Genomic DNA, 53,744 nt, shown 5'->3' with positions numbered 1-53,744 from the left:
CTCAGGTTATGATCTCAGTTCATGGGTTCCAGTCCTGCTTTGGGATCTGTGCTGATAGATTGGAGCCTACTTGAGATTCTCTCTCTCTCTCTCTCTCTCTGCCCCTCCCCTGATCATTCATTCTCTCTCTCTCTCTCTCTCTCTCTCTCAAAAACAGAAAATTCGGGGTGCCTGCATGGCTTAGTCGGTTAAGCATCCAACTTCGGCTCAGGTCGTGATCTCGCGGTTCGTGGATTCCAGCCCTGCATCGGGCTCTGTGCTGACAGCTCAGAGCCTGGAGCCTGCTTCAGATTCTGTGTCTCCCTCTCTTCTGCCCCTCCCCACACAAGAGAGCTTGTGTGCTCTCTCTCTTAAAAATAGACATTTTTTTAAATTAAAAACAAAATTAAATGCCAGCACGTGTCTTGTCTTCTTACATCTGATTCTAATGTTGGAGCGTCCTTACTTCACACCCTGAAAGGCAGAGAAATGAGCCTCCAGTGTTCCCCTCATGGTGGGACCAAGAACGTTGTCTGGGTGGCAGCTGTCTGTGAGAAGAGGTGCTGCAGCCCGCTTGTCTGTACTCTGCCTCAGACAGAGGCTAGTGGGGCCTTGTGGCCTCTACGTACCCTCCACTAGAAAAAAATACATCTGCACAGGCCGCAAGTTCCTTTGAGGTCGAATCTTCATTTCTCTCGAGAGTTCGCTTTTCCAAGCCGCCCTTTGGCACGGAGTGCAATGGCCACGGTTCTTGTGCAGTCTGTGAGGCCAGGGAAGCATCTGGCTAAGGAAATCAGACATCGGCCGCCAAGTCTCCGAGCAGAGGGACACTGCCATCAGGCAGCCCGTCTCCTCTGTCCCATAGGGCAGGGAATTTAGGTTAGACTTGATCCACGTGCGCCAAAGCGGATCGACATTTTCCTGCAAACCACTATTCAGTTTAGGCTCCCAGCAACGCCTGGGACACAGCTCTGTGCCAGCGAGGCATGGGGCGCACTGGGGTAGGAAGGCACGGCCCCTGCCATCTCAAGTTCCTGCCGACTGCAGAAGTACAGGCCCCTCTGAGAAAGTAGGACAGAACGAGTCAGGATTTGATAATAACTGCAGTGGACACTTCGGCCAGCCATTCGAACAAGGAGCAAAACAGGGACCACAGACACCCCTTCGCACAGGCTAGAAATACTGATAAGAGGATTCACACCAGTTACTAAACCCCGAGCTTACTGAGAACTTCTACCTTCATCAAGGACGTCCTTCCATATCCCCGTGGCTTTATTTTTTTCTTTCTCTTGGATCAACCCATCAATCTGCAGACATGCTGATCTCTGCCCAAAACCAAAACAGGAATCAAACAAAAACCCGACTTTACTCTCCCTCCAGATTCCACTCGCTTTTCCGTTCTCCCTTACTTCAAACTCTCCAGCCTCTTAAAATCGAGTGTGGCACTGTGGACGTCTTGCAGCAGACACATTGCAATAAGGCTGAGCTTTGGTGCCGGCATGTCTTGTGCCTCACATGTCTTGTGAGGTCTACAACCTGGGGTCCTCAGATTCTCCAGGAGAATTGCACATTCCATTCCCCCTCTCGTTCTCTCTGGAACATAGCCAAGCAGGCTTCCAACCCCAGAGCCCGCCTGAAACTGCTCTTGACGGAGTCTCCGTCAACTCCCCGTTGGCAAAACCCAACGGCAACCTCAGTCCTCATCCTCCTCTCCACAGTATTTGGACACTTGGGCTGATGGGAGTTAAGAGCAGTGTTCTTGCTTACACACACACACACACACACACACACACACACATTCTGTTTATCAACACATGATGTTTGTTATAAGAAGGGAACATTTTGGGGCGCCTGGGTGGCGCAGTCGGTTAAGCGTCCGACTTCAGCCAGGTCACGATCTCGCGGTCCGTGAGTTCGAGCCCCGCGTCGGGCTCTGGGCTGATGGCTCGGAGCCTGGAGCCTGTTTCGGATTCTGTGTCTCCCTCTCTCTCTGCCCCTCCCCCGTTCATGCTCTGTCTGTCTCTCTCTCTCTGTCCCAAAAATAAATAAAAAACGTTGAAAAAAAAAAAAAGAAGGGAACATTTTATTCAACACTCCAGTTCCTTATTACATTCTTTGTAGAAAGCTTCCTTTTGCTGTGGTTAAAACCATGGCACTCTATTTCTTGAACCCGAAGGAGCTTCTCAAGATGAGCTGAAGTCAAAATACTCAGAGCTTAATATGCTGTGTCTGCTTGTGGAAACTACTTCTCCAGATATTTGTGGAGTCTTGCATAGCAACATTTCAGAGGCAAACCATCAGCAGATGAGAACACATATGAGCTACTTCTTCAATTTGCCAGAAAAATTAACCAAAAATTACCTCTCTTTCTCCCCTAGGGACGTTGGAAGCTAAAATTCATGAAGATGGCAAACGAGCACATGAAAAGATGCTCCACATTATAGTTATCAGAGAAAGACACATAAAACAACAAGGAGATACCACTGTCCAGTGAGAACGGCCAGAACCCACAACACTGACCACACCAAGTGCTGACAACCTGGACGAACACGGACTCGCACTCACTGCTGGCAGGAATGCAAAATGGCACGGCCACCTTGGAAGGCAGTTTGGTGGGTTCTTACAAAACTAAACATGTTCTGGGGCGCCTGGGTGGCTCAGTCGGTTGGGCATCCGACTTCGGCTCAGGTCATGATCTCTCAGTTCATGAGTTCGAGCCCCACGTCGGGCTCTGTGCTGACGGCTCAGAACCTGGAGCCTGTTTCAGATTCTGTGTCTCCCTCTCTCTCTCTGACCCTCCCCCATTCATGCTCTGTCTCTCTCTGTCTCAAAAATAAATAAACGTTAAAAAAAATTAAAAAAAAAACAAAACTAAACATGCTCTTATCTTGCAATCCAGCAATTACGCTCTTTGCTATTTACTCAAAGGAGTCGAAAACATATCCACACAAAAACCTGCAGTGGGTGTTTGCAGCAGCTTAATTCATAACTGCCAAATTTTGGAAGCAGCCAAGAAAGACATCCTTCAGTAGGTGATACATAAATAAATGGACTCACCCAGACAATGGATATAACTGAGCACTAAAGAGGAAATGAGCTATGAGGCCATGAAAACACGGAGGAAACTTGGACACAGGTCACCAAGTGAAAGAAGCAACAGACCGTAAAGCACTGTGACACGCAGAGGACCCTGTGGTGGAAAAGCAATACACAGAATTCAACAGAAATGATACCAGGAGCAAATTCCAGTCAGCAGGGCCTTGAGTGGCTCAGACCAACTCTCGGCAGGACCAGCTGGGCAGGAAACCACCCCCCGCCCTCCCACCGAGGACCCCGAGGCCCAGGTGCCAGACGTGAAAACCCGGCCCTTAGCCTGGGGTGCCTGGCACCCATGTGCAGGTTGCTTACACGGAGCCCTCTCCTAAACACCGATCCCATGAGAAGGGGCTCAGGGCAGCAGCCTGCTGGAACCACCCCGCCTGTGCCCACAACTCCATCGGGACCACACGTCCCCCATGCCCACACCAGTCCCCTCTCCCTCAGGTGTGGTCCCATGGCCAAGGCTGTAACTGGTTTAACTGAAACAATGATTTCCGTCTTTCTCTTCCAGATGAGTGCTTTCAAATAATGTCACATTGAGGCCCTGAACTCACTGGAGCCACGCCTGCCACGGATGCAGGAGCGGGGCTGGGTGAGTCACGCTCCTTTTTCCTGCCTTCCCACCTTGGTCAGAGTCCCACAGTCACCCCAGTGGCCCCAAAGCCTTTTCTCAGGACCCCTGTAGCTGAGGACGCAGTATCTGCCAGGCACGGAGCAGGCACAAGGGTCCTTATAAAGGGGAGGCAGGAGGATCAGAGTCCAAGAGAGAGGCTGAGGGGGGACGCAGGTCCAGAAAAAAGCAACAATATTGCATGGAAGGGAGCCACAGCCAAGGAACACAGGCACCTCCAGAAGCTGGACAAAGGCGGGGAAACATTCTCACCCAGAGCTTCCTGGGAACTGGCCCTCTCAGTTTAGGCTTCTGATCTCCAGAACTATAAAATCTGTGTTGTGTTAAGCCAGTGAAGTTTTGATGGTTTTTTTTTTTTTTTTTTTTTTTTTTTTTTTTTTTTTTTTACAGCAGCAATAGAAGCCTAATTCATCACTCATTTCCTCATGAACCGTTTTCTGGTTTCTGCACCTGCTTCATGGTACGTGGTAATCAGCGTGGCACATTCTGCTCTGCAGGAAGAGAGTGTAACATTGGCCACGTCGCAGGCCACGAAAATCACTTCCTTTTTAAAAAAAAATTTTTAATGTTTGTTTATTTTTGAGAGAGAGAGAGACAAAGAGACGGGGGGCGGGGGCAGAGAGAGGGAGACACAGAATCTGGAAGCAGGCTCCAGATTCTGAGCTGTCTGCACAGAGCCTGATTGCGGCTGGAACTCACAAGCTGTGAGATCATGACCTGAGCTGAAGTCGGACACTCAACCGACTGAGCCACCCAGGACCCCCAGGAAAATCACTTCCTAATCCTGAGAGCTCACTGCCTGCCACAACCTTTGGGGATCAGACTTCTGGGTACCAGACAGTCACACGGAGTTTGAATTTTAGTGAAAGATTATATTGCACAACAGGGCAATGCACTCTTGTCCCTTTCGCGCACAGGAATACATTCCATGTGGAGCTTTTGCAGAGATGGACATGTATTGATGTTTCCTATAACCAGCCCAGTCCCATGTTTCATCAGGGAGTTAGTTAAAAGCCCATTAGAGGGAGACGGGGGAGATGGTAGCAGTGTGGTGTCATTTTTACCTCCCCCAGTTCTCCCAGAAACAGACACAGTAGACTTGACAGGAAAACTGATGGCCTACTGAGGACAGCTACCACTAAACAGAGGACCACATGCTCCCACCAACCCCAGTGGCAGGGCAGGTGAACCGCCTGCAGCTGAAGGCATCCATGAGGGATTTGGGAAAGGGAACAGAGCTCCTGGTGGCCTCCTGGACCGAAGCCACTGGAGTAGACACAGGAAAGTGGAAGGGACCACGGAGACAGAGCCTTCTATTTGTGGCTTCGCACACAGGAAGGGGCCAGGGCCCCATAGCTCTGGGGCATCCAGACCCCATAAACTAGCAAGACAGACAAGGCCCCTGCAGCCCCAAGTTCCCTCACTGGGGAGAAGCTGGGGGAACTGAACTCACGGCCAACTGCACGTGGGGGGCGCAGTGGGGTCAGAGAGGGGCAACACCCACGTGCAGGAGGGGAGGGGGCCCTCCGGGGGTGCCGGACCATGAAAGAACAGCACCAGCGGCTGTGCGCACGCCACACTCTCCTGCAGGTGCAGGCACATCCTTCCTGCCTTTTCGTACTTCTAATATAAGCCACAGCAAAGGATCATGGGAAAATCTATGTAACCATTGTCAGATCCCTGCCAACGAGGAAAGTGTGCCAGGAAGATACAGACCCTCATTTGAGCAGACCCTCCCCGGCACAAACACCCCAAGGTGTTTGAGAGAGAGAGAGAGAGAGAGAGAGAGAGAGAGACACCACCCCACCTCCCCCCACGAATGCCCACTCGGACCCTCACTCGTGTGTGCGTTTGCACATCGGAGGCACCTGTGCAGGTGGCAGCCTCCACCTTCCAGCTGTGTCCGCACGTGCAGGGGGTAGTGGGTGGGTAGCTCTGCCGCCTCCTGTGTAAGGGCACTAACTCCATCAGGACTTGTCTCCTCGGCGGGAGTCAGGATTTCAACAGAAGAACTTGAGGACACAAGCCGTTAGTCTGTCACAGGGCCCCGGTCACCAGGGCCCTCCTGGCTCCAAGGACCACAGGCCCAGCTGAATCCACTCTCTCGGGAGACCCCAGACGAGAGACAAAGGACGCTCCAGCCACCCACGTTTGTCCGTCATCATTTGGCAAGAAACAAGCCACGAGTCTGAGTTGCATCAAACCTCCAGGTCTAAGGCAGGACGCGGTGAAACGTGGAATGACCCCCACAGGAGAGCTGTCAGTGGTGTGTGCCTTGTGGGCACCTAAAAGCATCTGGGCAATACAAACTGTAAAGCCAGAGAACGTGGAGAGGGAGGGATGACGTTCTGACTGGGAGACGTATCATTGCTGGGGCCCTCCAATCCAAACCAAAAAAGTATAATTTTGAGCCACTGGAGGAAGAACGCTGAATTCTGCTCCTCTGTTGTGCAAAAATGCCACTCCAAACTTAATGGCTTAAACTAGCACGCTTCGTTTGCTCCCATTTTGGAGCCAGGCACAGCAGGACGGCTGATTTTGAGGCACTCTGGGGTGGGGGGGTGGGGGGGTGGGGGGGGACTGACCTGCCCTGATGGCCCCTCCACCCAGGTGTGAGGCCCTCCCACGTTGGAGGCCTGTGGGCGCTTCCTCTCTCCTTTCCGAAAAGGTCTCTCCCATGTCCTTAAGGCCACAGTGATGTCTGGCGTTGGACAAAAGGGAGTCAGTCCTGAAGGCTGACCCCCCCCCAGGAGCTCCGCCCCCCATCCTACTGGCTAAACAGGACTCAGCTGCCTAAGAGATGACTACAGCCGGTGCTTTATTTTGCTAAGCAATTACTATTAACTTTTGCTTGCTGGGAGTTCTGCAGTTACGTTTGCAAAGGGTTCCCATCCTTTAGGGACCCTCAGGGTAGATGAAAGGATATGCAGAGGCCCTGGGGGAGAGGGAGGCAGGGTAAGGACAGATGCAGGCTCACCAAGCTGTGGAACTGTTGAAGCTGGCTGATGCACATCTTTCACTATTTTTGCATGTGCTGGTAAATTTCCATAATACAAAGAAAAAACAAAACAAGTACACACCAAGCCCCAGACTCATTTAAATGAGGGCAGGAATGCACTGGGTGCTCCAGGGCTCCCGTGTGCTGGAGCAAATGCAACAGTGGCCGAACTTGGCCACAGCTCTAGCACCTGCTGTGCGCGCAGCACTGTACCCGGTGCCCAAACTCTCATCGGTGAGAGTCTCCCTGATTCAGCACAGCAAGGATGTCAGTTTTATCTGTTGCAACTTGAAGCAGCAGGTGTAGACGGGGGAGGGGGGGGGGGAAGCCATGGGGGAGGAGTCAGTCCCCGACCTCCTGCAGGACACGGTGACCATGGTGAACAATACCGCACTGAATACTGGAACTTGGTAGGAGAGCAGGCCTCAGGTGCTCTCAGAACGCATGCGTTTGACCGTGAGGACAGGAGCCATGAATTCGTTTGGCCGCGGGAATCATTCCGCTGTGTGCGGCCCTCAGAACATCGTGTTGCGGGGCGCCTGGGTGGCTCAGTCGGTTAAGCGTCCGACTTCAGCTCAGGTCACGATCTCCCGGTCCGTGAGTTCGAGGCCCGCGGGCTCTGGGCTGATGGCTCAGAGTCTGGAGCCTGCTTCCGATTCTGTGTCTCCCTCTCTCTCTGCCCCTCCCCCGTTCATGCTATGTCTCCCTCTGTCTCAAAAATAAATAAAACGTTAAAAAAAAATTAAAAAAAAAAAAAAAAAGAACATCGTGTTGTACACCGTACACATTCACGACGGTATTTTTCAATGCGCTTTAAATTCCTCTGCTCAGGAGCCCCCTCCCCCCGGGGGGGGCGGGATGCAGTCCTACCTTTGCTTCTGCTGAGAGGTGGGGCCCTGCCTAGTCCCTCTGCCCTCCTGGTGCCTGGGGGCTCCAAGGAGGGAGGTGTGGGGCTGGGATCCGACTTCCTCTTCTCCAGCTTGCTCAGGCTCCTCCTCCCTGCCCCGCCCCCTCTCCCTCCCTCTCCCCTTCCTCACCTTCCCCTCTTCCCCCTCCCCTCCCCCTCTTCCTTTCCTCCTCCCCCACCCCTCCTTCTCTCCCCCTCTCCCCCCTCCCCTCCCCACGCCCTCCCCACCCCCTCCACTCTCCTTCCTCCCCTCCCCCTCCCCCTCTCCCTTCCCCTCTCCCTCCTCCTACCGCTACCCCTCCTAATCCTCCTCCCCCTTCCTATCCTTCCCCCTCCTGCCTCCTCCTACTCCTTCCCCTCCCCCTCCTACCCCCTCTTTCCCCTAACCCTCCTCCTCCTCCTCCTCCTGAGCTGCTCGCAGAGCCGCTTCCCATACACCACGAGTAGAGGCGCACTTACCTCTCCTCAGGGCTGAATCCCTGGGGGGGTCTCCCAGACGAGGCACACTGTCCTCACACCCTGGGCCTGATGCCTCTGCACGCCTGGGAGAGCTCTGGCAGCTGGGTGGGCCTCCTGCAAACTTGCTTTCCCTCCCTCCTTCGTCCCTCCCTCCAGTCCCAGAGCACTTCCCGGTGGCTGATCCATCCCTGCGCCACCCTTCGGGGGAGCCTCTGCCAGGGCCTCGGGGCTGCTCCGCCCGGTCTGCCTCCTGCCCACCCTCTGCACAGACAGGTGAGGTGAATTAGGTAGGTCTGTCCGAGCTCCTGGCAACCCCTCTGCTCCTCCAGCGCCCCCTTAGTCACGTGGCTCCAGCCTCCCTGGGCTCCTCTTTGAACTAAGCGCCCTCCCCCCCCCCCCAGGACCCTGACTCTCACTTTTGCAGGTCTTACATTTCTCCAGTGTCCCTGCAGATGGGACACAGCCGCTCCCGACTCACAGACTCCACACCCGTGTTGTCTGTTCCCCCTCTGCCCACTAGCCGCAGGCCCTCCTCCTGGCTCCTGTGCGCCCCCCTCCTCCTAACGGGGCCCAGGACAGTGCCCGCCTCCTAGTGGGCATGGGGGTCCTGCTGTTTCCCCAGAGAAACTTTCTATGAACTCCCCCCACAGGACAGTTTCTCCTTTTTTTTTTTTTTTTTTTTTTAAAGTGAGAGGCAGGGTGCAAAGCCTTCCTAAGCCAAGGACAGATTTCACTTCAGCGGATTTTTCTTTTTTCAATTTTTTGTTTTGCTGTTATTTATTTTTGAGACAGAGGGAGAGAGACAGAGTGCAAACCGGATGGGGCAGGCACACACACACACACACACACACACACACACACACACAGCTGTCAGCACAGAGTCCAACACTGCGCTCCAACTTAGCCAAGCTGTGAGATCCTGACTTGAGCCAAAGTTGGACGCTTAACCGGCTGAGCCACCCAAGCGCCCCTCAGTGGATTTTCCTTGTGTGCGGGCTGTTAGAAAGTGTATCTGGGGGCACCAGGCAGCCTTTCCTGAGCCTCTGAGTCTGTTTACAAACAGCATGAGAAAGGTGAGGTGTGGCGCTGTGGGACAGGAGTGTGCTGAGACCGGTGCAAGGGGAGCTGAGAAGCAAGCGCCCCAAATGCCCATGGGCCACTTGCAGACACCCCCTGGCCCCAAATTCATTGTCCTTCTAAAAAGCATGCTGTCCCTCCTTCTCCTGTTACTGGCTGTCAAGAGACGAGATCTGTCCTGAGCCCTTGCAACGTTGGACCCCAAGAGAGTCTCACTGGGGAATCTGATGTTCATGGACAAGTCAGGTCTCTGTTCACCAGCCCCAACTGCTGGAAGAAACATTCCTTCTATGGAAAAATCAAACCCAAACTCCTGCAGTTATTTCAAGTTAATTAAAAAAAAATCACCAGTGGGGCGCCTGGGTGGCTCAGTGGGTTGAGCGTCCAACTTTGGCTTAAGTCACGATCTCAAGAACCGATCTCACGGTTCCCACCTCAGACTCTGCACTGACAGCACAGGGCCCGCTGGGGATTCTCTGGCTCCCTCTCTCTCTGCCCCTCCCCTGTTCACGTGCAGGCAGGAGCGCTCGCTCTCTCGCGCTCTCTCCCCCTCTCTCAAAAATAAGTAACTATAAAAAACAATCATCAGTCTAAGTGTGCGCTGTTTGCTTTAAATAAAAGCTTGCTGCCTCTTCTAGAAAAAGGTGGCATAGCTGTAAATGTCACCACGGAGCAGCCCCTGGCTGCGGGGAGGGTGGGGGTGGGGGGGCGTTGCATATCTCTAGTTGCTCAGTTCAGACTGGGACTGGATGCCTCCGGAAGGAAATTTTGTTCTCTTGACCTTGAGTGCTGGACAGTCAGGAGTCCCTTCTGACTGAAAATCCTTTAAAATGTTCACTGGCCTGGAAAGAACAATTTTTTTCAGGCTTAATCAGCCAAGATACATTATTCAAAAATGTAATTTGCTGTGTAAACAAACAGCAGATCAGCTTGCTTTGTTGGCTTGATCCCCATCTGGGCTGACAGTCTTTCCCAAACTGCCTTCCTGCCATGAGGCCTTATTATCCAAGGGCCCCAGAAAGATTTACATGTTGGGGAAAGCCTGGAGTCTGCATGAAAAGTGAATTTAATCCTTATTTAACCAAGTTCATTTGCCTCTTGGGACGCCTGGCTGGTCACAGGAAGCACCTGGCTTTGAAAAGAACTGAGCGTAGACATTTTTCCACAACTGAATTATTTCAAACCCTCAACTGGTATGCAGGCTTCCCCATGCTAATCCTGTCTGAGAGTCTGCCCCGCCTGTTTGGATTACATGGTTTCTAGGGAGGGCACCAGGGATGTGTCTGCAGAGGAGCTGGGGGGCCCCACTGCTACATCCTCTGCACCTCCCCGCCCCTGCGTGGGCTCTCTGTCTGCTCTGGCTTATTTCCTCCTTCCTCTCAGCCGGCAGGGTCCTGCCCTCGTCCTGGTCACAGGCCTGGCCACCAGAGGGATATTAGTGAGTGGTGAGCATGAGAACGCATGCTTTGGGAAAGGCCATGCGCTTCCCTGTTTCTGTACGCTGGCCTCACCACAGTGCATGTGGCTTTCCAGAGGGCCAGAGAATGTGTCTGATCAAGGGACCCCCACACTGTGTTCAGGATCCAGTCCCTGAGCTCCATGGGGCAGAGGCCAGGGGAATTGCAGGATCACAGAAGGAATGTGGGCTTAGGCGGAAACTAGACCTGGGTTTGAATCATGGCTTTGTCGTTCAGTATTTTGGGGACAACATACTCTACCTTTCTGAACTGGAGTTCCTGCACCAGTACATGGGGGTGATGCTGGCTTCCACATACTGATGCAGAGGGGAAGGTGCACGGAGTGCCCTCAGCATCCCACCTGGCCACGACAGGTGCTCACCACACCCAGGTCCTCCCACTCCTCTGTGATCTGCACCTGACACCCTACACCCTGGAGGGGCAAGGGGGGACGGCTCCCTTTCCTACTGAGAGTGCACCAGCTCCTTCCTTCCTGCCTCCAGACCTCCAATGGGAAGGAATCACCATGGTCCCTATGCACAGCTGGGGTGTTGGACTCACAGCAAGGAGTGAGGAACCCCAACAGAACTCACTTTCCCACCCCCGTGGTGCTGCAAACAAGACAGGGACAGATCTGACTTCCTGCCAAAGTCTCGCTACAACATCTCCTCCTGCCCAGGGACTGGGGAGTCAGCGGCAGTCACGCCCACAGGACAGGGGCCTGGGCACTTGGGTGATGCCTGCACATGTTCTGGTTGTCACAGAGGAGAGGGATGCCAGCTCCTGGCTTATCCGGTGGGTGACAGAGAGATGCGGCTTGACCTAGTACCCCCCAGACAGAGGACTGTCTACCCAAAGTGGCAAAAATGTGGAGCCTGACACACTGTCCTGGGTCAGCACTGTCCAGTAGGAATAAACGCAATTTTAAATTTTCTGGTAACTACAGTAAAAAAAAAAAAAAGCGGAAAGAAACAGGTAAATTGATTTTATAACGTATCTCATTGAAGCCATAGATCCAAAATATTATTCTTTCAACATCTACTCAATCTAGTTATCAGCAAGGTATTTTACACTGTTTTTTGTTTGCTTGTTTGTTTGTTTACCAAGTCTTTGGATTGTAGTGTGTATTCTACACTGACGCCACTTCCCGATTCAGCCCACCTGCGTTTCCGGGGCTTGGTGGCCGCCACCATTTGCAGACCGTCCCTAGACAGGTTCCTCTGTGTGTCCCCTTTTCTGAGCAATAAGAGAACATTGACTGGACTCTGAATTCAGTCTTCATCATTTATCGGCTGGTGTTATTCCCACCTGGCTCAAAGATTTTCTGAGATTTTACACTTTATTTGTCTCCCCAAAGCCCCTGGGCCAAAGGGACAGATGTCTTAGTCCACTTGGGCCACTAAAACAAAGTACCATGGCCAGACGGCTGGCTTAGACAACACGCTTTCTCACAGTCCCAGAGGCTGGGCATCCAAGACCAAAGTGCTGCCTGACCCGGTGTTTGGTGGGGCTCCTCCTGCCTTGTAGACTCCTCTCCTCTGTGTCCTCATAAGGCAGAGAGCAGAGGGAGGGGCAAACTCTCCCCATCTCTTCCTAGGAGGTTGCTGATCCCATCTGTGGGCTCCCCCCCTTGTGACCCCATCACCTCCCAGAGGCCCTCCTCCCAGTACCATCACCTCAGAGTGAATTCGGGGGACACAGACGTGCGGACCACAGCACTCACCAGATGTGTTTGGGTCCCCCACTTCCCTCGTGGTGCTTGGAGGAGGGTCCTTGGGGGAGAAGACCCACAAGAGCACAGCAAGGACGTTTACTGAGCCCCTATCCACATCTGTCTCCCACATTATTTCAGTTCCCTGACAGCCCCTTTTCAGCAGGAAACTGAATTCAGAGATGTTTGCCAGCCTGCCAAAGGTCATGGGGGGGGGGGGGGGCGGCAGGCGTCTGCTGAGTCCCAGGCTCCAGGATGTGCTGGTGCCTCCGGCTGCCTCCTTCAGAAGGAAGCCACCCAAGGTGAGCACCAGGCATGGGGGTCCCTGAGGCAGACCTCAGGTTCACTGCACCCCCAAAACAACTCAAATCAGAGACACAACGGAGGCAGCAGGTGGTTGATCTGCTGCCTGTGGGGACATTTTAAAATATCTCCCTTCCAGGCCCTTACTGGTTTCTGAAATTTCCACCAACTGAACAGTCCACAGGGGGTGCCTGCGGGGCACTGCCTTTCTCAGCGGCCCCAGAATCTCCATGTGGCAGAGGTTTCCAGTTCCCGGCTCAGGGCAGATGTGGTCAGACCGTGTCCTGTGGGTGTTTGGATGCCGTGGATGCCGTGAGCAGTGCTGGGCGTTCTCCAGGCGGCCCATCTAGAGCTGGAGGATCCCTCACCACCTGTCTCCCCGCATGCTGGCCGACAGGCGGGATGCACGGTGCCGGTACCACATGACCTGGGACACTGGGACTCCTGCTTGTTTGCTGCCAGAGAAGAACTCACCCGTCCTGATCACACAGCAGGCTGGCTGGCAGTTGTGCGAGAATTTAAGCAGGACCTGGGCTCTTGGTGGCTCAGTCCCCCCATCGCTGCCTTTGCTAGGGGCAGGAGTACACCCCGCGGCTAAGGGGGGCTGTTTGAAGCTGGGAGGACTCTGCAGTCACAGGCGCTAGGCCCCTGGAGGCTGGGACGGGAGGGGAGGACGAGCCTTGGTCAAAACTCATGTAGGCCCTCAATTTTCTTTTTCACATATACAATGAGTTCGGTGGATATTGCATCAGTGCCTTTTATATAATCACATGCTAGACACAATCATAAGTGATGAGCTGTGAAAATAAACAAGACCTCTGAGTTGTACACTTGGAAATGGTTTGGGTGTCAAGATAGAGACATGGTGGGACCTGGGAGGCTCGGTCAGTTAAGCGTCTGGCTGTTGGGTCCAGCTCAGGTCATGATCTCACGGTTCGTGAGTTCAAGCCCCACATCTGTGCAGACAGCGTGGAGGCTGCTTGGGATTCTCTCCCTCTCTCTCTCTCTCTGTCCCTCCTCCGCTTACCCTCTCTCTCTCAAAATAAATAAATAAACTTAAACAAAGATTTCTTTGAAAAAATAAAGGAGACACGGTGGCAGAGTGTGACAGAGCCTCCAGGGGGTTGGGTGCAGAGAAGGGAGAAGATGTTTCTGGTGACATGTTTGGCCCATTTGACCTGTGCAAGCTTGAGCGCACAAGGGCTGCCTGGAGGGTTCTACCCACACGGGTAACTCAGGCTGTCCTGCTTCTCCCTGAATCGGAGGAGCTGCGTGCCCCGGTGCAGAGGGACACAGACACACGGCAATGAGACTTCCTTTGCCCTTGAGTAGAGTGACATGGCTGAATGGGGCAGAGACTGTAACACTTTATGTGGGACTTCTCTGTGTGTTCTTGCCGCACCGGTTTGAACACCGACTCTCGGCTCGCAGGACCCTCTCCCGTGGGCACAGATGTGAAGGATCCGACGTGCTCCAGTTGGGCTCTGCGGGAGGCCGGTGGAGGTGCCGATGCCGTGGCGGAAATGTGGGGAAGGTTCCAGAACCTAGGCCGGTGTGCTCAGTGCGTTTGCCCTTCCAGAAAATGTCCCCACAGGCAGCAGGCTCCTGGAGGGCTGAGGTGGGCCTGCAGGTCATGATCTCACGGCTGGTGAGTGCAAGCCCCACAGGGGGCACTGTGCTGATCCGGGCCCACTTAACAGAGTCACCTGGGCGCCCCAAACCAGTTGCGGGTCTTACATAAGAACTGCGAGCACATTATTTGGCCCCTAATAAACAAGCTGAAGTTCAGATTGAAACAAATTTCAAAAGTATATCATATTCTCAGAGCTGCTCCTCCCCGACCTCAGTGCCAGGTCTCAGCTGAGAGAGTGAGCCGAGCCAGGGTCCTGTCCAGCGCACGACCGAACCCGACCACGGATTCTGTCGCTGCCACCGCTGCCCTTCACTGACACGCTTCTGGATCTGGACGAAACATTAAATTGTCTCCTTCCCTTCTCCATCACGTGCACACCTTTTATACTATCGGTGGCAGTTCAGGTCTTCTGAAAACAGTGTGGCAGTATGTGTGAGGTCCACAGCACAGTACAAGCAGCATCTGATAACAGTTTTTATTGTAGAATGTTTTCAGATACTTGAAGAAATCAAATCTTTAATTGAGAAAAAAAAACATATATATATATATTATACTTTCTAAGTTGGTCCAGTGGGTTAAACACAGACACACACATGGAAGAGGGAGAGAGAGAGAGAGAGAGAGGGGAGCCTGCTTCTGATTCTCTCTCCCTCGCTCTCTGCCCCTCCCCTGCTCTCTCTCAGGGAAGGGCGGGGGAAGATCCACAACTGGTTAAACAAAGCATTTTTTATAATGCGTCAGAACATGTGCTGCAGCCCGGACACAAGGAAGCATCTCATTGGTCCCTGTTCTCGAGGTGTGGTTTCCACTGAAGGTGTGCTACTCGCACAGGCAGGGGACACAATGGTGCACAATGAACTGTTCATGCCAGAGCCCCAATTCCATGGCAGCCTAGTAGGCATTTCTTGACCCTCAAGCATCTTTATTTTTTTATTTAAAAAAAAATTTTTAATGTTTATTTTTGAGAGAGAGAGAGATGGAATACGAGCAGGAGAATCGGAAGCAGGCTCCAGGCTCCAAGCTGTCAGCACTGAGCCCGACACAGGGCTGGAACTTACAAGCCTTCGAGCTGTGAGATCATGACCTGAGCCGAAGTTGGCCACTTAACCAACTGAGCCATGTAGGCACCCCTCATCTTTATTTTTTAAGTGATACCATTTAGAAGGCTGTCAAGATTCAAGATCCTCATATAAGGCAATATATTTAACTTCCTCTCCTTCCCACAATGACAGGAGAATGACCAAAAATGAGGAAATCTTTTTTGATAGTAGAAAGGAGAATCATAGACTTGTCAGGAAATTTTAGAGATTTCTGAGTAATATGGTGAGGACAAGCCAGGCTGTAGGATCCAGCACGTGAGAGGTCTGCCCTTACTCCTGCAGGATCAGGGCCTACGGAATATTTGAGGATGATGGACACAGAATATAAAGAAATAGTGGTGATCAGAACAACCCACACTACTGAGAGTTCATGTGGAAATAGTTGTTTCCTATACGATTATAAAACCTAATTTAATGTGAATAATACACATTCTTCTGAAAGAAACATTTCATAATGTTAAAAGAATTTGAATAATAATTTGACACAAAAATGCAAGATTATTTCAACAAACCCGAGAGGTAGGGGGAGATCAAGGACACATTAAAACACAAAAACAAGGGGCACCTGGGGGGCTTAGTCCGTTGGGCGTCCAACCTCAGGTCATGATCTCACAGTTGGTGGATTCAAGCCCCACATCGAGCTCTGTGCTGACGGCTCAGAGCATGGAGCCTGCTTCAGATTCTGTGTGTGTGTCTCTCTCTCTGCCCCTCCCCTGCTCGTTCTCTCTCTCTCTTTTGCTCTCTCTCTCTCTCATAGAAATAAACATTAAAAAATTTTTAATAAAAAAACCACAAAAACAAAACAAAAAATGCCAGAGAACTTGATGCTGAATATATTACCAAAATATAAAAATCAATGCAAAAGCACCAAACTCCCAACAGATGAAACAGCTCACTTCTAAAATTCTGTGCTTTGGATTGTAAACTGGGGCTAACTCACAGAGGATGGATCTTCTTCAAATAGTACCCACCAAGCCTTCCTGTCCTTCAGCAGAACCATCATAAAATGTGCCCATGAGCTCACAAGTTCAACGGCATCCTGAGTGCATACAAGGGTCCAGCATTTCGACAGGTGTTGGAAGTTCCCGATGGCTCCTTCAATCTCCTGGGAAGGCTGGGCTGCATACCAGTGTTTGTGGGATGGTCTGATGCCGTGAGAACAAAGGCCTGCAGTCGCCCAGGGCAGGGCAGGGCATGGATGTCTCTGCTTGACCAGAACCCCGGGAGACTCATTCATTACACTAAGGTTTATTTGGCACCAACAGTGTTCCTGGCATCGGTCTGTGGCATGGGGTAAAAGCACAGGTTTGGGAGAGGGAATGTCCAGGTTTTGTTTCTAATGCTTATGAGCCAAATCATTTTGAGCTGGTCTCTCAGTAGGTCTGTGTCCATTTCTGTAGATACGGAAGAGGACACCAGCCTCAGGGCTGAGGTGGGGATTAAATGCGTTAATGCGCTTCAGTGACTGAAATAGAATCTGCCATCAACCAATCCACGGAGGGTCTGAATAGAATAAAAGGGCAGAGGAAGGGTGAATCTGTGACTGTGTGAGCTGGGACAGCATCACCTCCCCTCAGACATCTGCTCCCCAGCTCACAGACCTTTGGACTTGGACCGAACAACACCAGCAGCTTTGCTGGGCCTCCAGCTCGCGGTCGGCAGATTCTCAGCCTTCATAATCACATGGGCCAGTCCCTCGTGATGAATCTTCCCACATATCCAGACGGTTCTCTGCAGAAGCCTGGCTAACGGAGCACTGCTGTGGTAACCCACGCCAGGCAGGCTCCAGCCAGCATCCGGAGGTGTCACTGCCCAGCGTCCCCCTGTGACGTCCCTCCCACACCACAGGCCAATAACCAGTGGCACCTGCCCCTCCTTCCCTCCCCCTGAGGCTGAGCACCATCGGTCACAGCAGAAGCCAGCCCCAGCAGAAGCCAGCCCCGTCCTTCCCCTCATGCTGGTTTTCTCTCCTGTCTTCCTCCCCACCCCTCAGGATGTGGCCCGGGGTCACATCTCACACGGTCTTCACGCAAGCCTTCGTCTCTCTCAGAGTCGGCTTTGGCCCAGGAAGAGCCCTGCACAGGCTGAGGTCAGGAGCCAGACTGTGTACAAGGAAGCGTGCGGTGTGTCAGTGCTAAGGAGCCAAAGAAAGCAGAGAAGAGATGTCCTGGGTTGGAGATGCTGTGGTGGCTCCTCGGTGGTCCGCACACCTGGAGACCCTTGGTGCGTCTCTCGGGGGAGAGTTCTCCAGGCAGAGGGGAGGCATGGGGAGGCGTCCCAAGTGCATTCTCTGTGTTTGAAGAATGGCACGGTGAGAGGACAGCCACAGGTTGGATCACAGAGGCTGTAGGGGTGCACATTCTGGAGGGCCGGTTTGGTGCCCTGGAGACTGTGGCTTTAACTCCAACGCTGAAGCCACCAGGGATTTGGGTAAAAGGGAGACATAGTGGGACCCAGCTTGTCAGGGACAACCATGTCAGTGCTGGATCTGCATGCCAGAGGATGGAGGGTGAGGTCACCAAGTGGTTAAGAGGGCATTCTGGGAATCCGGGGAGAGCAGGCGGTGCTGCCCAGAGCCTCAGGGACAGCAACGGCCAGCAGAATGCCAAAGGTCCCCCACCAACAGCCTCTGGAGCAGGTGGCCGGTGTCCAGCCGCATGCAGTGCCTCAGGGGTGGGCAGGGAGCACCTGGGGCCGGACTGCAGCCAGGCCCGCATCCAGCCTTGTGGACGAGGAGGAAGGACACAGGACAAAGGAGTCACAGGTAAAGTCAAAGGTGGACACAGCAGCTTAGAAACCCGCGCTTTGTCTGAGAGAAGGTCCCAGAAGGGGAGGAAGAGCAGGAGGAGCTCCTGGGAGTTGCGGCTGGGGGTGGAGGTCGGTGGTCAAGGGAAGAGGAGGCCAGGCTTGGGCAGGAGGGTGACAGTGGACGGGGATGGCTCTGGCTGTCCCTACTGCTGGTCGTCTGCGCCACACCCAGCCAGGCCTCAGGAACTGAACAGACACAAATCTTTTCCCTCCAAGGACCGTCTGTTTGCTGGGTATTGTTTGAACACACACAACGGTCTCTCTGCTCCCTCCATACAGATGCTTCACGGCACGAACTGGGAAGGGACATGGAGACACCAGCTGGCACAGGTGACCCAATGACCCAGTAGGCGTGCTGAGGGGAGGCAGCTTCAGAACTGGGGGTTCTGAGTGTTTGTTCCCCAAAACCCCTGTGTCGGCTCCATGTCACTGAGCCATCGCCTGCCTGGCAGTCTGGAGAGGGTACAGGGCCGAGTCTCCACAGCCTGAACACTCGGCCACTTGGCGAGGTGTGCCGGGAACACTGGCAAGCACGGTGACCTCTCGTGAAGTTGGGGATCCTGTGTGCAGTTTCGGAGTTCTGAGGAGGCAGCCTTGGAAATCCCGCATGTACATCATAACTAACTGTGTCAAAGTGCCTTTGCAACAAATGCAATATATAGAAAATTCAATAAATAGCAGCACCCTAACATTTTAAAATTAACTTTTCCATTGTATTGGCATTGGTCCAGAGGGCAGCCACTACATATGTTCCAGGACGATAGTTGAAGATGAAATGTGAAGCCAAGAGTTTCATTCACTTATGCAAGTCTCGGGGCACAGCTAGTGTGTGTGTGTGTGTGTGTGTGTGTGTGTGTGTGTGAAAACATGTAGGATTGCATGTCGAGAGCTCCAGTCACTACTGTGAGGGGTAAGTTACCCAGAAAGACTCAAGAGTTCCTCAAAGTTCCTAAAGTGCTTAATTATTTTCAAGTAACTATGTGTGAAAAACAGAGCTGTCTCTTGCCTTTTGTATAACCTGATTTTACTGCATTAGGTTTTTAGAATGCATTAAGTGCATTTTTTTTTTTTTTTTTTTTTTTTTAGGGAAGATGCTTAAGATGGCTTTTTACAGCAAACTCTGTCCAAGGTTGTAAACAACAAGACTTGTGAGGATATCCACTTGTCAGCCTGGTGTTTGCTCTGTGGCAGATGCCATGTGGTCACTGACCATATTAGCTCATACAACGCACACTTCTTGGTGCCTGGGTCTTCTTGTCTGGTAATGGATCTAAGTGATATTTTATTTTATTTTCTTCTTTAATGTTTCTTTATTTTTGAGACACAGAGAGAGAACACAAATGGGGGGAGGGGCAGACAGGGAGGTAGAGAGAGGATCCCAAGCAACAGTCACGCCCAGTGGAGCCCCATGTGAGACTCCATCTCACGGTTGTGAGATCATGACCTGAGCCTAATGGAGGCTTAACTGACTGAACCACCAGGCGCCCCTCTATGTGATATTTTCACAAACACAATCCATCTTTTATTTCATGCCCACTCCACGAACTGGTCCCCAGTGCCCCTCTCCAGACCTTGACCCGCCACGTGCCACTCTTGGTCTCCACATACTGCTTCCAGTCCCTTCAGCCCCTTTCTCGGTCGCCCTGAAGCCCACTCCCAGCCCCCTCCAGGACCCCCGCCTTGAGAAAGGTGCAGAGATCTCCCATACACCCCCTGCCTCACTCATGCACAGCCTCCCCTGTTATCAACCAGATGGTACATCTGTTGGGTCCATGAACAGTGACACATCATTATCACCCACAGTTCACGGTTTACAGTAGAATTCACTCTTGGCATTGTATACTGTATGAGTTTTGACAAATTTAGACTGACATGTACAGAGTAGACATTTTTTATTTTATTAAAATCCGTGTAATCAATTTTTTTCTTACATGGCTTGGCTTTTGCAGTTGTAAATAAAAATATCACCAAACCCAAGGTCATGTAGCTTTTCTTCTGTGGTTTCCTCCAGAATTTTCAGTTTTGCATTTTAAATTTAAGTCTATTGACAACTTTGAATACATTTTTGTGTAGTTTGTAAGGCTGGTATAAAATGTTCACTTTTTCCCATATGGGTCTTTTGGGGGGGGCTCCCATTGTTCCTGTTTGCTCTGTGATGAGGGAGCTTGGGGCAAGCTGAGGGCAAAATACATGCTGGGGCACACACACACACACACACACACACACACGGAATACGTGGTATTCCAAGGACGCTCCTGCCTACCCAAGAACAAAGGAAAAGGGTTTAGGTGCTTGCCATAATGATGTGGGAAACTAAGGCAAATGAAAAATTAAATTCCCTAACTGCCTACAGCCCATTGACAAGTCCTTGGAACCAGCAGAGTGACCTCCCTCTAGGGGCTCAGCTGCCTCCATGACGACACTTTGCTGGGGGCAAAAGAGAACCTTGGCTTAACATGATCCCAACCTCGAGGCTCCTGTAAGTCTATTTTCTTTATCTCAAGTCCCCCAAGATATATGCTGGCAATCATACTCCAAGCGTATGGCCCCCCCCATATACATCTGAAGGGTCTCATGACTGGGGTTTTATTAAACGGTAACAAATGGCATTTCCCTAGCAACAGCTAGCCCCTCAAGGCCCTGGAAACCTTGCTTCCAATATACCTTAGAGACTTACTCTATCCCTGCCCCCCTCCCAACCTGAGGGTATAGAATGAGTTACTCCTCACGACCCCAAACAGCTCTTCCTGCCCATGGGTCCTGTCCCCATGCTTTAACAAAATCGCCTTTTTGCACCAAAGACATCTTCAGGAATTCTTTCTTGGCCATCGGCTCTGGACCACCCCACCATCACCCCAAAACTTCATCGTCTGCATCTAGTTCCTCGCCAAGATCACTCACTTCATTATGTATACTTATGTAAGTCTTGGAATGTGGGTGTGTGAGTTCTTTAGCTTTGTTCCTCAGTCCTATGTTGTGTATTCTAGCACATCCTTTGCTCACATTTTGATTGGGACTTAGCTGAATCTGTACATCAAATTAGGAAGAATCGTCATTTTAAGAATATTGAGTCTGTGGATCATGAAAAACTAACATCTCCGCATTTCCGTTTTATTTGCGACCTTTCAGCAGGGTTATGATGTTTCTGAATGCAGATTTTTACATATGTCGTTAGGTTCATGCCAAAGGAACTTCAATTTGAAGGTTGCCAAATGGCTAATTCCAACCGTTAATTATTAGTGGGTGGGAAAGCAGTTGGCCTTAATAAGCTGACTTTATGCTTTGATTCCTGGTCTGTGAGTGCATTGCAGTCAAAGCCAGGAGCGGCGGGTGCATTTCATTAACATCCACACCCACGAAGACCAGGAGGGGTGCCAGGCAGCACTAAACGGGAAGCTCTGAGCCCCTGCGCTGCTCCCTGCGGCCAGCAGGGGGCGCGTGCACTTTGCGCCAGCCGGGGGACCCTGGAGAGCGACCACCGGGGACACGCGCACTGACCGCTATGGGCTGCGGAGGGGCTGCGCCCCGCCTCCTGGAGGCTCCTCTCAGGCAGGGAACGCAGAGCCTCGCTCCAGGGTGTCCCCGCGTGGGCCACTCTCCGCCTTCGCAGTGCCGCTTTAGGGGGACTCGGCGCCGGCGCTCAAAGGACAGCCACCGTGGGAGTCTGCGAGGCCAAAGTGGAACTTCCGGGGCAGTCTGAGCAGGTCCAGATGGACCCCAGCCTCCACCCAGAGGCAACTTTGCCTGAACACGCATTCCTTGCTAGTACACTTTTTCTTTTTAATCCCCTCCTTTGGCCTTTAAAAACCTTTTCCTGTTTCGCTCAGAGAAGCCCCCTCTACTTGCCTGATGCGATGTGCCCCCCCACCCACAAACCATTTAACAAAGCCAATTAGATCTTCAAATTGACAGGGTTGGATGCAGTTTTTTTTAGAACACCAAGGGGAAATGGGGCCCCTATGTACATGCTTCCACTGGCTTTTAATGTTTTATTTCCTTATAACTCTATAAAGTAGCTGAAAAAAAACAGATGTACTAACATATTTGAAATTCCAAAATTTTATTTACACCCCAAACGGAAGTATTCCAGTACCTTACCTTTTTTTCCAAATTCAGAAAGTGTATTTCTAAGTTCTTTTAAAGTTTCACGTACATCTAACAGGCTTCCAAAGACACTTTCTCTCATTTGTTTTAAGCAAGGGGACAGGCCTTCTAATAGCACACAACTTCATATATTGCCAGTTTCTCCTTTGTTCAAAATAATGTATCACACTGATAATTTGCATTTTAAAAACGGTTTTGATTTCAGCTGTGTGCACTTCCTCTTTTGACATTATGTATATTAGTACTTGGTAAAATGTTAATTTGTGAGGAAATTGTTCCGGTAGCATTCAGACTTGGTGCCCCGTGTCTATCTGTGTGTCTACAGGTAGTCTTCTGAAAAGAAATGAGAATATCCCATGTGCTTGCTGAATTAGAAAAAAAATGGATTTATACTTTGTACCCTATTTTAAAAGGTTATTCTATTTATATTTATAGAAACGGAAGTTTTAAATACTTGAGATCGTGAGCTGAACACAGATTGGCACAATGATTTTGCGAAGGGGACATAATAACTTCTCCCTTTATCTAGGTTGCCAAAATTGACCATTATCGTATCTCTGGCCAAAAGCAGTTTTATATCAGTATCATGTTGCCAATTAATAATTACCTAACCTAGTCCATTTCCATTTTTTTAAAGCAAAATGATGTAATACAGGTTCAGTGCAAGGTAAAAGGTGAACTAGGAAAACCTCCTGCATGTCGTTACTCTGTACATTGTAGAAGTGTGTTTCTCTTCTAAAGAGTAAACCAGGTCTCTGTAAAATGTTATTTAGTCCTATCTCATATTTTATTTAACATGATGGCTGATATTCTGTGTTTAACTTTCCCTCATGTAAAATATTTTAGGTAAGTAATTTAACTTTACATTGCTCAAGACAAAAGCACATGACAACCTATGTCCTAACACGGCTTTGCATTTCTTTCTTACCTTGCAAGAAACTGTATAGCTGAAGCAAAAAACAAAAACAAAAAACAACAACAAAAAAAAAACAAAAACAAAAAAAAAAAGGAGGGGGGTAAAAAGTTTAATGCTAATTTCTGTTGCACCTGCATTCATTTTTTTAATGTTTATTTACTTTTGAGAGAGAGAAACTGAACATGAGTTGGGGAGGGGTAGAGAGAGAGGAAGACACAGAATCTGAAATAGGCTCCAGACTCTGAGCTGTCAGCACAGAGCTGGACATGGGGCTCAAACTCGGGAACAGCAAGATCATGACCTAGGCTGAAGTCAGACACTTAACCAACTGAGCCACCCAGGCGCCCCACTGTATTCACTTTCCTAATCTAGACTCTGGGAAACTGCGTTGTACAGAATGCGAGAGGAGTTACGCTGAGCAGACACGCTACAAACATCCCCCAGTTAGGGTGGGATGTGTAGACTATTCCTCAGGTACTGGTGACTGCCTGAGAACAGAGGCAGGGAGTAAAGAAATAGTTAGTTGATGTGGAAAACAAAAGCAAAAGGAAATGCAGATAACATCATTTACAGTCATGTTGGGAATGAAACTTCCACTAGGGTTTGTAACTGTCTTTTTTGTTTGTTTGTTTTTTAAGAAAGAGAGCGTGAGCAGGGGACAGGGGCAGAGGAAGAGAGAATCTTAAGCAGGCTCCATGCTCAGCCAGCACCCCGAGGCAGGGATCAATCCCATGACCCTGGCATCACGACCTGAGCCAAAATCAAGAGCCAGGCACTCAAACAACTGAGCCACCCAGGCGCCCAGTTTCTAACTGTCTTAATGATTTACAAGAAAAACACCATGTTAACAATAGACCTCCAGGAACCTATAGGCTCAATTTCCTGGAGCCTTAAGGTCACCCTCCCCTCTACAGGATGGAAAACCTTCTAGTAGTCAGTCTTCATAATCTCAGTGCAGTGCTTTCTGCCCACAGGTTCTGTTCCCATGCTTTAACAAAACCACTTTTTTTTTGCACCAAAAACATCTCAAGAATTCCTTCTTGGCCGTCAGCTTGGAAAGAATTCATTTCAACATCGGTGCCTACCTGCTGCTGCCTGTGCAGAATTTTCTAAGTACGTGTCAGAACTGGGATGCCATCCCAAGTCATCCTCTAGTGCCTGGGAAACACTGAAAGGATACCCAGGGACCTCCTGGTGGTCCATCAACAGCCCCAGACAAAGAACACAAACCCAGAAGTCCAGACATGAGGGTGGCTGGCAGGAAGTGCAGAAAGGCAGTCAGCACGGAGACAGGGCTGTGGCCTGATGTTTGGTATAGGCAGGGCTTTGGAGACAGGCAGAAATGGATCCTAAGTCCAGCTTCCCTGGAAAACACATGCACAAACCAAAATAAGAATTGTCTCTGAATGACAGATTGTTTTCAGACGAATTTTCATGCCCTATCCTAGTCTGTGAATTTCTATTTTCAGCATTTTGGAAAAATGAACACATATAAATAGTAATCTGGTATTTTTAGAAGAGAGAAGAAAAATGAATATTGCTCCTAGGATATGAATTGGATTATATAAGAAATAAGGATGACAATCTATTCTAGAACCTTATGCTAAACATATAATGTGCCATTTGGAAACCACATCATAAGGAAATAAAACCCGTGAGTACTTTTTTTACATTAAGTTTCATAGTTTCCATGCATCACTTGACCTAGTGATGACAAAAACCATGAGCTCTATGAAAGTGAGTTCTTGCTGCCCCTAAGTAACTGTTTCTAATGAATGATGCTAAATAAGGTATAAGTATTATCTAATAAGGTTTCCACGACACATGACACATTATGTGTAACATAAAAACTTTGTCCTGACTGTTGGCCTGTTGGTCTTTCATATCTCACACATGGTACACACTTCATAGATATCACTTCTTGAAAAGAAGCCTCATAAATTTCATATTTGTATTTCCATTCTAAAAATACTGAAACAAGCTCCCTGCAGTCGTACCGTATGAAAAACACATCTGAAGAAAAAAATGGATATTGTATGTGTGGTACCATAGCAAAAACTGAATACCAAAATAGGATATTCATCACTCCCTTTCACTTACTCCGTCTTTCCAGGTCCATTAGACAACCTACATCCTGTATTTCAGCTTCTTTTTCCAGTGGGCCACGGGAACAGTGAAAACAGCAGCCAGGGCATTTTGACCCATCAGAGCCACGGGGGAAGGGGGGAGGATCTAAGTCAAGCCAGGAACCACTTTCTGTGGTTACTGTGGACCCCCGCGAACTTCACCTATGCTCTGCCTGACTCTGGAAATATTCTAAGTGGCCATGAGGACCCAAGAGCCACTAGTGTCTGCCTGGAAAGGTGGGAGACGGTGTCTATGCTACTGAATTCCTATCCAGAACTTCCTAGGTTACTTCAGGAGCACGGGAAATGCCACTGCCCCAAATGGGAATCTCAAGGGAAGCTTTCTAGGCCTGCCTGGAAAGGCTGCTGCAGGACTAGAAGCCGCTGAGAAGGTGATGCGCACACTGAAAAACGACAATAAATTTTATAAGTCCTGGGGGGCGGGGAGGGGCCGGGAACAACTTGTACCATCCCTGAACATTTGTACAAAAAGGACACAGGAAACTTGAAAATACAGTTGGAAACCTTAGCTCACGGCCAGCTCAGTCAAAAGATGACAAGAACGACGGGAAGCTGTTAGACTAGTTCTGTTAATGTAACAAATGATCAGTATCCTCACGGAGTGCACATGAATTGGTGTAAAATTACTTAGGACCCAACAATATTTTCAAAATGTAACGAAGGCTGGGAAAGCACGGAGACCTCTAGCATGACCCTCACACAACAAGGTTAAAAGGGAATGCATTTGGGATGTGCCCCCTGCTACCCACCCCACCCCACCCCCGCCCCTCCGCCAGCCCTCCGCTGCTCCCGCTGGGTCGAGCCCGGGCACTCCCGTCCACTAGGACCGTTTCCCGCAGTGCACAGGACCCCCCACGTGGCATCCTCTAGGCTGCTCATTTTACTCACTCTCCCTTCGCGGTCGCCCGGCGTCTCCCTCCCGGTCTTTCTTCCCTCAAGTCGCCGCCCACTAGGCACTCGGCGACGGAACGGATGCCGTCTACGTCCTAGCAGCTCACTTTCCAGTGGGATATCGGGAATGTAGGCACACTCTGGCAGGTACGGCCGGGGGAACAGGTTTGGGGACAGAACAGCACGAGGTGTCACACAACGGGGTCGTCCCCTCCCCCAGCCCGGGGCCCAGGGGCCTCGCCCACAAGGTGACCGCGAATGGAAGGCCTGGCGACGGCAGGGCCTCACTGCAGGAGGATGAGAATGGCTCGGATGTGAGTCTTGTGCGAGGAATGGAGTCGGCCGAATGTCATGGCCAGGGGCGGGAGGCGGCAGCCCCGGCGCTAGCGGGATGTGTGTGGGGGGAACATGAAGACCAAGATTTCTTGTACTGAGTGAGGACACGGCGTGGGCGGGGACTAGGGAGGGAGAGCAGAGACCACGAGGGGATGTCTGCGGAGGGGCCGGGCCGGTGTAGGACGTGACCAGCGTGGGGCGGACCCTAAGGAAGGTGAGCGGAAACGGGGCCTGTGCAGGACGCAGACACCGTGAGGCGACACTCAGGCAGGGGATGTGGGGACCGGCGTCAGCGGAAGGGCGGGGCCGGTGCGGGGCGTAGCCGGCGTAGGGCTGGGCCTAGGGACGGCAAGGAGAAATCAGAAGGGTACGTAAGCGGAGAGGCGGTGCCGGTGCCGGACGTCTCACAGATGGGGCGGGGCAAAGGGAGGCAAAGCGGGAAGGTACGTCAGCGGAGGGGCCGGGCCTAGGGAGGTTGATCATAGGGCTCAGACAGGACTTCAGGGAGGGCGGGGGGGGGGGGGGTGCCAGAAGCGTTAGGAGGGGCGGGACCTGTGAAGGACGTGGCCAGCGTATGGCGGGACCTGGGGAGAGAGTAAAGAACAGGGTCGGGGCGTAAACGGAGGGGCGGGGCTAATATATGACGCGGCGACCGTTGGGCGGGGCCAATGGACGGTCAGCGGGAACGGAACCATAGCCATGGGGCGGGCCCGGTCTAGGACGCTGCCGGCATAGGCGGGGCCTGGGGACGTTATAGTGTAACCTGAAGGACACGTAAGCGGAGGGGCGGGGCTACGGAGGTTGAGCGGGAAAGGGGCGTTGACCGAAGGGCGTGGTCGGTACAGGGCGTAGCCAGTGTAGGGCGGGGTCTAGGGACGGTCAGCAGAGAACAGAATGGGAGGTAAGCTGAGGGGCGGGGCTGTTGCAGGACGTGACCAGCGTGGGGCGGGGCTAACGGAGGGTGAGACAGTGGGAACGTCTGCATAGGGGCAGGGCCTAGGGTGTTTAGCGGGGGCGGGGCGGGTCGGTGCCGGTTAGGGATTGGTCAGCTTGAGGCGGGGCCTGGGAGGATTTGGGGGGGAGGGGAAAGGAAGTCAGCGGAGGGGCGTGGCCGGCGTGAGACGTGCCTGGCGTAACGCGGGGTATAGGGAGGGTGAGTGGAGGACCCAACAAGGCGTCAGAGGAGGGGCGGGCGCTAGGAAGAAGAGCGGGGGCGGGGCCGGTGCAGGACGTGGCCAGCGTAAGGCGGGGTCTGGGGGGGGGGGTGAGCGGGGAGGGTACGTCACCGGATGGGCGTGGCCGGTGTAGGATGTGGCCAGCGTGGTTCGGGGCCTAGAGAAGGTGAGCGAAGAGCGGGAACGGTACGTCAGTGGAGGGGCGGTGCTTGTGCAGGACGTTTCCAGCGTGGGGCGTGGCCTAGAGAAGTTGAGCCAAGGTCCGGCGGGTTCCTGACGTGGCTAGCGTGGGGCGGGGCCTGATCGGGGCGTGGCCCCGTGCCGCCCCGCCTTTCCGGGTCCTCCCCTCCTTCCGTCCCACGCGCCGGCAGCCTGGCCGCTCTGGTCGGTTTGTGGGTTTTTGGTGTCCGAGGGATCCTACTGCTGCTTCTCTACCTACAGAGACTGTTTCGGGCAGTTCCAGGTGAGACTCAGAGCCCTGAGGCCTCTTGCACTGAACGCGCCGATGTGTCCTCGTTAGGGTGACAGGTGTGTGTATAGCCCGTTGACTGGACACGCCGGGCTGGGGGTGCGGGCCTCGCGGGACCTCGGAGGCCGCCCTTGGCGCGGGTAGTGGGCCGACCAGGGCAGGCGGGGTCTGTGCTGTTGGCGGAGAGCCGGCGGGATCGGCGCGACGTGGCCCTGAGCAGGGGTTGCTCAGCGGGAGGCTGAGTGTCCGGGACTTGGGGAGAAGCGTGGGTGCCACCGAGAATCGCTTTGGGTCGTTAAGTCGTCGGTGTTGCAGCTTCACGTTTTCCTGGGGCGACTCCCAGAGCTATCTGAAGATGGTTTTTTTATTTTGAGAAGTATGAGATATTCTTTCATTTCTTTTCTTTTTGTTGTATTTAGAGAGAGTGCAAGTGGGGGAGGGGCAGAGGGAGGGACAGAATCCAAAGCAGGCTGCAACCCGGCACCTAGCCAATACAGCGCTGAATCTCAGACCCTGGGATGATGACCTGAGTCAAAATCAACTCCGATGCTCAACCATCTGAGCCACCCAGGCGCCCAGAGAAGTATGGGGTATTTTAATCACTGTTTTTGTTTTCTGTTTCTTAATGCTTTATGTCAAGTTGGGATAATGAATGAGGCCTGTAAAATGGATTCCATTTAGGGAATGTGTGGATTTTGATTCTAATTGATGAAAATTTAATTTTCAATATCTGAGGACATTTGAGAGGGATGTTTCTTGTTTCCTATTGTTAACCTTAAAAACAAAACTGCCAGGGGGCGCCTGGGTGGCTCAGTCGGTGGGCATGGGACTCTGGATTTCTCATCCCTTGATGGCAGGGTCATAGGATTGAACCCCAAGTCGGGCTCCGCGCTGAGTGTGGAGAATGCTTGGATTGTCTCTCTCCCTGCGCCCCTCTTCCCTCCCCTGCGCGAGAGCGCTTGCTCGCTCGCTTTTTCTCCCTCTCTTAAAAAAAAAAAAAAAAAAGAACTGCCTGTTATTTTAGCAGCAACTGATGGGGTTATTGGGGAATGAATAAAAGAGAATTGCAATCCGGGACAAACAAAGCTTTAGAAAAACTGTAGGGAAGCATGGGAACCAAGGGGAGGCTTGCTTTTTTAAGGAGAAAAGGGGTAATTTGGGAAGGTTGCTGTAAACTAAAAGTCCATTGGAGTAAACAGAGTTTGAAGTGTGGTGGTTTCTCACTGGCTGAACTGTTGTTCTGGGGGATAAGGAAAATGTCTTTTCCTCCTTCTGGACTTGTTGAGTAGTATCCACGTGCAAGGCCAAGTCCCCAAAGGGTCCAGTCCCTCTTCCTGTTGGGCCTGCAATTGACTGTGTGTTCTAGGGTGTGAAAGTTTTCCCTGCCACATCTGCCCACTCCATTTTAGGGAGGTTTCCTATTACTAGGTTTCACACCATAAGCATTAAAAATCAGTAAGGAAATTAGATTTTCAAATTTAAATAGCTTCATTTATATCTTTTTAAAAGATTTATTTATTTTGAGAGATCATGAGAGGGGAGGGGCAGAGAGAGAGGGAGACAGAGAATTCCAGGCAGGCTCTGCACTGTCAGCAAAGAGCCCAGTGTGGGGCTCAAACTCATGAACCATGAGATCATGACCTAAGCCAAAATCGGGAATTGGACGCTCAACCCATTGAGCCCCTCCAGGTGCCCCAATGTACACGTCATAAACTTTAACATGGAAGTGTAAGTTAACATCTCTTTTTTATATTTCCTTTGGAAAATCTGATCCTGGTTGGAACTTGGCACTACCTGACTCTAAATACTCTGCTGCATAACTTCTCAAAGATTATTTACAAGAGAAGACATTCTTCTGGATTTCTCGAAACTTTTTTTTAATAGTTTCTTTTTTTAATGTTTATTTATTTTTGAGAGAGAGCGAGCAAGCAGGGGAGGGACAAAGAGACAGACAGATAGAGGATCTGAAGCGATCTACATGCTAACCACAGAGAGCTGAATGCGGGGCTTAAACTCATGAAACATGAGATCATGACCTGACCCTAAGTCAGATGCTTAACCAACTGAGCCACCCAGGTGCCCTCTTTCTCAAAAGTTTTAAGTTGATTTAATATTAGTATTTGAACTCAAATCAGTTCAGAAATTGGAAGATATATTTCTGTTAGGCAACAGAACAGTAACCACCCTGGAGGTCCTATAAAGAAGGGGACCCAGTGCTCCTCCAAGTCTCCAAATCTCCATTCCCCTGAGCTCAACTTACTCCACTCAGACCTGCTGGGAAGTGGACTCCATTAAGGAGCCAGGACTTTACATCATTGGTGGTTAAGTGACCTTGACATTTGGACTCTCCGTTTGGTTTTTCTTTTTCCCTCTATGCTTACCTATGAGTCCAGTGATAGAATTCTGTCTCTGACCCATCCAGCCTCCAGACCACCTTCTCTGTTAAATCTTCAGTGTTTAGGTGTGTACATAATATGCACTTGGGAGTCTCCACATTAGATGGAGTGAGTTTTCTTGGGTCTATGTGGGGTACATATCCCTATGAGTAACTGAGCCCAAAAGGTGGGTATCTTGAGTAAACCAAACTCTGTACACAATGTCTTCAAGTCTCTGTTTTCCTGGGTCCTTTTTTCAGGAGAAAATTCAACCCTACATAAGTACTGTTTATTATAATGGAAACTATTATTAAGCCACTTTTCATTGAGGTTACAAGTTATTTCACATAACTGTGAATTTTGACTTGTGCATTGGCTTTTTCATGTGTGAATCTGCATGTTATCAAAACTCTCTGAAGAAAGAGCTCTGAACACATGGCTACAGAGCATACACACACAAACCACTGGTAGCGTTTGCTGAAATGTAGTAGCTGGTCAGGCCTGGAGCTTTATTGATTATTGATCAATATTATTGATTAATATTGATTATTGATGCTTTAATGGCATGGAGAACAATGATGAGTGATGTCAGCTGACTCAACACATGACAAATCACATTGGTGATCTGTAAAGACTCAAAAGGATGACTGAACCTGATAGGTTGAAGATAGCATCTCCTCTCTCACCTGAATGACCATTGTCCTGTGACTGAATGTTAACACTCGACTGCATAACTGAGACAAAAATCAGGATGTCAGAACTTCAAATGACCCACCACCCCTGTATTGAAACCTTGAGCCACTCTGCCTCTTCCTGACACCGGGACATAGCAGCTGTCTCTCAGTCACATTGAGCTTCCATCAAGGAAGCTTGCCTTTTCCATTAGAAGCCCTGTACGTATCAAAGATGCATAAAACATTGCAACATAAGAACTAGGATATCCTGGGAAATCGTTGCGAATTATATATCAACAGGGCAGAGCCTAGGGATTTGATATTCTCTTTTTGTTTTCCAGGTTGAACGCTGCTCATGTTCTGTCTGATAAACACTAATTATCTTGCACTGCTGAGTTAAAGGGTAGAAGGAACCACGGGCTCCTGGGTGGCTCAGTTGATTCTGCAAATGGCTTTGGCTCAGGTCATGATCTCACGGTTCATGGGTTTGAGCCCTACGTCGGGCTCTGTGCCAACAGCTCAGAGCCTGGAGTCTGCTTTCAATTCTGTGTCTCCCTCTCACTCTGCCCCTTCCCCTCTCACACTCTCTCTAAATAAATAAATAAAACATAATAATAATTTTAAAAATGATAGAAGGAACCAGCAGTAGGAAGCCAACTATCTCAGACCCAATATAAGTTTCTCTATCTTATTACTTTAAGATCAGTGTCTACTTTCTCCTCTCTGCCTCAGATATCATTGTATTGGGATAAATATAAGCTCTGTCTCAGTAATTGTATCATAATCCTTCTATCCATTTTCCTTTCAAAACAAGTTTCCATATTGTCTTTTGTTTGCCTAAAAATTACACAAACTGGTTTTAATACTTTTTGCCAGTGATGAAAACAGCACAAAAGATATTTAATAAATGCTGAAACCTAGCTAGCTTATTAGCTGTCACCGGAGGGCTGTTACTATCACTTTCTATCCCAGTGCCTAGACCCACTTGCACATTCACAGTCCTGTTTGGCTTGTCCCACCTTAGAACATTTGTACTTGTCTGTTCTTCTCTGTATGGCTCTTCCCCAGATCTCGTCATGAATGCCTGCCACTATCATTTCTCTACTTTCTCAGAACCGCATTCTCTGAACACATGTTTTTACAACAAATTTTCTTTTCTAACAACAAATATTTTCAGGATTTATTCAAGTAGGTCATATTTACAACTGTGCCTAGGGGCCCTTGGGTGGCTCAGTTGGTTAAGCATCCGACTTCAGCTCAGGTCATGATCTCACAGTTCACGGGTTCAAGCACTATGTCTGGCTCTGTGCTGACAGCTCAGAGCCTGGAGCCTGCTTCAGATTCTGTGTATGTGTCTCTGCCCCTCTGCTCTCCCTGCCTCTCTCACTCTCTCCCTCTTTCTTTCACAAATAAATACACGTTAAATAAAAAAAGAACTGCCTAAAATTCAAAAAGGGGAATCTCTTATATCTGTTTTTGGATTTTTTTCTTATAGAGATCTTTGTAAGTTGTTATTCCTGTATAATTTATCAACATTCTGGGTCTTGAATCCATATGTCTGTGACCCCACTGCCCCTGCCATTCTGCAGAATGGATGTCGTGTTAGCAGGCATGAAAACTACAGTAATCTTATTGTCCATTTCCATCAGAGCTCTTGGGTGACCAGATGCATTGTCAATGAGCAGTGATATTTTGAAAAGGATTTTTTTTCTGAGCAGTAGGTCTCAACAGTGGGGTTAAATACTCAGCAAACCACGTTGTAAAGAGATGCGCTATCATCCAGCCTTTGTTGTCTGTTGATGGAGCTCAGCCAGGGTCGATTTAGTATAATTCTTAAGAGCCCCAGGATTTTCAGGATGGTACATGGGTGTTGGCTTCAACTTAGTCACCAGCCGCATTAGCTCCTAACGAGAGTCAGTCTGTACTTCGCAGCTTTGAAGCCAGCCGCTGACTTCTCTCTGGCTATGAAAGTCCTGGATGGCATCTTCCAACAGAAGGCTTCCAGTAGATTTTCCAACTTAAAAGCTGTTGGTCGGTGCAGCCACCAGCATGAATTGTCTCAGCCAGATCCTCTGGATAACTGGCTGCAGCTTCTGTATCAACACTCACTGCCTCACCTTGCAGTTTTATGTTATGGAGACGACTTCTTTTCCTTACTCCCACCAACCATCCTCTGCTCGCATCAGATGTTTTTCTGAAGTTTCTTCACCTCCCTCTGCTCGCATCAGATGTTTTTCTGAAGTTTCTTCACCTCCCACATCCTTCAGAGAATTAATTGAAGAGAGTCAGGGCCTTGCTCTGGATTAGGCTTTGGCTTCAGGGAATGGTGACCTTCTATACAGACCACACAAACCTTCTCCATATCTACAATAGGTCTGTTTCAGTTCACTTTCTTTTTTTTAATGTGTATTTATTTTTGAGATAGAGACAGAGCACGAGCAGAGGAGGGGCAGAGAGAGAGAGACACACACACAAAATCCTAAGCAGGTTCCAGACTCTGAGCCGTCAGCACAGATCCCGACACGGGGCCGGATCCCACGAACCATGAGATCGTGACCTGAGCCGAAGTCGGACGCTTAACCGACTAAGCCACCCAGGCTCCCCTCACTTCACATTCTTATCACCCATGTGTTCACTGGAGTTGCACTTTTAATTTCCTTCAAGGACTCTTCCTTTGCATTCACAGCTTGGCTGACTTTTTGGCACAAGACACCTAGCTTTCAGCCTGTCTCTGCTTTCAGCGTGCCTTTCTCACGAAGCTCATTCATTTCTAGCTCTTGATTTAACGTGACAGACCTTGAACACTTAGGAGGCCGGTGTAGGGCTGTCTCATGGAAAAGAGGCCCCAGGAGAGGAGGAGGGGGACAGCTGGCAGGTGGAGCAGTCAGAATACACACAACACTTACTGATTAAGGTAGCCCACACCTATGGGCACAGCTCGTGGCACCCCAAAACAATTGCAATAGTAACATCAAAGATCACTGAGCACAGACCACAGTAACAAATATGATAATGAAAATGTTTTAAATATTGTGAGAATTCCCAAACTGTGACAGAGATAATGTGAGCAATTGCCCTTGGAAAAATGGCACCGAGCAACATGGCATTGCCACATACCTTTGTGAAAAGCAGTATCTGTAAAGCACAATACAACAAAGTGTGCCTGCCTGTAGTTAAGACCTAGAGGAGAAGAGGTTCGCTATTCTTCTGGGCCCAGGCCACCACCTTCAGCAGCCCCCTCCTCTTCATCTCCAGGCAAGCAAATGAAATCCTAGAGCAGACCCTTCCTCTTCTCCAAGTCAGATTTAGTTGACATGCTACCGACTGCCATGCTCTACACACACAAAATATGATAGGTTCCATGAATAAATTATACCTTCAATGTTCATTTTCCCATACATAGGATGTGTTTCAACTATTTTTGAATAATACGAAAAAGTATATACGTCTTAGGATCTGTCTTCATATATAAAAGAATAAATTACTTGTGAAGGAAAATCAGGCAATGTATTTTCATTTCAGGCACTGGCATTTGGTTCCCAAAAGAACAGTTTGTCCTTTTTTTCTTCTTAATGTGTTTGTATCAAATATAAAAGTGAACCTATAGTAACTCTCAAAAGGGAGCATAATTTTTACAGCGGGAATTTAAGGTAATCAGGTTCTCGTTTCCCTGGTTCTCTGACACGTTCCTGTCTTGCCAGCCTCGTCACACTGCACCATCCTTGAGGCAATGAGGGCTTCTGCTCATCAGAAAGGAGTGTCTGCGGTAGGAGACTGTGGACCAGGCTTGTGCCACACAGAGAGTGGAGCTCTATTAGAGAGTAAAAAGGATACGTGGTCAGATCCTGCGTTGTTTAAGGGCTCATTTAGAAGAGATCATTTAAAGAAATTTTTAAAAAACAAGAAAACTTTGTGTACAGAATCTCAAAGGATATATCTTTTAGGAAAACTTGTAGTAGAAAATACAGATGTTTTAGTCAGTTTCCTAAAAACTTATTTGAGCAAAGCCTTAGGACTCCCCATGGAGGTAGGCAGGAGCACTATTAGAGACTTTCCCCCCTCCCCTGGTAACAGAACTCGTGTAAAATTGCTGAGAGAAGCCAAACCATTTGTGTCCCAGGGGCTGAGAGCAAACTACAGTCGGGTGAGTTGGGTGGACTGGACGGGGAGGCAGGCTAGTGGATTTCTGAAGATGATGGCAGGTCTAAAGGTCCTACTTGTAAGGCCAGTGAGAAAGCAGGGAAGAAGTTAAAGCTGGAGAGTGTTAGGAATGAAATGTGTGCTTGTAAGTGATATTAGCCCCACCCAGCAGCCTCTGGAGAGGGGAGTGGTTGCTGGAGGTTGAGCTCTAGAAACACTCTTGAACACCGGAGACCAACCTGCAGGCTGGTGAGAGCTTCCATCTGCTGGAGGGTAATCCTGCCCACCTCCATGGGGACTGATGGATCCTGCCCTGGGGACCCTTCTGGACCTCACCCGTGTACCTCTTCATCTGACTGTTCATCCTTGTAATAAACCAGTAAAACTGAGTAAAGTGTTTTCCTAAATTCTAGGAGTCATTCTAGAAAATTGCCAAGCCTAATTTGAGGGATTGTGGGAACCCTTGAATCCACAATGCTCTCGGCAGAAAATGTGGGCGGTCTGGGCACTACATTTATGGTTGGCATCTGAAGTAGAGGAAGTCTCATGGGGCTAAGACTTTGAACTTGTGGGATCTGATGCTGACTCCAGGAAGATGGTGTCAGAATGAACTGAATCCTTGGACACCCAGGCAATGTCAGAGAATTAGTTGCTGGTGTGAAGAAAACTATACGAATTTTTAGATTTTGAGAAATCTATGACTGTTGTCTGTTACAGGGTGTTGGTCAGTAAGTGGGTGGAAGAAATGGACGTATAAGGAAGGTAAGAAGGCAGAACTAACAAAATATGCTTTTTTTTGTCTCAGATGTTATTGAGCACGAGCCATGTAACCAGGCATTGGGATAGGTCATGCGTATGCAGTTAGAATAAAACAGCTTTTCTTATTTTGGGGGGGTGGATGCATGCAGAAAGGATTACATGGGGATTGAAGTGGGCACTAAAAGGAATGGAATTAGGGGCTGATAGACTTCAAGTGGTGTCAGAGGATTGTAGGTTCCCAGGTGTGAGGAGAACCTGGGCATGGGGAATGATTCTGTGGACAAGCTGGAATGAGAGAGGCTGTGATTGCTGGAGGGATCTCAGATTCTTCATCTGACAGGGGGAATTCCTGGTAAGTCCTGGCAGGGGGCTGTACCTGTGACCATGTTTAGAAATTGAATTTGGGAAACAACATAATTGAAATACTGGCTGTATCATTCCTTACCATGTAACTTTCTCATATTACTAATGTTCTCTGAAACTGTTCCTGTCATTTGTTAATGTCATTCTGGGCTGCAATAATAAAATATGTGGGGACTTGTGCAACCCACATTTATTTTTCACAGTTCTCGAGACTGGGAACTCCCAAGACCAAGGTGTCAGCAGATTCAGACAGACCAGTTCCTGGCTTGCAGAAGCCTGTCTTTTCATTGTGTCCCAACTTGGTAGAGAGAGAGAGCAAGTGAGCTGTGGTCCGTTCCTCTAAGAATGACTTCAATCCCTTCATGGGGGACCTCCTTTCATGACCTCATCTAAACCTAATTACCTCTAAAACGCCACACGTCCAGATACCATCATGGGAATTAGGGCTTTGACATAGGGATTTGGGTGGGAGAGGAGGGGACACAGGAATTCAGTCCATAGGAGTGACTATGCTGAAATCGGCAGAGTCTTTGTGAGGATTAATTAAGTGAATGTTTTTAAGTTTCCAAGCAGAGAGTCCTATTATTAAACTTTGAATTTGTCTTCCTTATTTTTTGGACTCCAGGTGTAAGGAGGTGAGTTACGTCTACTTTTGTGTGTGATACAAAATCATTTTTCCATGAAATACATTTAAGTAGAAACAAAATTTTGGTAAGAATTCAGTTTACCAATATGTTTAAATATACAATTTATGAAATGCTGGGGTCTCATTTGTGGTGATGACTAATATACAACAATATTCCAGTTACAACTTTACTAAAATGTCAGATTGAACAAATATATTCCCTCTTAAAACAAAACCTCTGCATTGTACGTTTTCTAAGTCGGGCACTTTTAGGTTTGGGGTTCAGGGAGGGAATTAAATATCCCTATGAAAAGTTGGCAGTTAACTTAGAAATAATGATTTTCATTGCCTTGTCTGAAAATAAAAAAGAATATTCCTATCTTATTGACGAGCAGCAGTAGCCAAAGCCTTGTCACTCTGACCCAAGCAGAAGTGAGAGCTCCCGCAATTGTCTCAGGGCATGTGGCGTGTTCTTGTAGGGGGAGCTGGGGGGTTGCATGCAGGCGCATCAGGGATTCATGACCAAGGGGTCTGGGAATTGTGGGTAAGACTGGAGTCTCTTGGCTTCTCTCTCCTTGCCCAGCTTTTCCTGCATATGGTTTGCACTCTCTGTGAGTGGAAATCCGGAGGAAGAGACGTGGTGGCCGAACCCTTGATGATGCACCTGCAGGTGGGTGGATACGCGATCCTTCTCCTGAATGATGCCTCTGTTGCCTGTGGCTGGGAAGGCTTCTCTTGGCCCAAGTCTTCGAAGTGCATCCAGGCAGCTTTCAAGGGTCTGGGTTCTAGTTCATTGTTGCCAGGACGCGCAGATACTTTTTGTTGGTCAGGGATGGATCAGGAAGAAGTCTCATTTCCAGCATTTACACCAGTGTATCTCATGCTCCTTAAGGATGTCCTTGCAGAAAAGAAATACGCAGAGTTTTCCTTCCTCGTGCAGTGTATGGGCTTGGTTGGGGGGTGATTTACCCGTGGGCCATGGTAGTGGCTGCAGTGACCTCGGCACGTGGTGACAGGTGCTAGAGATGAGCAGGACCAGCAGTTTACACTCCACTGAGGAGGCGGGCCTTTGAGCAGGTCAGCTCTGCAGTTTTCCAGAGAGTACAAGAAACTTTTGTGTGAGAGAGGAAATCAGCCATCATTTCTTTTCCCCTCAGTTTTAAGCTTACTAAAGGTTTGGTAACATACACTTGACTAATCTGGAAACTTCCAAAGATGACTAAATCCTCTTTACTACCCTTATCCCTTTTTACCCATTTTCCCTCGTTATAATTAAACTTTTTAAAATTGGAAATCTGAAAACAGTGCCTAGGGAGTATTTTTCAAAAAATTAACTCTGTATTTGGCAGAATGTGGATAAAACTAGAGTCAAATTTAGAATCCTGTTGCAATTTTAGAAGGATTAGAGAGGCTATAAGTAATCGAGAGGATTCTATTGCCTTTCAACAGAAAAACGGGATTAACATACAGAGGATTGATGCAGTGATCATTGTTAAGAATGGAGAGCTCACTGCAGGAGAGATCACTGTGGGGCCATCCTTCGGACGAGCCATCTCAGGAGCCCCTAACCGGACCGCAGGACCTGTCTGCCCTGATACCTTATAAAGAACAAGTGAGTTTTTAAGATGAGAGGTGTGACTTGTTGACCCCAAGTTCTGCATGAAAGTTGTTCATCCTGCAGAATGCTGGGCATTGCTTCATAGGTGTCTATCTTTAATGTTAATATACCTACACTTGTATGTATGAAGTGTTTGCTGTAAAAGAAGCATCTGCACATTATCTCACTGAAACTCTCAGTACCACTACGTATGTATATATGTGTGTGTGTATATATGTATATGTATATATGTATATATACATATATATATATACATATATATGTATATATACATATTTTTTTCTTTTTTTAGTAATTTCTACAGCAAGCCTGGCGCCCAAACTCATGACCCTGAGGCCAAGAGTCACATGCTCTTCCAACTGAGCCAGCCAAGTGCTTCTCAATAGTACTTACTATTTAACCTATGTTATAATTGCCACCCAGGATGTCAAAATTACCAGCTTATTGGAAAATTGCCAGGTTATTTCATATTGAGATTCCTTTATGATGAAGTAATTGTGTGTGTATTTCTGATTGAATGTGTCTGAAGGGCAGAAGGCAGATCGGCACAGTAGGAACATTTGATTTGAACCACAAATGGAGTTTAAGTTTTCTATTCATACAGCTCCCCCATCTGCTATCACTATCATGTTGACAGCTGCCCCCTAGGGATTGTTCAGCCTGGCCCTACTGAAACAATATCTGATATTTTAGGAATCTGTGACCTACAAAGATGTAGCTGTAGACTTCACCCAGGAAGAGTGGGCCCTGATGGACACATCCCAGAGAACGCTGTACAGAGATGTGACGCTGGAAAACATTAGTCATCTGGTCTCTGTGGGTGAGTCTGTCACCATCTATTCATTCATTCATCCATCCTTCCATACATCCATCCATCTTTTTGTTTATTAACCTTGTATCCAGGAGAGCTTCCACATATTCTAATACAGCTGTCTGCCCTAACTCATATCTTTTGTAGCATTTCTGAATACTAGATGGAATTTGTAACTTTCTCTACTTTCATCCTGTGTGTTACATGATAATTTGAATACAGTCTTCTTGGCCACAAGTGTGTATCTACTGCACTTTCTCCAAGACCCAGAACAATGCTGGGAATACAATGAATATTTTTTGAATGAATAAATAAATATCCTGAATATTTTCTGTCCTGGGCAGTATGATGAAGCGTGAGCACAGTAGAAAATATAACATCTTGTATCACTTTCCACATAAAACTCCACAGAATATTCTGGTGGCGCTTATGTGTATTGTATTCCTTTGAAAATAGTGTTAATCCCCTTGTGAGAACATTTAATTTCTTCTGGATGCAAACACTAAGCCTTCTGCTCTCTCTCAGCTTGGGCAGGCGCATCAGCAATCAGAGATCTTACTGTCCTTGGGTGCAGTGTCAGGCTGAGAACATTTATCAATGTTTTTAGTGTTCAAGGTGTTATTCTCTGGGCTGTTCTTCCACGCTCATGTTCTTCCTTGGTTGCCTGTACAGTAGAACATCAGGCGCTGTTCTTGGCACAGAACTGAAAATTCACATACCATTCTCCATTGATATAGGGTGTCATTTCTTCAGATCAGATGTGATCTCCCAGTGGGAGCAAAGAGGGGAGCTGTGGAGGGAAGAAAGAGGACCTCCCCAAGGCTGGAGTCCAGGTGAGCTGCAGACATGCGCTCAGTGTGAGAAGGCTAGTGAGTAAGCAGGGTCTTATTGATGTCAGTGCAGATTTCCTTGAGTGAACGACAGCTTCAGAAACTGTGAGTGGCCAATGAGACAACATTCCTCAGACTGTGTCATTATTTCTTCCATATCAGTTTCTCTTCATGTACCTGTACTTACATTTCACCTCAGGCAAGCAAATGTTCCTGTCCTCGTTGGAGGTAAAATTTCACATTGTGGTCTTTGTCATGATTTCTTTTAGGATTTCCACTCTTGATATTCTCTGCAACAGCCCATCATTATTTTATTCTTTAACTTAAACATTGAGTTTTGTTCTAATTGATATTATTCTAAAATGTATGTCTGTTCACCAGTATTTTCCTCAATTTCACATCATTTGGTCACGTGTGCTTACCTGGTCTCGTGAGCTTTTCAACACTTTAATTTCCTACTCAAGGTATTTCTTAGGTTTATTTCTTTTTTTCCTCAATTGTTTTAGGCATGAAAAACAGCCATAACAAGCAAGAAATAATACCTATGCAAGATATCTGCATGAACGACCCACCTAACTGCTGGACAGTAGTAAGTGTCATGAGGAGGAACCTTGCCTATCCACGTTCAAGGCCTGGGAGGAGCCTAAATTATCAATTTAGAAGGATCATATAACAATTGTTACAGTTTGATATAAGTACCTTCTCAGAGAATGTGATTGAAAATTTAAATATGGGGAAGAAATTATCCTGGACTTAAGATAAAATTATTCTGATAAGCGGATAATTATATAACTATGGTTTATTGGCATGACACGTAATGATATCTTCATAAACTCTCAGCCCTCCAATAAAGATGCTACAAAGGGTAAAAATGTGCATGCTGGAGATGAATGCCCCATGTATATGTAAGTGATCTGGGGAAGGTTTTAGTTGGAGATTATCACTGAGTGGTCAGCCTGGAATTCATAGGTAGAGAACTGGGTGCATGCATTTTTGGGAGAAGTCCTATAACAGTCTTTCATCTCTTTCCCGACAGCAGAAATATCACACGGGAGAAGACCTCTCCGTATATAGTGGGTTTGATGAAGTTTTTACTCACACGTACACATTGACTCAACATGTCTTAACTCACACTGTACGGAAACCCTATAAATGTAATGAATGTGGAAAACACTTCACCCGAAATGCCAACCTTCGTACTCATAAAATAACCCACACAGGAGAGAATCCATTTGCTTGTAATCAGTGTGGGAGGCGCTTCAGGTATTTTTCATCTTTAACTAGACATAAGCGAATTCATACTGGAGAGAAGCCTTACGAATGTCGTCTATGTGGCAAAGCCTTTGTTCGAAGTTCCATTAAACGGCATGAGAGAACTCACACTGGAGAGAAACCATTTAAATGTCATCTATGTGGAAAAGGCTTCGTTACTAGGTCTAATCTTCGAGAACATGAGAGAACTCACACCGGAGAAAAACCATATACATGTCATCAGTGTGGAAAAGCCTTTGTTACAAGCTCTAATCTTCGAGAACATGAGAGAACTCACAGTGGAGAGAAACCATATAAGTGTCATCTATGTGGAAAAGCCTTTGTTCAAAGCTCTTGTCTTAGAGACCATGAGAGAATTCATACTGGAGAGAAACCGTATAAATGTCCTATATGTGGAAGAGCCTTTGTTACAAGCTCTTGTCTTCGAAAACATGAGAGAACTCACACTGGAGAGAGACCGTATGCATGTCATCTATGTGGAAAAGCTTTTATTCAAAGCTCTAATCTTAGAGACCATGAGAGAACTCACACTGGAGAGAAACCATATACTTGTCATCTATGTGGAAAAGCCTTTGTTACAAGCTCTAATCTTCGAGAACATGAGAGAACTCACAGTGGAGAGAAACCATACAAATGTCATCTATGTGGAAAAGCCTTTGTTCAAAGTTCTTATCTTAGAGACCATGAGAGAACTCACACCGGAGAGAAACCATATAAATGTCATCTATGTGGAAAAGCCTTTGTTACAAGCTCTTGTCTTAGAAAACATGAGAGAACTCACACTGGTGAGAAACCATATACATGTCATCTATGCGGAAAATCCTTTGTTCAAAGTTCTAATCTTCGAGAACATGAGAGAACTCACACTGGTGAGAAACCATACAAATGTCATCTATGTGGAAAAGCCTTTGTTACAAGCTCTAATCTTAGAAAGCACGAGAAAACTCACACTGGAGAGAAACCATATACATGTCACCTATGTGGAAAAGCCTTTGTTCAAAGCTCTTATCTTAGAGAACATGAGAGGATTCACACTGGAGAGAAACCATATACATGTCATCTATGTGGAAAAGCCTTTGTTCAAAGCTCTTGTCTTAGAAAACATGAGAGAGCTCACACTGGAGAGGAACAGTATATATGTCATCTATGTGGAAAAGCCTTTGTTACAAGCTCTGATCTTAGAGACCATGAAGGAACTCACACTGGAGAGGAACAATATATATGTCATCTATGTGGAAAAGCCTTTGTTACAAACTCTGATCTTAGAGACCATGAGGACACTCACACTGGAGAGGAACAATATATATGCCATCTATGTGGAAAAGCCTTTGTTACAAATTCTGATCTTAGAGACCATGAGGGGACTCACACTGGAGAGGAACAATATATATGTCATCTATGTGGAAAAGCCTTTGTTACAAATTCTGATCTTAGAGACCATGAGGGGACTCACACTGGAGAGGAACAATATATTTGTCATCTATGTGGAAAAGCCTTTGTTACAAGCTCCGATCTTAGAGACCATGAGGGAACTCACTTTAATTATAGTGAATGAACATGGAAGTGCCTTTAGCCACAGCCCTAATATAATATCAACCACAAGACTCATGTGGGGGAAGTTCTATGGTCATATTCATTATGGAAATGCCTTCATTTTTAATTTATCCTTACATAACATGAGTGAACTGCATGTGGAGGAACCCTGTATTTATAATCAAGGAGGAAGAGACATAAGCTGGTCTCTGGTCATAGGGTGGACAAGAAACTCCAGTATGAATAATAATCTAATCTCCCTTCAATGGGAAATTACGCAGGAAAATCTTTACAGAAGGAGATCACTCCAGGACAATAACAGAAAAATTAATGCTGAAGAAGTTATTCATTATTATATGCATGGAAAACCTTTACTAGTAGAAAAACTGTTGTAGGCATGTGAAGTTTCACACTCTATATAATAGTGAATGAATGAAAGTCTTCAGTGATTTTAATTCCGTAGTCAACATGTAGTTTCTCACACTGTATATATACATTGATAGAATCAGATGAAAGGTTAGACTTTGCATTAGAAATCCCTGACTAGGAAAAACATTTATCAAGAATGTCTTAATAGAGTTTAGTCATTAAATTGTAATTTTGCCTAACGGCCTCTTATAAAAATATAAGAAAGATATGTAGAATTGTGACATCATCTGGGAATTCTAAATTCAGTATTTTGTAACAATAATTTTTTTGCAGTAGTTCTTGGAACTGCATATGAGGCAAACTTGTTGCTGAGAAATCCATTATGTTGGTCAGGGTCCTATTTTTCATGCAGCAATAGTAATTATGATGATTGGATTCAACTAGAAAGTGTCTTTGAATATTAACTGAAAAACATAGAACACAAGATGATGCGTCATTACTACATATTGTTAACCACGTATGTAGGTCGTAATGATGAATTAAAGATTCTTATATAGATAGTTTGTGACTGAACCCTGTATAAATTTTCATTTTAAAATGCCATTATTGAAACAAAGAAGGGTATTACCTAACAATAAGGGGGTCCATTCAACAACAGGATATAACATCTGTAAATATTTATGCGCTCAACATAGGAGCACCTACATATATAAAACAAATACAAACAGATGTCAAGGGAGAGACAGTTATGCCGTAGAAGGGGGATGTTAATACACACTTTCATCAATGAACGAATCATTCGGACAAAAATCAGATAACATCTACCATAAGTGACACGTTAGATGAGATGGACTTCACAGAGGTACACCGCACACTTCATCCCAAAGCAGCAGAATAACATACTCTTGGCAAGTTTCCATGAGACATTCTCCAGAATTGGTCATAGTTACTGCCTGTTAGTAGCAATGAGTAATTTTTTTTTCTCTTTTACCCAAGCCATGTAATTGCCCCTCTTCCTCGCTCTCCTATAAAGCCCTTGCTTTCACCCCACAGATAAGACACTTTTCTGTTTACTGCTGGAATCGGTGCTCCCCAAACTGCAAATCTTTAATCCCAAGTAAACACTCATCTGCCTCTCGTTGCAGCTCTTGTTTTCAGGTGGCAATGGGGACAAGTAATGTTTCTTTTCCTTTCTTGGCCAGGCACTACAGAGCGTGACCTGGGAGAGCTGATTTTGGAAGGAACTCTCTATTCTGGCTCTCCCAGTTTTCAGGATCCAACCCGCAGCTCCAGAATGAGTGTGATCACTCTGCCACTGCCTCAAAACGTGCTATCATAGGCCACCAAACGATTGAAGAAAAATAATAGTTTAAAAAAAACTTTTAATATTTATTTATTTTGGAGAGGGAGAAGGAGAGAGAGCATGAGCAGGGGAGGGACAAGAGGGGGAGAGAGAAAATCCAAGCCAGGCTCTGCGCTGTCAGTGCAGAGCCCGATGTGAGGCTCAAACTCACGGACTGAGATCATGACCTAAGCCAAAATCAAGAGTCAGATGCTCACTCGACTGAGCCACCCAGGCGCCCCTCCATTACATGTTTTGATGACTGCCCCGCACCGGTGTGTGCGAACTCAACAACTCTGCCACTCGCAGCCCCCATCACTGGTGCACACAGATTTCCCCATCTCTGAACCATTCAGACCCTGGATTCCAGTTTCACACTGGTCGGGATCTGGCCTTTCCTTCACCACGGCTCTAACAAGTCTCACAGGCCTGATGCCACGATGCTACTTTCCCTTCTCCCAGGCTCCCCAGTGGTCTGTGGGCCTGTAGTGGACTCGCTGGTGCTCCGGGGTTTGACTGTTGCCAGGCAGACCTTGCTTTTCACCTCCTGCATGCACTGATCCCACGGTGAACAAAACGCCCTCGACACACACACACAATCTGATAACATGTTCTGACAATCACATGTAGACCTTCCACCCTGACCACACTCTCAACAGACACAATAATGGCCAACACCCCCACAGTCAGACAACGCAGGGACACACAACTGTGTACAGATCATATGACTATATACTTTCTGACCACACAGAATTGGTGACACACATATAGTCATCATATAAAGGGAATCTGGCTGTGCATGTGTGTTTTGGTGTTGAGGCGTTTCACATGTTGCCATCAACATGACAACCCAGGGCTTAGAGGGGAGAGGCTCAAGGCACAGAATGTGTGCTGATGCCCATCAGAGCCTGGCAGTGCTCGTTCTTGGTATAATGTGTAAGAGGCAGGTGGAGCCTAAGGATCTGCATACTAAGTGTTTGATACAAACATTACAGCCAAAAAAAATTTTTTTGGTAGAAAAAAATGCAGAAAATTTAGCCAGGGTCCCGTGAGAATGCATGAAGGATTCAGTATGAGTCCAAACTGTCAGCTGAGGATTTTTCCTCAGAAGATTCATATTGCTCTTAAAACCTGCATATAAATGTTGTATACATATAAACACTGAAGCATTCTTTGCGTTAAAATATTTCAAGTAGGGGTAACCTGGTGGCTCAGTCGGTTAAGTGTCCAACTTTGGCTCAGGTCATGATCTCACAGTTAGTGGGTTCGAGCCCCACATTGGGCTCTGCACTGGCAGTTTGGAGCCTGGAATCTGCTTCGGATTCTGTGTCTCCCTCTCTCTACCCCTCGCCTGCTTGTGCAGGCTTGCTCGCTCTCTCTCTCTCCCAAAAGTAAATTTAAAAAAATAAAATATTTGGCGTGCCTGGGTGACTAAGTCGGTCAAGCGTCCGACTTCGGCTCAGGTCATGATCTCACGGTTCATGAGTTCGAGCCCCACTGACAACTCAGAGCCTGAAGCCTGCAGCCTGCTTTGAATTCTGCGTCTCCCTCTCTCTCTGCCCCACCCCCGCTTGTGCTCTGTCTCTCACAAATGAATAAACGTTAAAAAAATTAAATAGAAATAAAAAATATTTGGAGTAAAAGAAGTTCAGTTTCTGCCATGACTGAGTAGATTTTATTGGTCTTACCCATAAAAAGCAACATCAAAACCCGATTAAAATATACAGATCTTTGAAGATTTGTCATGTTACCTGTTTAAACAGGAGTTTTTGAGGTACAATCCATGAGACTAGGGAAATCCAATGAGATGATTGGCACATCCACACTGGATTTTCTACTGAGGCAATTGAAAATTAGCGGGGTGGGAGAATGAAATTCCAGGAAAAAAGATGGAGCCTTTCTGGGCTTGGTAGAAATAAGTTTGAATTTTGTGCATGCAAAATATTGGGGCTTTTGCTTCCAGATAAGGTGTGAGTAGAGGTGGAATAACAGTAGAAATTAAATATTCACTTAAAAGGTGTATTTGTTAAAGTCTAAAACGTTGTGGAACCAGAAAGGATTACCTGAACTGAGATTCCACCCGGGGAAAAGCCTTCGTTAGTGGAGGTGAGATCACCAGACATTTCCACACCTGAAGAAATTGCTTAGTATGGACACTGACAGTCTCAGGGAGAAAGACATCACCAGGGAATAAAAACAAGCTGATAGGCACATAGACTGTCGTGGCAGCTTGAAATCAGCAAGAGTCCCCCCAAACGGGGCTGCTTTTCTTTACAGGCTATTAGGTCGGGACTGGCAAGAAAGGTGGTGTAATACAATCCCATGGTTTTGGGAGATTACTTCCAACAGCAGGAAGACATCCGCAGTGATTTTAGAAGAATGAACCTGAAGGCATGAAGGTCAGATTCACTCCAAATCAAAGTGGCAACACAGGCAGAGCGCATTCCGATTACAGAATGGGGAAAATGTGATGTGTCCCAATTCTATCTGCCTAAGGAAGGGGATAGTCACCATCTCTATGTAAAACAACATCAGTGCCAGCGTCTCCCTTTTAGAAGATCTCAGAGCAGCGCCCTGCCGGCTCAGTCGGTGGAGCATGCAACTCTTGATCTCGGGGTTGTGAGTTCAAGCCCCATGTTGGAAATCAGGATTACTTAAAAGTAAAGTCTTCAAAAAGAAGGAGAAAAAGGAGAAGGAGGAGGAGGAGAAGAAGAGGAAGAAGAAAATCTCAGGTATACAAGAAAAAAGTAAGGAAACGTGATGGGAGGTGGGAGTAAAGGACAAATATAGACAAGACCAAAAAACCCATGCATATTTTTAGATTGGAGTCACAAAGAAAGGAATTTACAATAATTATGTTAAATAGAGTAAAGTAATAAAAATATATTTAAATAGAGACAAGTGCAATGGCTCTGGTTTTAGCGAACTCTGGTCTATAAGTGAAATTAATGGAGGAGGTTAACAGGCTTTACATAGAAAACCAAAGTAGTGGGGCGCATGGTGGCTCAGTCAGTTAAGTGCCCAACTCGGTTTTGGCTCAGGTCATGACTCACAGTTCGGGCTGATGGCGCAGAACGTACTCGGGATTCTGTCTGTCTCTTTCTCTCTCTGCCTTTCTCTGTCCCTCCTCTGCTTATGCTCTCTCTCTCTCCCTCAAAATAACTTTCAAAAAGTTAAAAAAAAAATAGAAAACTAAATTAGTGAACTCGTGGATGTTTATATGAAATATTCACACAAAAGCCCAAGAGATAAAGTGGGGGAACTGAGAAAGACATTGTAATACCCTTCAAAAAGCACAGGATAATTAGATTCTCAGTGTTCCCACATATGAAAGAGGGATATTAGTCATTTCTAAATGAACAGTAGGAGCCAGTTACTGCCTTGTCCTCCTGAAAGAGGAGAAGCCCTCTCTCTCTCTCTCTCTCTCTCTCTCTCTCTCTCATCTCGGACTTCTACATGTATTTATGGGAGGGACTAATACGGGACTCATTCCCATTTAGTGATTTGGGGATTCATGGCTGTTGAGAAAAATCAGATTTTCATAGCTTCTTTCTGCGCTACGAGTTTTGCCAAACAGTATACAGCCTGTCACTAGAAGAGATGATGATTTTTTTACATGATTATTTAGATTCAAGTTAGTTGACATATAGTGCAGTACAGGTTTCAGGGACAGAATTTAGTGATTCATCACTTACATACAACAGCCAGTGCTCAACACAAGTGCCCTCCTTAATGCCTGTCACCCATCTAGCCCAACCCCCCACCCACGTCCCTCCATTCATCCTCAGTTTGTTCTCTTTATTTAAGATTCTCTAGGGGCGCCTGGGTGGCTCAGTCAGTTGAGCGTCTGACTTCGGCTCAGGTCATGATCTCACGGTCCGTCAGTTCGAGCCCCGCATCGGGCTCTGTGCTGTCAGCAGAGCCTGGAGCCTGCTTCGGATTCTGTGTCTCCCTCTCTCTGCTCCTCCCCCCACCCATGCTCTGTCTCTCTCTCCCTGTCAAAAATAAACTTTAAAAAGATTCTCTTATGGTTTGCTTCCCTCTCTGTTTTTATCTTTTATTTCCTGTCCCTAGGCATACCTGTTTGGTTTCATAAATTCCACATATGAGTGAAATTATATGATGTTTGTGTTTCTCTGATGACTTATTTCGCTTAGCATAATACACTCTAGTTCCATCCACGTTGTTCCAAATGGCAAGATTTCATTCCTTTTGATTGCCGAGTAGTATTCCAGCGTGTGTGTGTGTGTGTGTGTGTGTGTGTGTGTGTGTGTGTACACACCAACTTCTCTTTTATCCGCTCATCAGTCGATGGACCTTTGAGCTCTTTCCATAATTTGGCTATTCTTGATAGTGCGGCTATAAACATTGGGGTGCATGTTCCCCTTAGAATCAGCACTTTTGTACTGTTTGAATACCTAGTAGTGCAACTGCTGGGTTGTAGGGTGGCTCTATTTTTTAACTTTTTTGAGGAGCCTCCATAGGGTTTTCCACAGGAGCTGACAGTTGGCTTTCCTTTCAATGATGCAAAAGGGTTCCCGGTTCTCCACCTCTGTGCCAGCACCTGCACCTGTTGTTTCGTGAGTTGTTAATTTCAGCCATTCTGACAGGTGTGAGGTGGCATCTCCTTGTGGTTTTGATTTGTACTTCCTTGATGATGAGTGACGTTGAGCATTTTTTCATGTGTCTGTTACCCATGTGGATGTCTTCTTTGAAAAAGTGTCTATTCATGTCCTCTGCCCATCTCTTCACTGGATTAGTTGTTTGTTGGGTCTTGAGTTTGAGAAGTTCTTTATAGATTTTGGATACTAACCCTTTATCTGATATGTCATTTGCAAATATCTTCTCTCATTCCGTCGGTTGTCTTCTAGTTTTGCTGATTGTTTCCTTTGCCTTGCAGAAGCTTTTGATCTTGATGAGGGTCCAATAGCTCATTTTTGCTTTTGGTTCCTTTGCCTCCGGAGTCAAGTTGAGTAAGAAGTTGGTGCGGCCAAGGTCAAAGAGGTTGTTGACTGTCTTCTCCTCTAGGGTTTTGATGACTTCCTGTCTCACGTTTAGATCTTTTGTCCACTTTGAGTTTATTTTTGTGTATGGTGTTAAGAAAGTGGCCCAGGTTCATTCTTCTGCATATCGCTGTCCAGTTTTCCCAACACCATTTGCTGAAGAGACTGTCTTTATTCCATTGGATGTTCTTTCCTGCTTTGTCAAAGATTAGTTGGCCATACGTTTGCGGGTCCATTTCAGGGTTCTCTATTCTGTTCCATTGATCTGAGTGTCTATTTTTGTGCCAGTACCATATTTTCTTGATGATTACAGCTTTGCAATACATCTTCAAGTCTGGAATTGTGATGCCTCTAGGTTTGGTTTTCTTTTTCAGGATTGTTTTTGACTATTAGGTCTTTTCTGCTTCCATACAAATTGTTTGTTCTAGCTCTGTGAAGAATGCTGGTGTTATTTTGATAGGGATTGCACTGAATATGTAGATTGCCTTGGGTAATATCAACATTTTAACAATGTTTGTTCTTCCAATCCATGTCCATGGAATGTTCTTCCTGTGTGTGTGTGTGTGTGTGTGTGTGTGTGTGTGTGTCTGTCTGTCTGTCTTCTATTTCTTTCATAAGCTTTCTATAGTTTTCTGTGTATAGATTTTTCACCTGTTTGGTTAGGTTTATTCCTAGGTATTTTATGGGGTTTGGTGCAGTTGTAAATGGGATTGATTCCTTGCTTTCTCTTTCTGCTGCTTCATTATTAGTGTCTAGAAGTGCAACCGATTTCTGTGCATTGATTTTTGTCACGGACTATGAGTCTGGAGTTCTCTCTTGTGCAGCAGAAGAGTGGACACAGAAGTGAATACAAGAGAGGCTAATGTCCAGGAGGAGACGAGAGCCCCAAGCAGGGGTTTCGTCTCCATATTTATTGAGCTCACGAGATATTACCCGTGTAGTGAACGTGAAGAAAACAAGATCTTACACACGTGAACACAGAACAAACAGTCACATAGTAATCATTAACTTGTGTGAGTAAGAAGCAAAGGGTCTGGGGGGCATGTGGAGTTTGTGATCAAGGTACATTGGCACCAGATGGAAAGTAATTTCCTTCAGGTGATATAACAAGTTTCCTTCGTGATCCCATTACAGTATCTCACTAGCTAACCTCGGGCGTTTTCGCCCCGTGGTGGTGGCTTTCCTCCCTAAGCATTTTTCTATCCCATTACGTAAATAGAATCTATTTCCCCAAGATTTTAAATCCTGCGACTTTGCGGAATTCATGGATCCGTTGTAGCAGGTTTTTGGTGCAGTCTTTTGGGTTTTCCACATAGAGTATCCTGTTGTCGGTGAAGAGTGAAAATTTGACTTCCTCCTTGCTGATTTGGATGGCTTTTATTTCTTTGTGTTGTCTGATTGCTGAGGCTAGGACTTCCAACTCTATGTTGAATAACAGTGGCGAGACCTTAGGGAGAAAGCGTTTCTGTCGCCTTCCTGACCTTAGGGGGAAAGCTGTCAGTTTTTCTCCCATGAGGGTAATATTAGCGGTGGGCCTTTCGTATATGGCTTTTATGATCTTGAGGTATGATCCTTCTATCCCTACTTTCTTGAGGGTTTTTTTTTTTTTTTTGTCAAGAAAGGATGCTGTACTTTGTCAAATGCTTTCTCTGCATCTATTGAGAGGATCATGTGGTTCTTATTATTTCTTTTATTAATGTGATGTATCACATTGATTGATTTGTGGACATTGAACCAGCCCTGCATCCCAGGTATAAATCCCACTTGATCCTGGTGAATAATTCTTTGAATGCCTGTTGGATCCGGTTGGCTAGTATCTTGTTGAGAACTTTTGCATCCATGTCCATCGTGGATATTGGACTGTAGTTCTCCTTTTTAGTGGGGTCTTTGTCTGGTTTTGGAAACAAGGTAATGCTGGTGTTGTAGAATGAGATTGGAAGTTTTCCTTCCATTTCTATTTGTTGGAACAGCTTCAAAAGAATAAGGGTTAACTCTTCTTTAAATGTTTGGTCGAATTCCCCTGGAAAGCCATCTGGCCCTGGACTCGATTTTTGGGAGATTTTTGATTACTAATTCAATTTCATTACTGGTTATGGGTCTGTTCAAACTTTCTATTTCTTTCTGTTTCAGTGTTGGTCACTTAGATATTCCTAGGAATTTGTCCACTTCTTCTGGATTGCCCAATTTACTGGCATATAACTGCTCATGATATTCTCTTACTTTTGTTTGTATTTCTGCAGTGTTGGTTGTGATCTCTCCTCTTTCACTCGAGATTTTATTTATCTGGGTCCTTATTCTTTTTGATCAATCTGGCTACGGGTTTGTCAACTTGTTAATTCTTTCAAAAAACCAGCTCCTGGTTTCATTGATCCGTTCTACTGGGTTTTGTTTTCGTTGTTTTTTTTCACTCGATATCATTGATTTCTGCTCTAATCTGTATTCTTTCCCATCTTCTGCTGGTTTGGGGCTTTGTTTGCTGTTCTTTTTCCAGCTCTTTAAGGTGGCAGATTAGATTGTGTAGCTGAGACCTTTCTTCCTTCTTTAGGAAGGCCTGGATTGCTGTATTCTTACCTCTTATGACTGCCTTTGCTGCATCCCAGAGGTTTTGGGCTGTCGTGTTATAATTTTCATTGGCTTCCATGTACTTTTTAAAACTGTTTGTTTATTTTTGAGAGAGAGTGCGAGTGGGAGAGGGGCAGAGACAGAGGGGGAGACAGAATCCCAAGCAGGGTCCAGGCTCTGAGCTATCAGCACCAAGCCCGACACAGGGCTCAAACTCACGGACCTGAGACGGTCACGTAACCGACTGAGCCACCCAGACACCCCGGCTTCCATGTACTTTTTAATTTCCTCTTTAATTTCTTGGTTAACCCATTCATTCTTCAGTAGGATGTTCATTAATCTCCGAGTATTTGTGGCCTTTCCAAATGTTTTCTTGTGGTTGATTTCAAGTTTCATATCATTGTGGTCTGAAAATACACACCGTATGACCTCGATCTCTTTGTACTTGTTGAGGGCTGATTTGTATCCCAGTATGTGATGTCTTCTGGAGAATGTTCCATGTGCACTGGAGAAGAACGTATATTCTGCTGCTTTAGGACGAAATGTTCTGAATATATCTGTTAAGTACATCTGGTCCCATGTGTCATTCAAAGATATTGTTTCCTTGTTGATTTTATGCTTAGATGATCTGTCCATTGTTGTAAGTGGGGTGTTGAAGTCCCCTACTATTATGGCCTTATTATCAGTGAGTTTCATTATGCTTGTGATTATTTGATTTATATATTTGGGTGCTCCCAAACTGGCAGTATAAATGTTTAAAATTGTGAGATCTTCTTGGTGGATAGGCACCTTCACTGTGATATAATGCCCTTCTTCATGTCTTGTTACAGTCTTTATTTTAAAATCTAGTTTGTCTGATATAAGTACGGCTACTCTGGGTTCCTTTGGCGACCATTAGCATGATAGATGGTTCTCCATTCCCTTACTTTCCATCTGAAGGTGGCTTTGGGTCTAAAATGGATCTCTTGTGGGGCACCTGGGTGACTCAGTCAGTTGAGCGTCCGACTTCAGCTCAGATCATGATCTCGCGGTCTGTGAGTTCGAGCCCTGCGTCGGGCTCTGTGCTGACAGCTCAGAGCTTGGAGCCTGCTTTGGATTCTGTGTCTCCCTCGCTCTCTCTGCCCCTCCCCCGCTCATGCTCTGTCTGTCTCTCTCTCTCTGGCAAAAATAAATAAACATTAAAGAAATTGAAAAAAAAATAAAATGGATCTCTTGTAAGCAGCCTATAGATGGATCTTGTTTTCTTATCCATTCTGATACCCTGTTTC

General features: G+C 47.2%; 1 protein-coding gene across 14 annotated transcripts; it reads left to right on the top strand.

Moving 5' to 3' along the window:
- The first annotated feature begins 26,205 nt into the window (after window positions 1-26,205).
- Window positions 26,206-44,129, top strand: LOC102948964 (zinc finger protein 596-like). Of its 14 annotated transcripts, XM_042982792.1 has the most exons (8): window positions 27,825-28,194; window positions 36,107-36,500; window positions 37,720-37,806; window positions 38,586-38,748; window positions 39,448-39,574; window positions 40,303-40,398; window positions 40,902-40,984; window positions 41,432-44,129. In XM_042982792.1, exons 4-8 carry the CDS (start codon window positions 38,635-38,637, stop codon window positions 43,220-43,222), a joined length of 2,211 nt encoding a protein of 736 aa, XP_042838726.1. In that variant the 5' UTR covers window positions 27,825-28,194; window positions 36,107-36,500; window positions 37,720-37,806; window positions 38,586-38,634; the 3' UTR covers window positions 43,223-44,129. The 14 variants fall into 14 exon arrangements, with proteins under 14 accessions (XP_042838729.1, XP_042838732.1, XP_042838734.1 ...); XM_042982795.1 differs by lacking the exons at window positions 27,825-28,194; window positions 36,107-36,500 and adding an exon at window positions 26,206-26,367; XM_042982796.1 differs by lacking the exons at window positions 27,825-28,194; window positions 36,107-36,500 and adding an exon at window positions 26,878-26,923.
- The last annotated feature ends 9,615 nt before the right edge of the window (window positions 44,130-53,744 follow it).

This window comes from Panthera tigris, chromosome B1 (assembly GCF_018350195.1).
Source record: "Panthera tigris isolate Pti1 chromosome B1, P.tigris_Pti1_mat1.1, whole genome shotgun sequence".
Classification (NCBI taxonomy): domain Eukaryota; kingdom Metazoa; phylum Chordata; class Mammalia; order Carnivora; family Felidae; genus Panthera; species Panthera tigris.
Note: the sequence above shows the minus strand (reverse complement) of the source record. Positions and strands in the feature narration are given on the sequence as shown.

What these genes read in the sequence shown, in the direction of transcription:
- LOC102948964 (XM_042982798.1), top strand. Translation starts at nt 38,635, where the DNA reads ATGGAGAGCTCACTGCAGGAGAGATCACTGTGGGGCCATCCTTCGGAC. An exon ending in TGATACCTTATAAAGAACAA is followed by an intron (nt 38,749 to 39,447) that starts GTGAGTTTTTAA and finishes CTGATATTTTAG; the next exon opens with GAATCTGTGACCTACAAAGA. An exon ending in TAGTCATCTGGTCTCTGTGG is followed by an intron (nt 39,575 to 40,302) that starts GTGAGTCTGTCA and finishes CCATTGATATAG; the next exon opens with GGTGTCATTTCTTCAGATCA.